General features: G+C 53.0%; 21 protein-coding genes across 21 annotated transcripts; 12 read left to right on the forward strand and 9 right to left on the reverse strand.

Annotated features, from left to right (window-relative positions):
- Positions 1-80: 80 nt before the first annotated feature.
- Positions 81-2,100, reverse strand: BDZ83DRAFT_641103 (heterokaryon incompatibility protein). Its single transcript, XM_060509534.1, has one exon. The coding sequence runs from the start codon at positions 2,010-2,012 to the stop codon at positions 153-155; it is 1,860 nt and encodes a 619-aa protein (XP_060358623.1). The 5' UTR covers positions 2,013-2,100; the 3' UTR covers positions 81-152.
- A 575-nt stretch (positions 2,101-2,675) lies between these two features.
- Positions 2,676-4,660, forward strand: BDZ83DRAFT_135800 (heterokaryon incompatibility protein-domain-containing protein). Its single transcript, XM_060501247.1, has 2 exons — positions 2,676-2,816; positions 2,889-4,660. The coding sequence occupies exons 1-2, from the start codon at positions 2,788-2,790 to the stop codon at positions 4,606-4,608; spliced, it is 1,749 nt and encodes a 582-aa protein (XP_060358624.1). The 5' UTR covers positions 2,676-2,787; the 3' UTR covers positions 4,609-4,660.
- A 998-nt stretch (positions 4,661-5,658) lies between these two features.
- On the forward strand, positions 5,659-6,452 carry BDZ83DRAFT_641107 (uncharacterized protein). Its single transcript, XM_060509535.1, has one exon. The coding sequence runs from the start codon at positions 5,823-5,825 to the stop codon at positions 6,252-6,254; it is 432 nt and encodes a 143-aa protein (XP_060358625.1). The 5' UTR covers positions 5,659-5,822; the 3' UTR covers positions 6,255-6,452.
- Positions 6,453-8,677: 2,225 nt separating this feature from the next.
- Positions 8,678-10,715, reverse strand: BDZ83DRAFT_683744 (general substrate transporter; the record flags this gene model as incomplete). The annotated part of the gene is made up of 4 exons (XM_060511232.1): positions 8,678-9,450; positions 9,512-9,911; positions 9,983-10,390; positions 10,505-10,715. The coding sequence occupies 4 exons, from the start codon at positions 10,713-10,715 to the stop codon at positions 8,814-8,816; spliced, it is 1,656 nt and encodes a 551-aa protein (XP_060358626.1). The 3' UTR covers positions 8,678-8,813.
- Positions 10,716-11,485: 770 nt separating this feature from the next.
- On the reverse strand, positions 11,486-14,748 carry BDZ83DRAFT_641117 (CTP synthase). Its single transcript, XM_060509536.1, has 11 exons — positions 14,493-14,748; positions 14,218-14,274; positions 14,104-14,151; positions 13,924-13,951; positions 13,682-13,811; positions 13,521-13,625; positions 13,375-13,399; positions 13,277-13,304; positions 13,090-13,226; positions 12,044-13,036; positions 11,486-11,991 (listed from the first exon to the last, which is right to left on the reverse strand). The coding sequence occupies exons 1-11, from the start codon at positions 14,565-14,567 to the stop codon at positions 11,884-11,886; spliced, it is 1,734 nt and encodes a 577-aa protein (XP_060358627.1). The 5' UTR covers positions 14,568-14,748; the 3' UTR covers positions 11,486-11,883.
- Positions 14,749-15,552: 804 nt separating this feature from the next.
- On the forward strand, positions 15,553-15,912 carry BDZ83DRAFT_641120 (uncharacterized protein). Its single transcript, XM_060509537.1, has 2 exons — positions 15,553-15,688; positions 15,784-15,912. The coding sequence occupies exons 1-2, from the start codon at positions 15,578-15,580 to the stop codon at positions 15,835-15,837; spliced, it is 165 nt and encodes a 54-aa protein (XP_060358628.1). The 5' UTR covers positions 15,553-15,577; the 3' UTR covers positions 15,838-15,912.
- Positions 15,913-18,050: 2,138 nt separating this feature from the next.
- BDZ83DRAFT_135876 (uncharacterized protein) lies at positions 18,051-18,753 on the reverse strand. The gene has a single exon (XM_060501248.1). It carries the CDS (start codon positions 18,624-18,626, stop codon positions 18,183-18,185), a length of 444 nt encoding a protein of 147 aa, XP_060358629.1. The 5' UTR covers positions 18,627-18,753; the 3' UTR covers positions 18,051-18,182.
- A 978-nt stretch (positions 18,754-19,731) lies between these two features.
- On the forward strand, positions 19,732-20,459 carry BDZ83DRAFT_135990 (uncharacterized protein). The gene has a single exon (XM_060501249.1). It carries the CDS (start codon positions 19,881-19,883, stop codon positions 20,415-20,417), a length of 537 nt encoding a protein of 178 aa, XP_060358630.1. The 5' UTR covers positions 19,732-19,880; the 3' UTR covers positions 20,418-20,459.
- A 2,428-nt stretch (positions 20,460-22,887) lies between these two features.
- On the forward strand, positions 22,888-26,193 carry BDZ83DRAFT_591829 (uncharacterized protein; the record flags this gene model as incomplete). Its single annotated transcript, XM_060506481.1, has 1 exon — positions 22,888-26,193. The coding sequence occupies one exon, from the start codon at positions 22,888-22,890 to the stop codon at positions 26,191-26,193; it is 3,306 nt and encodes a 1,101-aa protein (XP_060358631.1).
- Positions 26,194-26,855: 662 nt separating this feature from the next.
- BDZ83DRAFT_549871 (ribosomal protein L49/IMG2) lies at positions 26,856-27,277 on the reverse strand (the record flags this gene model as incomplete). Its single annotated transcript, XM_060503479.1, has 2 exons — positions 26,856-26,915; positions 27,053-27,277. Coding segments are annotated over 2 exons (285 nt in total), but the record flags the coding sequence as incomplete, so codon positions are not given.
- Positions 27,278-28,021: 744 nt separating this feature from the next.
- BDZ83DRAFT_591819 (eIF3 subunit 6 N terminal domain-containing protein) lies at positions 28,022-29,414 on the forward strand (the record flags this gene model as incomplete). The annotated part of the gene is made up of 2 exons (XM_060506480.1): positions 28,022-28,420; positions 28,500-29,414. 2 exons carry the CDS (start codon positions 28,022-28,024, stop codon positions 29,412-29,414), a joined length of 1,314 nt encoding a protein of 437 aa, XP_060358633.1.
- A 1,246-nt stretch (positions 29,415-30,660) lies between these two features.
- On the reverse strand, positions 30,661-36,763 carry BDZ83DRAFT_757705 (uncharacterized protein; the record flags this gene model as incomplete). The annotated part of the gene is made up of 3 exons (XM_060514930.1): positions 30,661-33,276; positions 33,330-33,793; positions 33,841-36,763. 3 exons carry the CDS (start codon positions 36,761-36,763, stop codon positions 30,661-30,663), a joined length of 6,003 nt encoding a protein of 2,000 aa, XP_060358634.1.
- An 804-nt stretch (positions 36,764-37,567) lies between these two features.
- Positions 37,568-41,734, forward strand: BDZ83DRAFT_591804 (WD repeat domain-containing protein; the record flags this gene model as incomplete). Its single annotated transcript, XM_060506479.1, has 4 exons — positions 37,568-37,936; positions 37,987-39,014; positions 39,068-40,805; positions 40,886-41,734. 4 exons carry the CDS (start codon positions 37,568-37,570, stop codon positions 41,732-41,734), a joined length of 3,984 nt encoding a protein of 1,327 aa, XP_060358635.1.
- Positions 41,735-42,220: 486 nt separating this feature from the next.
- BDZ83DRAFT_591797 (uncharacterized protein) lies at positions 42,221-43,034 on the forward strand (the record flags this gene model as incomplete). Its single annotated transcript, XM_060506477.1, has 3 exons — positions 42,221-42,303; positions 42,377-42,545; positions 42,657-43,034. 3 exons carry the CDS (start codon positions 42,221-42,223, stop codon positions 43,032-43,034), a joined length of 630 nt encoding a protein of 209 aa, XP_060358636.1.
- Positions 43,035-44,826: 1,792 nt separating this feature from the next.
- BDZ83DRAFT_735492 (uncharacterized protein) lies at positions 44,827-45,529 on the reverse strand (the record flags this gene model as incomplete). The annotated part of the gene is made up of 3 exons (XM_060512969.1): positions 45,346-45,529; positions 45,204-45,287; positions 44,827-45,143 (listed from the first exon to the last, which is right to left on the reverse strand). The coding sequence occupies exons 1-3, from the start codon at positions 45,440-45,442 to the stop codon at positions 44,827-44,829; spliced, it is 498 nt and encodes a 165-aa protein (XP_060358637.1). The 5' UTR covers positions 45,443-45,529.
- A 3,191-nt stretch (positions 45,530-48,720) lies between these two features.
- On the reverse strand, positions 48,721-50,507 carry BDZ83DRAFT_591801 (uncharacterized protein; the record flags this gene model as incomplete). Its single annotated transcript, XM_060506478.1, has 2 exons — positions 48,721-49,310; positions 49,367-50,507. The coding sequence occupies 2 exons, from the start codon at positions 50,505-50,507 to the stop codon at positions 48,721-48,723; spliced, it is 1,731 nt and encodes a 576-aa protein (XP_060358638.1).
- A 1,429-nt stretch (positions 50,508-51,936) lies between these two features.
- Positions 51,937-54,456, forward strand: BDZ83DRAFT_657237 (GatB/GatE catalytic domain-containing protein; the record flags this gene model as incomplete). Its single annotated transcript, XM_060510948.1, has 3 exons — positions 51,937-52,123; positions 52,194-52,261; positions 52,396-54,456. The coding sequence occupies 3 exons, from the start codon at positions 51,937-51,939 to the stop codon at positions 54,454-54,456; spliced, it is 2,316 nt and encodes a 771-aa protein (XP_060358639.1).
- A 176-nt stretch (positions 54,457-54,632) lies between these two features.
- BDZ83DRAFT_757710 (uncharacterized protein) lies at positions 54,633-55,589 on the reverse strand (the record flags this gene model as incomplete). The annotated part of the gene is made up of 1 exon (XM_060514931.1): positions 54,633-55,589. One exon carries the CDS (start codon positions 55,587-55,589, stop codon positions 54,633-54,635), a length of 957 nt encoding a protein of 318 aa, XP_060358640.1.
- A 654-nt stretch (positions 55,590-56,243) lies between these two features.
- Positions 56,244-57,138, forward strand: BDZ83DRAFT_136128 (uncharacterized protein). The gene has a single exon (XM_060501251.1). It carries the CDS (start codon positions 56,345-56,347, stop codon positions 56,912-56,914), a length of 570 nt encoding a protein of 189 aa, XP_060358641.1. The 5' UTR covers positions 56,244-56,344; the 3' UTR covers positions 56,915-57,138.
- BDZ83DRAFT_136122 (P-loop containing nucleoside triphosphate hydrolase protein) lies at positions 56,830-59,045 on the forward strand. The gene is made up of 3 exons (XM_060501250.1): positions 56,830-56,985; positions 57,054-57,126; positions 57,202-59,045. The coding sequence occupies exons 1-3, from the start codon at positions 56,942-56,944 to the stop codon at positions 58,666-58,668; spliced, it is 1,584 nt and encodes a 527-aa protein (XP_060358642.1). The 5' UTR covers positions 56,830-56,941; the 3' UTR covers positions 58,669-59,045.
- A 3,267-nt stretch (positions 59,046-62,312) lies between these two features.
- BDZ83DRAFT_641146 (uncharacterized protein) lies at positions 62,313-64,173 on the forward strand. Its single transcript, XM_060509538.1, has 5 exons — positions 62,313-62,492; positions 62,570-63,116; positions 63,183-63,272; positions 63,333-63,555; positions 63,615-64,173. Exons 1-5 carry the CDS (start codon positions 62,490-62,492, stop codon positions 63,733-63,735), a joined length of 984 nt encoding a protein of 327 aa, XP_060358643.1. The 5' UTR covers positions 62,313-62,489; the 3' UTR covers positions 63,736-64,173.
- Positions 64,174-64,590: the final 417 nt, after the last annotated feature.

Raw genomic sequence — 64,590 nt, forward strand, 5'->3', positions numbered from 1 at the left:
GGCACAGCAAAGCGAGATCCACCTCGGTAGTTCTCGATTGAGGGGAACTTACTGAAGAGACGGGCTTCAGGATATTGAGAACCGAAATGAATAGTATGTGGTCGTTGAACTACGATGTGCTGACAAAATGCTGCACTCTTTTTGAGTCAAATTTATACAAGCACAAAGACTTCCTCCTCGCCGAACTTTGCTCTAATCATGTCGTCAGCAGCCTCGGGCATGAGCGGGTCGATGAAACAGTCGCCCAGTAGCCACCATCCGTTGTCAACTTCTCTTAAAACGAAAGGAATCGGGCCACCGTACAACATCACAACTACATCTCCTTCTCTTGCGCAGGCTGGCGCCAGTCCATAGAACCCCTTTGTTGTCTCAAACACACGTCGCTGGTCGCAAGCGCGGGACGCTGCGACTCTAAACCTTGAGGCGTCCCCGTCACTCAACGCGATATTGAGAGGCTCAAAAGTTGAAGACTCTAGGTCAGAAACCTCAAGTAAGTTGTGTACGTATGCCAGGTAGTCTGAGTGAAACTGCTCACGGTCGTCAGATGATTCGAGCTCCTCGACGCGCTCGTATCCAACAGTAACCCCAGCAGTCAGAGTGAGAGCCATCATCAACACAGCCATCAGCGAGTCTTCAAATTGAGATCCTGGATACGACATGTTTGAGGACGCACGATTCCATAGATCTAGCATTGGATGAGGTGACACCGCAGAACCTGTGAATCTTTCCTTGAAGTCTTGAACGTCCAGAGCGCGGGTTGTCCACGCAATGGTGTCGAATCTGACACCAGCTACGGATAACTTGCCATCTGATGATGGGTCAAAATCTGTCAGTTCCGGGAGACCATGCTTGTCGCCCTCTTTCCAGGCTGTCAGGGATCGACTATCGAGAATAGTCGAAACGTCACCACTCACATCCCATCTTGGTACCCAAGAAGGAACATCGGTTCGGTTGTACTCGACTCCATGTTGGACATAGCACAAAGAAGCCAACGATTTACTGTCTGTGACAGCAGTAATGACAACGTCTGCGTAAACCTCTGCCACACTCTTTCGGTAGTCAACACTCGGGAAAAGCTCGAGGTTCTCTGGGCGCATGAGCCCCAACAGCCCGTAGACCTTGTCCCTCAAGTTTGTGGCATGGTGATCTCGAAAAGCAATGAGAATTTCCAAGAAAGTTGATTCTGGTATATCGCTTGTGTCGAACATGGAATGTGCATTGTCAAATGGCAGACCTTCGATCTCAGCCGGCACGTCGTAGTCGTTCGCAAGGTGCTGCTCACTTAGCCAGGCAGCCGTGACTCCTAGCTTGACCCAGTCTAAGGATCTCGAGCCGACGTAAACTCTGGAAGATCGGGCGAGAACGATTTCTTGCACGCACCAAACTCGAGTGAACCAAGGTCGAGATAGCAGCCACCCCAGCGCTTCCCAATCCTCTGCCTTCGACTCTGATTTGCCCAAACGCATGCCAACTGCGGCAATATTCGCGATAGAGACCCCTGCGAGTCCTTCCAGCGCCTGTGTCGCCGGCGTGAAGTGGGCCATGCTCAAAAGGTCAATATTCTTGGCTAATGCATGATCTTCGCAAGCTTGATATATCGTCTCGATCAAAGACATCGCACGGAGGGCCTGGCCTTCGTTGTCGAGGCCTAGCCAAACCACCACCCTCTCAGCACGCGAGTAAATCTCTCTCATAAGTTGTACCTGGTCTGCTCTCTCGTCCATATCCTCTTGGTTGATGCATAGAGCATCTGCCCATATCAACAATTCTCGATCTGGACGCCGAAAGTGTTGCAGAGCATCGTGTAGGTTGCGGGTGATCGAGACAGGTTGTCCTGAGCAGTCGATCTCTCGGCGCTGTGATGGATCTCCCCAGACATATGACAGCGCCTCGAACGTTGGTGGATCGTCAATACTTGCTTCCTGAAGTCCGATTTGGACCGGGCCAGTGTCAGGACCAGGTTGCAGAACCAAGATCCGAATGCACCGGCTGGCCAATCGACTCGGATACATCAGAGCTAGTATCGTAGTAGAGCTGGGGGATCAAGGGAGGCGACGCGTGTTGAAACACGTACGAAGGGAAGCTTCTGACTGACGCGAGTAATCCAGACGGTAAAATCATAGGTTCACGAAGGGCTAGTTTAACGGTATATCAGCGCGTGCAGCTTTGTGCTCATTGGCTGCAGGTGTGCGGCACGGAGATGCGTTATTTTCCGCGGAGCTCCTCGCCGCATCAGTTCTGACTGCGTAAGAAACGACTTGTTCATTTACCACATCAGCAAAAAGATCGGCCAAGCAGACACATTCTACGCATTGCTGATCACACCAGACACTCTACTGAGTATACTAAGAGCATGCTATGCCAGGTCTGTTTAAATGGCCTCGAAGGCTTCCGAGACCCTTCAAAGGTCAGAAGGGTCGGCTACAGCGATGAGAATGGGAATCCTGTGCTCACGCCAGATCCAGATGAGATAGCGGAATCAGTTGCCTTTCCTCGGTTCGATAAGTCCCTTCGTAATGCACAGACACAATATGATGCGTGCTATGAGATCGAGATGTACGCGTTCGCGCATCATCCTACTAAAATGTCATGGTTGCAATCAAAGTCTGAAGGCTGTGATATTTGCACAAAGGTTGACGCCCACGAGCAGACTGAAGTTACTGCCGGTGATGACGGCTCAGCTTCTTCAAAAGTCGACTGCTTTACTACTTTCCTTGTCAAAGCGGAAAAGGCAGAGCATGGTGATACTTTCATCATGATAGTGTGGCAAGGCACACGATCGAGTCGATGGCACCGCTGGAAATCTTGCGTAGATGGTAAGTTTGGAAAAGTCGATTGTATCACATTGAAGGTTGACTTATGGGCTTATAGAGCCTCAAACTCTGCAGTTCAATGACTTTATCGGACATTCTACAAACGATGGAAACTTGGAGCATTATCGAAAATTGGATCAGGGATTGTACTGAAAATCACCGCGACTGCAACCCTGTGTCGTTGAAAGAAGGAAAAACCCAGCAAAAGCTCGCAGTAGAGTCTTTGAGAGATATTTCGGAAACACATCGACGAGCATTACCTTCCCGGCTTCTGAAACTCGAAGTGATCGACCAACGGAGAACTTTCCGCTTAGTTACAAAGCAAGAGATTGTGACGCAAACCAGCTATGCAACACTCAGTCATTGCTGGGGAACCAAGCCCTGGGATAGACAGCTGATATTGAATGAAGCCAATTTGGCGACCTTGTCGGCTTCACAACCCATAGCTATTCTACCAAAGACTTTTCGCGAGGCCTTCATCGTGCTGGAGAAGCTTCAGCTTGAGTACCTCTGGATCGACCGCTTCTGCATATTTCAAGACTCTGAAGAGGACTGGCTTGTAGAGGCTTCAGATATGCATAACGTCTATGCAAACTCCTTCATTTGTATCTCAGCACTAGGCGCCGAACATGATGACGGGGGGCTTTTCTTCTCCCGTGATCCGCTAGCTGTCAGCATTCCAGTGGTTAATATCCCTATCGGAGAGTCAGACGAGCCCGTGCCCCACGCTGGCGAGCAGGACACGGCTTTCATCAGAGACGCAGACTTCAAATCTGCTGTGCTGTCGAAGCGGGGCTGGGTTCTTCAAGAAAGGATTCTGGCTCCTCGTGTTCTTCACTTTGGAAAGAGTCAGGTCTTTTGGGAGTGCAAAACTTTCGTCTGCTCCGAAGCTCAGCCAAAGTTTGACAAGTGGAAGAGCGTCCCTGTTTTCCTCGATCATCCCAATTACAAGCGCCGGACTGTGTGGAAGACTATTATTGGATCTGAACCCCCGAGCTTTGAGAACCCGATTGACTGCATCTTCATCGAGTGGTACCGTCTTCTTAATTATTACAATCAATGTCATCTCACCAAGAGTAAAGACAAGCTCGTGGCAATATCGGCCATTTCGAAAGACATGAAGAAGCATCTCATCTATCTAGGCGAGTCGGCGATCTATCTCGGCGGTCTCTGGAGATCAAGGATGCCGCGTAACTTGCTATGGCAGGTCTTCAAGCCGGCGAACCGACCGCAGCGATACCGAGCTCCGTCTTGGTGCTGGGCCTCTGTCGATAATGCATCTTCATTCTCGTCCCATGAGTCTTATTCGAATTACTCAAAGCCTCATCGGGTGTTAGTGTCTATCATTGAGGCATCAACAACTCCCCTAACATCGGACGACACCGGGCAACTACAAGGCGGTAGCTTAATCCTCAAGTGCCGGTTGTTAAGAGCCATACTTGCTAGCGGGCCCCATGGGGGACGTGTCGGTGCTGAGAGGCTTGAGACTATTGAAGGAACCCATGTTCATCGCCAACGGGCGGATTGGGTTGGGTACCTTCCCGTGAGGTTCGACACATTTGAGGACGAATGCTGCGGCCCCGTTTTGTTCGTGCCCATTCAGGTTGAAGAGCTCGATGAGACAGGTGGAGCTGACGCAAGTCGTATTCGCGGAATCTACTATGGTCTGATTCTTAAAAAGTCTAAGGCTAGGTACCGGAGAATCGGCAAACTACGATACGATGTCTATGAGCCTAAGTTGATGTCATGGTTTGACGAACTTGATGTTCCGTGGGGAGATATTACCATCGAATAGCACGCGTCAATCCTATAGATATGAGTTCATTGATATAAAAATGGGGCCAGCAATGTGATTGACTTTGAAGTATTGGATATCATATTCTTGGGTCTTAGCTTCGGCTATCTAAGTTTCAAGAATCTGTTGTCAACTGACTTGAGTGGCTTTTCCGCATATCTCTCCGACTGGATGGGGTCCGGGGCTTGGCGCAATGGCGTCGAAGGTAGTTGAGTGAACAATTCTTCTATCAGTCATGTCCATAACATAAGTACCAATCAGACACATGACTGAACTCAACGGTTTCCTGAAACTATTCCAACCGAACGAGATGCTTGAAGTCTTGGCTTGTCTGTCCCTTGTTGCGGCTGAGATGCTGCCTCTTACACAATCAATCAGAGTTTGATAGTGCAGTGTCAAAAGGCCAGTCATCACGTTATAATTCACGCAAATTATGTCTCTCAGAGCCAACATATGGACACGATGTCGGGTGGCCAGTCAAAGAACACCGCTGCCAGAGTTTTGGCGTCCATCTGAGACATAATACCGGGATCAACGTTCAGCTGGACGGAATTGAACTTTCCCGAAAGCGGAATGGATACCTTCTCACCAGAAACGATATGCGATCGCTGTAGGACCCGTCTAGTGAAGGCTCTTAACTTGAGCACTGCCGATCTCAAGCAAGCCCCCAGGCCCCCTACTTAACTAGTTTGCATAGGTCGTGAACAGTTGTCAGTGGCTGGAGAGGGTTGAAACAAGCGTATGTTGGTCAATAGCGGCTAAGGCCTAGCCGGCCCGCCTTCACAACGTCACCGCCGTTTCCCGGCCGAGAACGCCATGTTCAATATCGCCCGCACGATGACTCCCATATTTGTCCATTCGCATGGCTTGCAAATCAAGTCTGATATGAAGAGCTGGACGAATGACACTAGTTACAGGCTTTTTCTGCTAGCTTGAGACAACTAGAGGGGTGGCTTGGATGGGGTTCAGCTTACCTAGAGAAGAGTATGATCATGATCACCTCAAGTTGGCAATTCGTGAGGGGTTCATTATTACATGTCCCGGCTCAAGCATAAATCTTCCGAACGATTACACATAGGGGTAGCAATCATGTCCAACAACGAACACTGAAACTCAACAACACATATCTTTTCTCCTCAAGAACATTTTGGGTGCAACAAACTATTCTGTTCTTCAAGACGCATCCAGACAGTTCAGTTCCCAATCTCATAATCATGTCCGACAACGAACACGAGCAAGCACCCCCCGATGCTGAGTTAGGCTGGCTAGATCTGGAAAACGAGAACGGTGAAATGTACCGTATCAAGGCAGAGGAATACGATATCTCAGAAGACCATGATGAGGACGAAGGTGCAGCGAGCGGGCCTCCCTTCGTTGTTCAAGCCGACTGGACTGTCGGAAGCGACGGAGAACCTTCCGGGGATGTCCAAAACCAGGCTACAATCGGCTGGTACCAGCTCAGCAAGGCCCCATGGTGGAGCATGTACACCTACAGGTTGACGTTCCAGTCCGAAGACAACTACAACTTCAGTTTCACCGACAAGTCCAACAACAGCTACAGCCTAAATAAATGGGCTGGTTCTTATGTCCACTTACTCGAATTCAATTCCTCGGACCCTACTATCGTTAGCATCTCGGGTAACTGATTGGGGTAGGGATTCGTTCGTCATACAACCTCCTCGCTTCGGAGAAAATGGGGGCTGGATTGGGTATGAGTGGCAGTTCGGCATAACAACATGATACCAGCCCATAGAAGCTAATACCCTTTGCCTCAAATGCTGGCCCTTACTATTTCACTGAAGTCTTTCCAAATCCACGATACCTTACTTGACCCAGTGCCCATCATAATCACTGAAGTGTGATGTTTCGGCCGGAAAATGGTGATGATAACAAGTGAAAGGTTGCAAAGGAGTTTTCTTAGCAAAAAGTTTCAGCAATTACGTACTTCAAAGTCTCGGGATTGGCTTTAGGTCATCGAGCTTCCGAGCTATCAATCTCCTTCTTAGTGGAAAACAAATTTGCAGATTCATATTTGACAACAATTCCTTTTATTCCCTTGCACCTTCGTGGACTCGAAACACTACAGCACAGACTAGAGCTCACACAAAATAACGTTTTTCCCTGTGATAGCTTATGGACAACAGCCCCCGTTGGCTCAATGCATTGGGGTCTAGGCCAGCATCAATTTCTCCCAATGAAGGCCCGGATCCATATTTACAGAACCTCAGACACCAAAATCCTCATACTTACAGGATATGCTAGGCTGATTATTAGTTGGGCGTTCCAAAAGTACACGCGCAAAGTTATTCTTTAGGAGAATTACCTTTCACTCTCTCCCAACTTCAGTCCATCAAGGACATTTATCGGGGGCAGCACTTCCAGTATCCGGTGCAAGGCGTACCCCAATCCTTATCCTTGCACTGCGGCGCGTTGTCGACGAACTTGACCCTCTGGCCAACCGGGCATGACGCCGGCCAGTCGCAGGCCATACGGTTGCTCGACATGAGGAGGGTATGGCAAGCTTGACAAAAGCCAAGGAACTGGTTTTTTCATTAAGTACCTAAGAGTCTCTTAAATTCAATTCTTTTCAACCCATGCTCTCAACTAATTCGTGAATACAACGACCGGGATTGGGAATGTAGCTCAGACTATCTATGAACTATAAATCTCTCCTCGAAAGACTTCATCTCACAGCATATTGTGGGATGCCGTTGTCCGTGGAATCCGCGTACATGTAATGACAGAGATTGATACGAAGTTACGGCTGTATCAGAATGGAGCTTAATATCCACTACTTTTTCTTTCCATTTCGTTTCTTTTTAGGCAACCGAGTGCCGAGCAACTACGACTCATGGCAACTTTTAGATTATCGGCCTCGGGGAACTCCATCTCGTCGAATCTTGACCATTGAGAACTCAGTCAATGTGCAGAGCCACGTGGGAAAACATTAAAGTATGGGACGAGTCAGAACCTTACTTCATTACTACCTTAGGCACAACTAACCTCATAGGCTTGAGCGACTCAGGCACACGACCGGCCCGAATCAAGTAATGACCTTCCAAGTTAGCTGCCTGTGATCTACAGAATCATATATGCCCTTGTCCTACCAAATTTCAAACTGGCCTAAGAGTCACATCCGAAACCGACCTTCGTATGTGACGCAGGTACCAACCGAGCAGCCAAAGCATTCAATCCACAATTCACCCCTACTCCTTCTTAAGTCCGAGTCGAAGACGAAGAACGCATTTCAAGACTGCGGTCAGATGAACAAGCGCACACCGAGTTCGGAGGGCTCTCTAAGAGTCTTCAAGGCGTTTGCATACGCGTAAAACTGTCAGTTGTCGAATTCGCACTGCAAGTTGTATGCCCCTATGACCCGGGCCGGAAAGGTCAGATAGGCCGAGGCGGGTCTTGACACTACCAAATTGAACTAGGGCGATCTTTTGTGAGATCTTTTGCTTCGAGTCTTATTCCAATGCTGTCTACTCGTCCACATAGTACCTTTAAAACTGAGTTCCTTCGACGCTTAGAGCCTTCACATTCGCTGTACGTACCACGCCTTTAGTAGTCCTCAGTCTCGAATTAGAGCGCGTTAAAAGAGGGAAGAAGGTGAATCGAGCTCAGGATCTTGGAGGCCCTGCAAGCAAACAGGCTCTCTCGTCTCTGGTGTGTGGTTCCGGATGAGAAGTTTGAGTCGCTTGACAACACATAAACTAGGATACTGCACTGAGATGTCACATTAGTCACTGAATGGACCGGAAAGGAACTATCCCACGAGCCTATTCAGTGACATCTACTTCACGTATGAATATGCAGATGGCGGGAGCTGCCTGGGGTAGAGCGTCCCCAGTCAGCGTCGCCATCCCTTATGAGTGGTGAATCATCTCCGGGTCTCAACAAGCCGCATGGTCGAGGGGTCTTGGGCTGTAGAAGCCCCAGCTAGGCCGTGAAGTCTCCAGTCTATTTCGGGATCTAATGTTCAACCCTCAATCGGTCCGGTCTTGTTAACTTTGTTTCAAGTTCTGCATTCTGTAAAATCATCAGGACATCTAGTTAATCTTCCTCACTACTCCACTAACGCTCCATAACAGGAAGTCATGGCGGCCTCCAGCCTTTTAGCCTGCGTGGATAGTCCTAGCAATGGTTCGTCCCAAGCTAGAGAATACTGATCCTCAGGTGGTAAGGTACTTAAAGAAACTCGGTACTCAAGCATCGTCCTTGATCTTGACTCCCAACCCACGATCAACAACAACAGTAGTTTTTTGCAAACTCCTCTTCACCGGCTTCGCATCACTGAAAATCTCCTCCAGCTCCTCCAACGTCCTCTCCTTGGTCTCAACGCAAGACATATACATCAACCCAAGATGCACAAAATGCAACACCAAGAAAATCGTGTACGTCTTCCACCCGATATGCTTAATCGACACAGAGGTTCCGTACGTATTAATAAAGCTCGCAACACCAGAAATGAACCCCTTGGCGCCCATCCCCTTAGCCCGGATCTCGTTGTTCAGAATCTCGGCCGGGTACAGCGCCTGCAGCGGTGTCCAGCAGAAGCCCCAAAAGATACCGTACGAGAAGATCATGGCAATGAAGGCATAGGCCTGCGGTTTGGGGACGGCGTTGCCCTCGTCGAGGTGGTGCTCTGCTTTTGCGGCGAGGACGTTGATAGGGATGTAGACGAGCCCCGTGAGCAGGGTGCCCCAGAGGAACAGCGGCCTGCGGCCGACCTTGTCGACGAAGAAGGAGCCGAAGATGCCGCTGACGAAAGATATGACCGTGTTGATTCCGTTGAGGAGGAGTTGTCGGCTCGAGTCCGTGATGCCGACGCCGCGCACCATGCTGGAAATTCCACAATCAGTACATGTACCATTCTGCTTCGTGCTGGAAATGTGTTACTGACGCAGGTAAATAGTACGAGATGACCGATCCCCCAATGAACTGAGAAAAGACGGCAACAAGCATAATGAGCCACATGCGGTACCGGTTCGGCCTGTTGTTGATGAGAATCTTATAGTTCCAGTTATTGTTTCGGAGCTCCTGCTCGGCCTCCAGCGACGTCCGGATCTCGTCGAGCTCGAGCTTGACGAGCGCCGAGTGCGGGTTCCCGTCGCCGTGGTACTTTGTCAGGATCGCCGCCGCGCGGTCCGCATGACCCTGCGACCAGAGCCAGCGCGGGCTCTCCGGTAGGAACCAGACAACCGAGATGACAATGGTGGCCGGGACGAGCTGGACGATGTAGGGGATGCGCCACGCCCAGTCGCTGGGGATGAAGTTTGTGCCGTAACATGTCCAAGCGGCCACTACTCACAAGTCAGTCCCCCATCAGGTGTCATGAGAATCCCATCTTCAGGACAACAATGAGAAAACTCACTATTCGCACCAATATACCACCCCAAAACATTATACAACCCCCCCGCCAACCCCCTCCACGTAGGATACGCAATCTCCACCAAGAACACGGGCGCCGACGTCCCGCACATGGGCGTCCCCGTACCGACGATGAACCTCCCGATGAAAAACTGCGGCAGCTGGAAGCTGCTCGCCTGCAGCACGGAGCCGAGCACGATCATGGACGCGCCGGAGAACATGCAAGCGCGGCGACCCCAGCGGTCCATGATGTACCCGCACAGCAGGCTGCCGATGATGCTGCCGACGGTGTAGATGGAGAAGACGGCGCCGTTGAGCTCGCCCGTCAGCCCGATGCGGAAGCGGGACTGGAAGGGGTCCATTGCGTTGATGGCGGACATTACGGAGCCGTCGTAGCCGTTCATGATGCCATCTTTTTGGAAAGTTGGAGATTGGTTAGCTAAGGGGTGTCTTTGACCTTTTTACGAAATCAGGGCTTATGGAAGGGGGGCTTTGAGAGGGCTTTGAGAGGGCTTGAGAGACGTACTTAGAACACAGAGACACATCATTGCGTAGAGCGTCATCTGTGACTTTGATTTATAGTCGGGCTTATCTTTGGCAATAGCGTCGGCGAGGGCGACGGACTGGACATTGACTTCTTTGGCGTGGCGGTGGGTTAGGGCGTTGTTCTTCTCGTCGTCCAAGGCGGAGGCCATCGCCTCGACCTGTTGCTCTGTAGCTTCATTTTGCTTCTCCATGGCTGGTGTTTCTAGTTCATGAAACCGTTCTTGGGATAAACGAAGCTCGACCTTACGTCGGTAGCTGCTCGGTCTAGAGGTGTGGCGAAAGACGTTCTCATCGTCAACTTTATATCAGAAGCTCGCCATCGAGTACAGGCAAACTCTCAACCGTTCGCCCAGACGGCACTTCCCCGGACCTCTCTCTTCCCAAAACAAACCATCTAGGGATATCGGGCAGTCCAACCGATAGACATGGAGTGATATGACGCCCCTCTGCTCCATCCTCACCCCAAGAACATCCCCTTGTCGCCGCATGTACCCCTCAATCTCACTGCGGGGAGACGATCCAGACGAACCAACAATAGATACAAGACGTACGAGGAAATCCCACGTTTACGCCAAGACGGCAGTTCATATCACCGCATTCACTCTCAATCCTACAACAAACCAAGATGGCAACATGGGCTCCGATATGTCCATGTGCGCAGCTGACCAGTATGAGATGCATTTACATCCTGGGATTCCAAACGAACGAGTTCAATGAACATAACCGCCAGACCTTCATTGGCGGGAAATATGTCCATTGGAGTATGTCTCGCAGCTGGCAGCTTTCCCGTGCTTCGGCAGATGTATTGGTAAGATTTACTGCACTTATTCTCTTTGTAAACCACCTGAGGTCTAACACCTTATCCGTATCCACCAAAGGCAATTCAAAGGACAGGAACATCGGAGCAAGACAATAATCCATGACGAATGGAGAAAAGCCAAGCAGGCCGGTCAACGTTGCAGTCAGTGCTCGTTCGAGATATAGCATTGTGCAGTCAAGATAGAAAATGAGAGCGATTCCCCCTATATTTTAACCCAGGATATTCTAACATGCAGATTTTATCATCTTTCAAAACAAGAAAACGCCCGCGCCGCCGAGAATGCCATCCGCCTTGCCCCAAGATATGTTCCCCATCTAATCAGACGCGCGTTCATTCATGAATTGTTTTGGTTGGTTCATTTCTGGATAGCCCAATGTAATCTCTAGTGCTTTGAGTGAAAAAGAAGAAAATCCCAACTGCCTTCTCGGATGCCTTGCCTGCCCATGTCATGTCTACTTTGAGACAAACCTTCTTTGTCGTGTATCCCGTCTTTTCAGAAATGCCGGAAGAGAAAAATGCGAAAAGAGGATAACGGATCCTTAAACGACGTGCTTGACGCCGTTGGCCTGCTTGGAGGCGGCGAGCTCCTCCTTGACCACGCGATCGAGGCAGCCCGCGCTGGCGGCAACGAAGCCGAGGTAGGGTCTCTGTCCTGCCTGTCAGTATTACGCGTAGGAAGGGATCCGGGGGCAAACGTACGCTAGGGTTGAGAACCTTGGACTGGTACTCTGCGTGGAACTGGGTTCCGACGAAGTAGGGGTGGTTCTGGAGCTCAAAGATCTCCATGCGCTCACCAGTGTCGTCCTTGCCGATGAAGTTCAAGCCGGCCTCGGAGAGTTTCTCGACGTAAGCCGGGTTGGCCTCGTAACGGTGGCGGTGTCTCTCCTCCACTGAGTCGGCCTCGCCGTACAGGGCACGCAGCTTGGACCACTCGCTGCCGGGCTGGAACTCGGTCGGGCGCAGGCCAAGGCGCATGGTACCGCCGAGCTTGTCGCGGCTGATCTCGGGCATGTAAATGACGACCTTATTCTCAGCTTGGGCATCAAACTCTTCCGAGGTGGCGTCAGCGATATTGAGGAAGTCGCGAGCATATTGGATGATGGCGGTTTGGAAACCAAGGCAGACACCGAGGAACGGGGTACCGTTCTCGCGCGCCCACTTGGAAACCTTCATCATACCCTCGGTACCTCTTGTACCGAAGCCACCGGGAACAATGATACCGGAGGCGGTGCAAACATCGTGCCACGCCTTGTGGTACTGGGCCTGGTCCGCGGACTTGGCCTGGATCTCGAGGTGCTCGGCATCAACCCAGCAGATGTTGAGCTTCTTGCGCAGGTGCATCGCCGAGTGCTCCAGAGACTTGACAACGGACAGATAGGCGTCCTGAGACTTGACGTACTTGCCGACAAGGGCGATGTTGATCTCACCATCGTACGGGCGGCTGACGACGGAAGCCCATGTCTTCCATAGTGCCGCTCCCTCGGCGATGCGAGACTGAGGGATGGAAAGGGCGTCCAGGTTGACAGCCTTGCGCAGCCAGGGGATGAGGTTCTGCTCCTCCAGGAGGAGAGGAACTTGGTAGATGGTGGGCATGTCACGAACGACGAGGACCTGAGGAACGTCGACTTGGCAAAGAAGAGCGATCTTCCTCACCGTAGCCTCCTCAAGGGGCTGCTCGCAGCGGCAGGCGATCTGTGCAGTCGTTAGCAGTCGGACGACGAACCATCAGAAGCAACCAATCCTACCATATCAGGAACCAGGCCGTAACTGCGAACCGTCTTCACGGCATGCTGTGTAGGCTTCGTCTTCTGCTCGCCGTGGATGGTGGGTACGTAGGAGACGTGGATCTGAATGAAGTTGCCGCTTCCGGCTCTGTGACGCACTATGAGGGGTCAGCAGTCGAACCAGCCCGGGAGAGCTTGTAGCACAAACATTGAGTCAATGCCTCGACGTAGGGCATCTGGATGTGGTGTTAGAATGCTTCAAAAGGGGACGTCCTCTTCGTCTAGCACGTCTCCGGAGAAACGTACGCTCTCGATGTCACCGACTGTGCCTCTGTAGAGTAGCATGTTAGCATCTGGACCGACTGATATACGTGACGACGCGGTCTCGAATCGAAGAGTCGGTGTGCGAAGTACATCGTTGTATGTTGGAAAGGGAGCCAGCTAAGACGTACCCAAGCTCGATAATGCAGACATCGGGCTCCTCGCCAGAGTCGTCTGTGGGAATCTTTGCAACACGCTCGATCCAGTCCTGAATCGCATCGGTGACGTGAGGCACGCTGGCATCTGTCAGCAAATGGGAAGTTGTAGGTAGACCTATGGAGGCCAAACGTACACCTGAACCGTCTTTCCAAGGTAATCGCCGCGGCGCTCCTTGTCAATGACATGTCTGTACACCTTGCCGGTGGTGATGTTGTGCTCGCCCGTCAGACGGATGTTGAGGTAGCGTTCGTAGTTGCCCAGGTCTGTGTGCGAGCCTCGTTGTCAGAGATTTGCGATCGATGTGAATAGCGACAATCCCCCCGGGGAAGGAAAGGGAGAAGCCATGGGCCAGATGTCGTCCAGAGGTTCACCTACCGAGATCTACCTCCATGCCATCGTGCAACTGATGATAGTCAGCGTTTTCCGTTGAGTCATAATATAAAAGCCTGCTCTAAGCATCACCAACACCTCGTCATCTAGATGCGGTTTGGATAGAGACACTTGTCCCTATTCACCGGGCCAGGAATGGCACTGAAGGATTCAGGGAATACGAACCACAAAGCATTCGCCGTGCTCGGCGGGAGCCATAAGACCAGCATCGACCTGTATGCCATCGTCAGTCACTGGGAGACATGGTCAAGAGAAGGTTTCAGGGGCGGTTTCACTCACCGACAGGTACGGGTCGATCTTGATGCTAGTGACGCGCAGTCCCAAGGTCTTGAGAAGCTATTCATGGAAACCTCAACCGTTAGCAATGGTGTGTCATTCGAGCCTGACGGCATTGCATGCATGCATGCATGCACGATATGGCTGTGAAATTCCCAGGAGACAGCACCCCGCCATTCCCCAATGGCTTGGTGTGGCAGAGCTCTCAGAGTGTCTTCTCAGAATGTGAAGTCACAGCCCGCAGATAAGGAAATTTTAACAGGGGTTCGGATACACACCAGACCCGTGGAAGAGGCGATGATGCCCTTGCCCACTCCAGAGATGACACCGCCTGAGACGAGAACGTAACGCATGATGGCTGATTTTTTTGCGACAGGACAATAAAAATCGTTCTTAGAAGGGTATCGTGTACGTTCAATATGGGGGCGAGGCTGTCTGGTGGCGATCAACTCTTGTTTGGCAGAATGGAGGGGAGGGAAGAAAGAGAGTCAAGAGTCAAGTGCGGGACGCGACGCGGTCGGAAGTAAAGAAATTTTTGGTTATCGATAACGCATGACGGCCGGTCCGGGTGCAGCCTCTGAGCCTGCCCGGTCTTTTCTGCGTGCGGCGTGCCTGCCTACGCCCTTCGGGACTCGAGTCCTCAGGGGACCGGGGTCCTGCCGTCTGCGGCGTGCCTCGATCACAGCGGAGGGCAACGAGCAGCGGGCAGCGTCCATAGCGGGGTGAGGTGGTCCGTGAGTCGTGTAAAGTGGATTTGAGCCACACCTTGATGAGAAAGTGAGGCTTGCTCACGTGCCACACTCACCGAGGTGACATCTTCTCTCACCGAATTCCTCTCTCATGGGCTACGTATAGGTTGGGCATGAGGGCATAAAGCCATAGCGAGAAGCAGCCCGCTGCTCAAGAGCTCAAGTATGGTTATTTCATCATATTAATACTCTTTTAAGGTACTAGTTTGTCATTCGTTTAATCATACACTCTGTAATAAATTTCTTCTTTTCTTAAAAATCCATTTGGAAATCAAGAAGGCAAGTAAATATCAAAACAACCCAAATCAGGGTGATAACACACCTGTGGGCTCCATTTCACTTACGTATTCCATCAAGAGCTTGGCCTCGTGGAATGTAACTACTTGATAATATTATCCAACAATTGAAATGAACCATGAGCTGCATTTCATGATGGCTTCGTTTAAGTTTCCCGCATCGTCTCTAGGCTCAAGTCCTAAGGTGGTTTAATAAGTGAGAGAAGTTTGAAACATAACAAGCTTAACCATAGAACTGAAAGAATCTTACTGAATTATACCAATAGATAGATGAGAAAGAGATCAAAAAGGCACATCACGAAAATCTCACTGAAATGTATGGTGAAGCCTGGTCCGGCTCACTTCAACTGCCTTGAGACTTTACCTGCAGAGTGTTATCAACAACGTCGATTGTCAATCCTGTGGAACTATGGACAAGACCATATCTTTCTATTCGGCAATGTTAAATACTAAGCCAGCTACTTCAGATATCACTTTCAAGCTTTGAGGTATGTTCAAATAAGAAACCTCGACCAGACACTTACTTTCAACTGCGGTGTAGGAAAGTACTAAAACAACACGATCCGTGGACGCAATGATTGCGTGGAAGATCAATACTTCCCTACTCGTGTTTTCTCGTAAATCGTAACAGCAATTACCTGCCTTACAGGATACACAGGCATCGGCACGACCTGGAGCAGCAGAACCAACAACGAACATCAGGCATCCAGGTTGGCGGCGCCGTCGAATGTCTGTGCCCCACAGAAGTAGTGGGGCCGACGTTTACGCTAGACAAGTTCCGTTCGAACCAGCCCAGTGCAGATTGGTCACAGGGCGGATGTGCAGGGCTAGGACAGGGACGGTAGCACAAGGGGGTAAGATGGCGGGGAGGCATGCTGGAGTCTGGACTATTCGTGAATAGCAGAGGAGGACAGGACTCGATGAACTCTGCTCATCGCTCTGTGGTGCCTTGCCAGAAACTCAGTTTCTTATGGCGCGGTCTACTATCCTCCAGCTTGTCAAGAGGGGGACAGGGTGATTTGAGACCTCGCACCAATACCGTGCTCCAACACTGAGCACAAACTGCTGAGAGGGAAAGGATAATGTATTGCTCGCGGTTTATGACAAAGACAGGCCTCTCAGTCCGTTCTTTTTTACGCAGTCTTGCTCCGAGCGCTGACTTCGTTGTATTGAAGAGCGGCAAACCTGTACACTCACACTCATACGAAAGTGAATCACTACATATCATGAGATTTCATCATGTCGGGAGTGAGGGGAGGTGGGTCGAGATCAAGGCTGGCGGGCGTTAAAGCTTTGGCGTTCGCTGGTCAGATTTAGGTCTCGGAAGGGAGGATGATGGATGGTTGGATGGTGCGCCTTTTCTTGGGCAGATCTGCACCCACCAGGTAACGCTCACGCCCGTGATGGCAGTGATTTGTTTCAGGATGTGCTCAAAAGCTTGGAGCTTTGCTTGCATTGTAATGGGAGCGAAACGACAAGCTATCCCAATGCCCGCGATGTTCTACCTACATAGTAAGCAGTCCCTGAACTTTAGCATTAACTGCCTCGGGGTCGATGAGGGGGATTTAGTGAGGATGGAGGGACGCTTTTGTATCCGTAAATGTGAACGGCGGGCCATCCATGCGGTCCGACATCTTGGGTGCTTGGCCACGACAACAAGGGTATCCAAGAGTGGGTAGACATGGGAACCTTCATAGTGTGAGTCTGAATCGGTTCGAGCGGTGAAGCCAAGGGCAAGGTGATGCGAGCCAAATCGAGTAGCAATTGCACAGGCTGAGGTGGAAATCGATACTTGAAAGTCCTTCTTCCTGATGAAGGTTGTACAGGATCGAGTAGAGGCACAGCTGGCAGGGATTTGTCCAGATCGAGCAAAGCTGGGGGGGATGCGAAGCAAGCGCTGATGATGGTTTTCTATTTCGTGTGGTTAGTGCAGTGCAGTGTGCGCATCCACGTCTCGTCTCTCGTCCCATCATCTCCCGGATGGGGCCGATGTTGGGCTTGGTGACATCCATGAATGGAGACAACCTTGGTCCTCCATCCCCATCCAATACCTGAAGTACCTACGGTTACCCTGAGGCACTGAGGCATGGCAGCACAAATATGAAAGATAGCCGAAGAGGGTTCAAGCCATGGGAATCCAGGCAGATGAACGTGCTCTCGCGCAAAGCGGCACATCCATTCCATGTTTGGCCACAATGAGACAGGAAAAAGGGAACAAAAGGTTATTGAAAAATAGAGACGAGAAGAGGATCCGAGGCTACCATCCTTGATGAGCGGCGTGGCAGAGACAAGATGCGCCAGGCCGGGCCTAGCAGCTAACCAACCAGCTACCTTACCACACAGCCAGCGTGGCAAAGGCAAAGGCCAAAGGGAAAGACGAAGCCGTGCGTTTGAACGGGGTTTAGATTGGATTGGATTGGACTGTGGGTTAAGGTAGAAAGGGCGCGAAATTGAGGAACGGCGGGGAAGAAAGGCCGGAGCAAGCGATGAGACGACATGAGGCAGGAATTTGCATTTTGCTGTTGGACAGGGCGTGTTTCTCGCAATAACGTAAATCGGAGAAAAGGGGGCACACGTGGATATGCAGTGCTGGTCCTCGATTACTGCCGGATGATCTTCTTGCTGCTGAGAGTGCCTGAACGTAGTTGTAGAGGCACAAGTCCGACGTGAAGAAAGACGAGAAGCTCGGTGGGATAATCGAGATGGCGTGTGCAAGAGGTTGATGGGAGAAGAGGGAAATAGACGGCTGAAATGAAGCAGAAACCATTGACGGGTGCGTATAAGTATAGTACACGACCATAAGGTATAAATACTGACACGGTCTAAATGAGGTGTCTATCAGAATGGGGGAGGACGGGAGGTGATGATGGCTGATTTCCGAGGCTTCCCTACCCCCTCCCTCCCACCAAAGCCCGCCCCGACGTCAACTCCATTCCCATAGAAAGCACGCAGCTGGGAAGGCAGCCATGAAATGTTTTTCTTTCCCTCCAATTGCAATAACAACTCTCACCTTGAAATGGCGTGTTATTTCCTGCTTTATCTTCCAGTTGCTCATCTTACCTACCTTAAGGCAGGTAGGGAAGCAACTACCCTGACCACCCGTACCTGCTTCACCCTGTAGCCAAGTTCCCTCAGAAGGTAGGGTGGGCAGGTACCTTCCTCGCCTTTCAATCGGGTCACAATCGTTCCTTCCTCGTTCCCACCAGCACCCGCATGACACATGGGTGGCTGCAACTTCCTCAGCCCAACTTTGCTCCTTCTTTCCATGAATTAAACAAGAGCCAGCGTGGCACGAAAGCGAAGACAATGGAACAGTCACCCGCCGAATAGAGTAAAATGTTAGGAAGGCAGGAAGTGCCCAGCTCATCAGAGGGGTCACCTACCGTTTTGCAGCTGTCCGACACCGTTAAGCAGGGCCGGGCAGGCACTGTAAAGGTAATGGGTCCAAACTGGGAGGAGCGCAGGACCGACACCAGCACCAGTACCAGCACGGAGGTACATCCGCCATGTACTTTAATTCACATAAATCGCCCAACCCGCCCCCGTTCCCTTTCCTCCTCTTTCCTGACCTTTCCCTCATTTTTCTGCTGCCTTCCTTTCCTGCTGTCCGTCGTCGTCTTCAATCTCATTGCATTTGTTTACGATCTGCGTTATCGCTCTTTCGTGGCCTTCCACGCCGTTTGTACCGGCGTCTGCTGATCTGAGAACGGTAGCCCCTCCCAAGGCCTCACCACCGTTTTTCCACCATCGGGTTCTTGTAAGTTCTACCAGCCGGACCAAACAACAACAACAACAGATCGTTCGACCTCAAAAATGACCGCCGTCGCCCAAGAACCAAATTCTATGGAGTGAGGGAAATTCGGTCAAGCCTTGCTTTCGCCAGGAACACGCCGCTTCAGCAGAGGATGCTGAGGGCAGACTCCCTCCCACAAAGGGTCGAAACAGTCATGGCCTGTCTGGGGCCACTCGACGGACGGGGTCGACCAGGGTACTTGGCCGTATCTGGACCGAGTGGGCGAGAATCTCCAACCCAGCGACTACGATGAATGGCTAGCTCTTCAGGCTTCACTCAGTGCCGCAGCCTTCGTCCCTCTTAATGTTTGACCGGCAGGCAAAACAATGAGCCAAAATTTGTCAGGAAAACCGGACAAGTTCGAGCCCAATCGACCCGAAAAGAATAAAAAAACCCCTCCAAAGCACCACTGCGACAGAGCAACAGCAAACTATCGAGCGCAGGCACGAGTAGAAAGCCTTCTAGGACCAGCCATGCGGGCCATGACCGTGACGGGGCCGGCACCGGGCCAGGCCAAACTGCGCCAGACATGGGATCCCGCCCAAAAAAATGACGAAACAACCCTGAGAGCAGCCTGGACCCTACCGCTGCCGCTACCGCTACAGTCTCCTACTACTGCCACTGCTACTGCTACTGCGACCTACCTTACCGTGGCGTCGTGCCAGTAAAGAGACTCGAAACCTTTTTGCCCAGTTCATTTACTACATGCCGATCCGGAAACCGCCTCAAATTTTCGACGCTTCTGTTCCAATCTGGTGTCTGCCGACGTGCCAACGGAAAGCAGAAACGACAGTCTCATGATGGGCTGTCCGACAACCACTGGCGCTGATGTTGGGCGATTCTGACGGGGATGGGATGGCTGAGCCATGTCACTGGGAAGCATGCATCTCTACTGCATTAGCTTCTTTGGGGCCTTCATTGGCGGGGCATCCTGCAGCAATTAACCATGGACAACGAACGACAGTGGCAGTCTCGAGATGCACCATTTATTACTCGAACGACGACGACAGCCATACGCGGCAGTTCGTCTCCTTCACCTCTCTTCGACTTGTTTGCTTTCTTCAGTTTGCACATCATGCAGACTTCTGCGCCCCCGACCTTCCTCTGATATCTGCACAAGGCAAGGCCTTCCCCACTTACACTAGACGCCGTTTTCTTACACCCCTGCGGATGGTGATAGGAAACGCACAACCAGGCGCAGTGATGGAGCGAAGTGCGACGTACTACGGCTTGCTAAAGTTGGCTGCCATGACGCTGGACCAAGTTGAGTCTGTCACATTGCCATTTCTTCGCTCATACGCCTACCTACATACTTGCCATCCTCCAACTCCTCGATCTGGGTTTCGGATGTGGCATTACTACTAGACGCCAGTATCACCTCGCGGCATGATCACCTCTTGCGAGGTAGCTCGTCGCCGTCCATCTTTGCACCTGGGCATCTGGCATTGCCTACCCTCTATTCCCACCTCTTCTTTCGACTGGCAAGCTTCGTCGGTTGCTATTTCTTTCCCATACCCCTGCGACCCGAGCAGACCGCTTGGTCGAAGCAACTATCTCCGTGGGCAGCCATATCGGCTTTTGAACTATGTGCACAGGATATACCAGAGCAAAACAACCTCTCGCCTTTGACATACCGATGGCATTCTTTCCTGATTGTCATATGGACATTTTTCCCAAGCGGAATCTATATGTCACTCAATATCTTACCTACACCACCGTTATTCTGGAGGCGATACTGTTGTCTAGCTTATTTTTTTCTATGCCAAGAAGTCTTGGACAAAGTCTCGAGGATCATGCCAATTTATCATGTATGGCATGAAATTGTGACTCGTCTATGTTGAAAAGGGACGGGGAGTTGAAGAGGGTACTTCAAGCTCGACGAAGGGAAAAGAGAAGGAATATTATGCGACACTACCTCGGATCGTTGGCCGGCACAGATAGAGAGGGAAAGGGTCACCGTGACTGTGAACTCGCAATGGGAATGGACAAGCGCGAACGACCTAGGGGACATGGGCATCGGAATGCTCATTGATACCTATCACGAGGAAGCAAGACAAATCGACAACAATAGCGGTAAACTCCATTCGTCACACCCACCGCAACATAAGCAGCAATTCTGGTAGGGGCGAGCAAATGAAGGTTGAGAGGGAGGAGGGAAAGAATACGCTGACGATACTGGGTGGACACCAATCTGGTAGTGTCTGGTAGGAGAATGATGCAAAATGCTAACAGCTGATACTGATCCGGTATCTGATCACTAACAAAGACATCTCATTGGCTGTTCGGTTCACTCCGGGCTCTGGGTTCCACCGAGTCTAAACAGCGCTAGTCTGTAGACGGAAGGGAAGCGGGTCTGGGAACATTTACCTGGCGGTGGGCGGATGAAACCAATGGAGCAGCAGCACAGCCCCCCCAAAGTCTCTGCTGATTTGCCGAGAGATGGAAGAACCAGGCAGGAGCAGGACTTGACAGACACGACACAGCCAGGAACCTAAGGAGACACTCACTCGGTCGCGTCCAGTTCGAATGGAAGCCAGCTGAGGTCCAGTTCACAGTTCACAGTCCACAGTTCATCGACCCTCCCTTCCAATTCTAATATCCACGACTCTCAGCCCGGCTCATCAGTGTTCCAAGCTGCAGCAGTCTTTGCCTCTGATTCGGGACGCCGCCGCCAACAAAGCTGCTTTGCTCTACGTTGTTCATCGCTTTTGAGTAACATTTGTTAGGTAAGACCAGGCACACCACACCCTCTCTCTTTCTATCTTGTTCTTTTCTCAGCCTTTCAGTTGCATTGCTTGCTTGCTGCTGGCCGCTTGCCCACCCCATCGCTTTTTGCTTTGAGGCTTTCTTCTTATTCTACTTTTCTGTTCTGGTCTGCCCCGACCCGAAGCTGTACTGCCTTCCCTCAGCCGCCGCCCCGAGAGTCGTACCCTTTTTTTCCCTTCCCAATCCTCGCACCCCCATCCCGATCGCCCCCGGGCCGCCGATAGCGTTGTAAGTGCTGTTTCCATCATCTCGTGACCTCTCTTCGATGCGATGATGTCTCCTTTTTGATGGTTGACACCTGTCGACGTGGTTGCTGATGCTTGTGGTTGCGCGAGTTCGCGATCCTGGACACTGCAGGCTTCGCATCGCCTCTGCCTCTTTTTTGCCTTTTCCCCCCTTATCGCTACTACCTTGCCTTGTGTTCCTTGCGCGTTTCCCAGCCCATATGTGGCTAGTCACTCGAGAATAATCTAAGCTTACGAATTGCTTCTTGTTCGTCTGTCTCGTGTATCTGAGGATTGCCTGTTGGCTTGGCTGTGTTGCGTTTCTCATTTCATGCTCCCTCTGCCTTGCCCAATTTTTTTTCCCCACGCTCTAGCCTCTCCTTCACTCTTTCCCTTCCCTGTGCGCCACAGCCTTCCTTCCCAGTCTCGCTCCCCCAGAAGGCACGCCGCACAGCCAGCTGCCAGAGTCACCTTCCCAGCCGACTCAGACCCGACGACTGAGGAAAGGACCGGGCTGCTCTGCTCCTACCCAAAACCGGCGCCAGTCGTGCCCAGCCCAGCCCAGCGCACTTCACCCCCAAAAGCGGCTGGCTCCACTGCTGATTTCCCACACACCTGCGACTCGTCCGCTCGCTCGTTCCCCCCAGCACCACGCACCACGCACCACGTCCAATCCACCACACACAACCGCGACGCGCGACAAGTCTGCATCGCGACAAGCCGCTTCCGTGTCACTCCCCATCTCATCGATTTACTGCTCCATCTCAATGGCCCTTGGTTCATTTCGCTGCAGTCGCTAATTTTCCCAGTAATCGCTCCATGGGTCGCGCCAGACGACCTCAACAATGAGCACCTGGATGAACGAAGCCGCGGTCCCCAACCATAATGGCAACGGCTTCCCACATATGAACGATCCTAACGCGGCCGGAGCCATGATGGACCCTTCCGCCTTCATGGGCAGTCCTGCCCATTTCAATCCCGCCCAGTTCGCCAATCCTCAACAGGCGCAGCAGGCACAGCAACAGCAGGTTCAGCAGCAACAGCAGATGGCCGCCATGCAGAATGGCCAAATGCGCAACGCCTCTCCATCGTCCTTTCAGAATCCCGCCTATCAAACAAACCCCGTTATTCCATCGAAACGACCTCGTCCTCGCGAAGACAGCCTCGCCGGCTCACCGCGACAAAATCCTGGCATGTTGCCAACGTCGCGCTCCGAAACGCCTCAGACGTTTCCCGGCTACCAGCCTGGTATGCCCCAACAGGCGCAAGGCCAACCTTCGCCGTATCCCCATCTTCAAGCCAACGGCTCTGCGAACGCGACACCCTCACCCATCATGGCGAACCAGTTACGACCCGGAAGCGTGCCTCAGCGAGTTGCGACCGCGTCACCACACCCGTTCTCCCCCGGTGCGCAACAATTTGCGCCCCAAGCGTCACCGAATCCCTCCGAGCACAGCACACCGCAACCGAATCACTTCATGCAACAAAACATGCCCAACATGCCTCAGGGCTACAATCCGAATTTCAACCCTTCGCCTTCCCCTGCGCGACCCTCTCCCAACCCGAATGCGATGGCGGGCTCTGGCATGATGCCTCAACAGATGGGACAAATGCCCCAGCAAATGGGACAGATGCCGAATCAGATGTTGCCCCCCAATATGCAACCGCGGAATGCCATGGAGCACCAACAGATGGCAGCTTACCAGGCGCGGCTTCAGAAACAGTTGCAACAGGGAACGATGCAGGGAATGCAGAACATGCAGAATATGCAGAACATGCAAAATATGCAAAACATGCAAATGGCAGCTCAGATGCAGGCTCAGAACATGGCGCAAGGCCGTGGGATGATGCCGAAGCAGCCCATGCAAATGTCCAATGGCCAGATGCCCCCGGGCGGTATAAGGCCCCAGCCCCAGCAGCGACCCATGCAGCCACGAACCGACCCGGAGCAGTTTATGAAGAGTCTCACCACTTTCATGACTGCTAAGGGCCAACAACTTGATGCGAACCCGGTCATCGGCAACCGACCCGTCAATCTCTTGACATTATTCCAAGCTGTGCAAAGCAAGGGAGGCTACAAGCCTACGACTGCTGGTAATCAATGGCCTCATGTTTCCAACAATATTGGGTTTCACCCAGGCCAGATTCCCCAGGCGCCCCAGGTATTGAAGGAGATTTACGAAAGAAATCTACTGAGATTCGAGGAGGCTTGGGTTGCGCAGCAAAGTCGACAACGCATGATAGCACAGCAGCAACAGCAGCAGCAGCAGCAGCAGGGTATGCCAAACCAGCCAATGCCTCCAGGCGCCCAACCCCAAACAACACCCACAAAACAAATGTCTCCTCAAGGGCCGATGCCGCCTCAACAGCAGCAGCAAATGATGCAACCCGGCCAACCGCCAATGCCGCCTCAAGCTCAAACTCCTGTTAAGCAGGGGTCTTTTAGCGGCCAGCCTCCGTCTGTCAATGGCTTTCAAACACCCCAGGCTCCGGGACCACATACGCCTGCGAGTGCACAGCAAGGCCATGCTCGGAACAGCCTGTCTCGTAGCGTAGAACCGACGCCGGGCCAGCCTCAAGGATTCCCAGCAGCTTCTCCTGCGTCAGTCAAAGGTGGGGGACTGCCCATGCCTGCTCCTCCCGGATTGGACCAAAACCCCATGGCAGCTTCGATCAAGCCCCGTATGCTGCGTCTAGCTCAAGAGTCGGACGAATACACGCCCAGTGCTCGCCCTCTTGAGACATATGGTGGTATCAACATTCGAGCTTTCGACCTGAAGGGCTTGGAGCTCCAAGGCCTGAAGCCAGACGTCCCGCCCCCATACGAACTCGGATACGTAGATCTGCACGCTCTTACACGAAGCCTGGAGTCTGGAATCCACGGCGAAGTACGACTTGCTCTTGACACCCTCGCTGCTGTCACTTCTACCCAGCATCAAGCCCTGCATATCCATCTCAAATATTGCGAAGAGCTCATCGAGGCTTTGCTGGAATGTGCCGAGGACCAGTTGGACTTGCTTGTCGAAAACACCGAGGAGGCTTCGTCAGACATTCAGTTAACTTCCTACGAGGATGTGGCTCGTGCCTGTTGGACTGACAAGATGGGCGTGAAGGAGCTGCCCAAGTTTGGAACCCCCGAGTACGAACTCGACCGTGCTGTTGACCGGTTCTCTTGCGTCATCACCATCTTACGCAACCTCTCCTTCCCCGAAGCTTCGAACGAAAACCATTTGGTCCTCGGTGACGAGCTGGTCATCAAGTTCCTCTGCGCTGTGATCAGATATCTTGGCACAAGAACCATGTTGTTCCGGACAAACGCAAACACTCTTGAATTCATGAAAGACGCCATCATTCTACTTTCTAATATTGCAGGCGCAGTCGAAATTCCTGGCCGCGAGCAAGCGTTATGTTTATTGCATTTTTTGCTCTCTTTTGCACCAGCACCTGGACCGGCCGTGGTCGACAACAAGCTCTACTTCCCACCTTACCAACCTGGAGTCCATACATACACTTTCCATGCCGTTGATGCATTGGCTAGGTTCCTGGCTCGCGACGAACCGAACAGGACACACTACAAAACTCTCTTTGCCATGGAAGCCAACAGCAGTCCGCCGTACGATCTGTTGACACGCTCATTTGCTCTAGCCACCACGGTTGTCCCCATCCAATCACCAGAATCCATTGTCGCGCACATCGAGGCTCCCGAGAAGTTCTTTAGGCTCGTCGAAGATCGGAAGCCTTGGCTGATGCAGGGTCTGTTGGCTACGGACATCATCGCATCCCTCGCACCCGGATATGAGACAGGGATTGCCAAATCATGGCTATCCAGTGGTAATGGCTTTGCCCAATCCCTCTACCACTTTGTTCAAGTGCTCGGAGCTCAATTCGAGCAACCATGGCAAACGCGGAGTGGCCAAGGGGACCCTGCAGGCCGAGACACGGGTCTGGTTTACATTGCGACGTCAGGCATCTCAACCCTTCGGAGATTAGCTGAGAAGGCACGGGATCCCAATGACCCCAACTCTCTAGTCCCCGCGGACTCATTACCGTCGGAAGAGAGTCTCTTCAAGATGATGATGATGCGATCCCCCGAATGGACGAAAGACGGGGTGATGAGGAATCTTGCTGCCTACGCCTCGCTAGAGTCATAGACATCATCATGACTTGTCGTATATGTATTAAAGCAAAATATTGGGGAAAATCAGGCTCGATGCAGGGTTCTTGGCTGGATGGTTTGGATGGGCCGAAGACAAGATCGAAGCTTGGGACTTTGGCGCCCGAACAAGCCGTTTAGATGTATGTGTCACGTCTTTGTGTAAGAGCTGTAACCAAAAAAAGACTTTTGACGTGTTGACGGGAGTTAACTGGGAGCATGGAGCGAGGCTACTTGGTCAAAGGGCCGTCTTTCATAGGTGTATATATAACGCGGAAATGCAAGAATACCTCATGGACCACATCCAAACACTACTTTTATCAACAATGTGATGAGTGACGATCTTCAGCTTGTGGACAGAGTTCAGGGATTCAAGATTGAGGTGATGATTGAATTTTAGTCTTCACATTGTCTCAGCTGCAAGACGTGGAGGAGCCTTTGGTCAAATGTTGCTCTCTAGAGCTAATAGTACATCGCCATGTATACTAAGTCAATGGCGTAATATCATATCAAACTTTTCCAATCCATGCCCTCAGCATGAAGCACCCGGCCAATTGATCATCCCTGTCCCAGGTGGTATGATACAATTTCTGATTATACAACTCGGCCGCGCTGAGTAGCAAACCGCACACCGTGTGTCTCGCCAGACATTCATGCCGTCTTCGCAGGGTTTCCCAATGCGGTGGTCAGCCACTCCTTGACCTTTTCGACGTGGAAGCCCTACGATGTTGTTAGAATTTGGCCACGTTCGATAGCGAGACTTTGAGGATTGGGCTCGGAAGAAGTGAACGGTTCCATGTCATTCCTCGTACCAGTTCTCTAGCTGCGAAGAAAGGAAAGTAAGAGCTCCAATGTACCTTGACCTGAACTTGTCCTGTGATGGGGTTCAGCTTGACCTCTGCTTCGGCGAAGCCAGCCTCGCGGGCGAGGTCCTGTGCAAACGCCTTCTTGTTTCCCTCAATCTTCTTAACAATGGTGAATTTGGATGAGCCGGCGGCCTTTGTGCGCGCGTAGACGGGGAATTGGTTCGAGGGGGTGAGGCTGACGACGTATGGCCTCGTTGTGGTCTTTGTTGAGCTCGTCGTCGTTGTCTCGGCGGCGGTTGTGGAGGAGAAGCGTATTGAGGGGAGGAAGGCGGATGTTCTCGAGGTAAGGAGGGAGGTGAGCTGAGGCCGGGCGAGGGCGGCGCTTCTGACTGCTGAGCGCATTTTGGAGTACGTGGTTCGGATGTCTGAGTCGATGGATATCGTTCCGAGGTACAGAGAGGGCGAGGGTACGGTTGGGTCGGGCTCTGTTGGGCGTTTGGCTGAATCTCAGCTGTGACGGAGAGCTGGTACAGAGGTTTCTGGTGGTGAAGGGATTCGCGCCGGTTAAAGCTCGGATCAACTGGAAGCGTGTCGAGGGACCGTGCACTTGACGTTGAATTCACCGACACCCCACAGCTTTCAAGAGGTGCAAATACCCTTACGTAAGCTACAGTGGACCACCAAGGTAGGTACGGAGACTACAAAGCTGTCCTTCCAGTGGTTCAGGCGTTAGGCGGGAGCGGCAAAACCACGGCACAAAGCCCCCCACCAAACCTGCCCTTTGGCGAAAATGCCCAAAACTCTTTCTGCCCCTCAGCGGAAGGAAAAGATTCAGCAAAAGACGATCGCGCAGACCCCGAACCGGACGGCCGACGACACCACACCCCCCTCCCTCCTCCTCCTCCCCTCAGGCGACGACTCCATACCTCGATTTTCACAATCAGGTATTTTCCAACATTGCCGTTCTCCGACCGACAACACTTAAACTCATCCACCACCCGAAAATACACCTCGCCCATCATGGAGGATGTCTATGCCGCCCTCGGCGAGGAGAGCATCCTGCCCAAGCTCGCGTCGCAGCTGTCCCGCCACCTCGTCTTTCCGCTGATCGAGTTCGAGGCCGGCCGTGCCGAGGAGAAGGGCGATGATGCCGGTGCCCGCAAGATCCTTGCCGGCAAGATTAAGCTGCTCGAGGACACCAACATGGCCGACTACGTCGCCCAGCTGTACCAGGACCTCAACGGCGGCGCCGAGGCGCCTGCCGAGTACGCCAAGAAGCGCAACGAGGTCATCGCGCAGCTTGAGAAGTACGAGCAGGACACGGCCAAGATTTCGGAGCTGTTGACTCGCGAGGACGTCGTTGGCGCCCTGCGCAGCGACAAGGTTGCCAACTTGGAGTTCTTGAAGAAGGATCACGATGTGAGTGGCTTTGTGTCCCTGTTGGGCTTGGAGACATGACACACGAGCGCATATGCTGACTGTAATGCTACCAAAACAGGTCACCATCGAGATGGTCAACGCCCTGTACGAGTTTGGCCAGTTCCAGTTCCGCTGCGGCAACTACGGTGCCGCTGCCGAGCTTCTGTATCAGTTCCGTGTCCTGTCCACCGACAACGACCGCGTCGCCTCTGCCACCTGGGGTAAGCTCGCCTCCGAGATCCTCACCACCAACTGGGACTCTGCCGTCGAGGAGATCATGAAGGTCAAGGAGAGCATCGACAGCAAGCTCTTCAACAACCCCCGTGCGCAGCTCGACCACCGCACCATGCTAGTCCACTGGGCCCTCTTCCCCCTCTTCAACCACGAGGCCGCCCGCGAGCCCATCCTGGACCTCTTCTTCTCCGCCGCCTACATCAACACCATCCAGACCGCCTGCCCGTGGGTCCTGCGCTACCTCATCGCCGCCGTCATCACCGGCCGCTCCCGCTCCCGCAACTCCTCACTGCAGGCCAAGCAGATGAAGGACATCATCCGCTACGTCCGCCAGGAGGCCTACGAGTACGCCGACCCCGTCACCGAGTTCGTCTCGGCCCTGTACGTCGCCCACGACTTCAACGCCGCCCGTGAGGCCCTCCGTAAGGCCGAGGAGGTCTGCCGCGCCGACTTCTTCCTCATGTCGTCGTCCGACGCCTTTGTCGACGCCGCGCGCCACCTCATCTGCGAGAGCTACTGCAAGATCTTCTCCCGCATGAACATCCGCGACCTCTCCGCCAAGCTCGGCCTCAACCCCGACGACGGCGAGAAGTGGATCGTCAACCTCATCCGCGAGACCCGCCTCGACGCAAAGATTGACAGCCAGGAGGGCACCGTCATCATGAACCACCCGCCCAACAACGTCTACCAGCAGGTCATTGAGAAGACAAAGGGCGGCTTCTTCCGCACGCAGGTGCTCACCGCTGCCGTCTCCAAGTAGGATTTGGCTTCCCCGACGGAGCGGCGTCAGCACCAGTATGAGCAGAAGCAAAAGCTACAGCAGATGCTTTGGGATTTCTGAGTAAGAAGGGCAAGCATGAAGAAGACGCTAGCTTAATGGCCACAACGAATCACATATGATTAAAGACGATTACCGTATAAAAAAAGATGGGAAATTGTTTTTTGGTGATCCAAAAAGAAGAAGGGGGAGAAAACCTGGGTTTTCTTTTTTTTAACAATGACACGATAGAACCTACACCGCCAAATTTACGACAACCTTGAAGCATCTCATCTCTCTGAGAGGTGAAGCTTCTTCCTTGGAAGGACGAGATTTGGTGGAAAGGGGCGTTTGATGTGGGCGGATTTCGGGAAAAGAATCGAGGATCCTGGTCATATCACACACACCACACACCACACACTACACAAACACACACGCACGCAGACATCCCCGAGGCTTCTTTTTGCATTGGCACGGCGTTCAGGGCAAAAACGGGGAGGAGATTCTTCCCCCCTTCCCAAAAGGGCTAAGTGAAGGGTGGAAGTCGAGAGGGGTGAAGGGTCTCTCGAAGAAGCGGAAAGAGAGAGAGGGAGACAGAGAGAGAGAGAGAGAGCCCGATGGGGCATGAGAGTAGATTCACCGCACTTATTGAAATGTTATCAGTTTGAAAAAAAGTAATGCTTTACCTTGAAGTTGTGGTGATGTGTTGAGTGAAATGAGGCTGGCTCTGCTTATACCTTCCTTGCCTTGGTTCATCGACTGCCATAAGGCGTCAGTATATCCGTCTCTAATCATTCCCCGTCTCTCATCATTCCCCGTCTCTCATCATTCCCCCGTCTCTCATCGGCCCCCCCTTTCTCCAACTTTCCCTTCATTCTGAAGCTTTTCATAAGCAGATGTAAGGGAGGGACATGGGGTCGGTCGGATAGAAATATAGTTCGTTCTTACCCCTTTAGGACAATACTCGTATATATAAATACGCCATCTAGCAGCATACGTGAGGCTTTCTTTCCCTTGAGATGTAGCCTTCCATCCTTCACATCTCCCATAGCGTGACGCTGACAATTTGCCAAACCTAGCATCAGTGTAGAGACTGGCCTGGACATACAATCTCCTACGTCAAACGCAGCGAAAGGACAGGCGGTACTTCATAGGGCGTTACGGAAAGATGGATTTTCGTTTCATAAGACGTTTCTTCATGACGATGATCTAACATCCGTCTTCGCTGAACCCACACACAGAGACATCTTCAGATGCTTCTAAGGCTCTGTCCCGCCCCGTCCTCGCGACCAGCCATGAACACCCGCCCCTTGAGCTCCTCAACAACACTATCACGCATCCACCACTCCTGATTCTTCTCCCCTTCCGCACTTCCACCACCACCACCACCACCACCACCATCACTACTACCGCCAGCCTTGGCAGCCTTGCCCTTAGCCCAAGCACCACCATCAAGCTGGGCACGTCGATCCGCCCACTCAAACAGCATCTTCAACCCCAAAAGCCTCTCGCGCGAGGACCCGTCCATGCTCCGCTCCAGCACAAGACGAGAATCCACCGCGGACCCCGAGGTCTCGCTAGCAGCGCCCTCGGAGCTGGTGCTACGGTCTAGAACGGTGGCGCGTTCGGCGTATGTTAGGTCGCGGAGGGCATCGAGGCCAAAGATCCATTCAATCGGATCACGTGTTCCGTTGTCGGTGACGTCAGCTAACGCGTCCCGTCCGAGAGCGCGGAGTGTCGATGTGAAGGGTGCTTCTTGTGCAGGGCGCCGGCGAAGGTAGAGGCTCTGGTTCTGCTTAAAGGCGTCGACGAGCGAAGGGTTCTTCTCAAAGTCGATCTCAAGGTCCCAGAAGGCTGGCCCCGCGTCGGTGCGGATGCTGGCAATGTCGGCCAGAGGAGGCAGGAGACAAGGCGTGTTGCGGACGACAGCGACGTCCTCTGCATCGTGGGCTCCGTTCATTTTCCTGCGGATCTCAATCGGGGCCGAGATTGGTTGGCCCGTCGCGACATCCTTTGCGACGAGGCAGCGAGGATCGGTGGCCAGGACCCAGAAGTGGCGGAAGGCTTGGAGGTGAGAGCGGTTGTCCATAACTGAGGTGGGGAAGATGGGATAAAACGCGATGAGCAAACTGGCGATGGCCATGTTACTCGTGCCAAAGGTGGCTGTTCCACATCCGAGGAATAGAGACCCAATGGCGAGATGTGCGGCCAAGTGCGAGCCGTAAGGGGTGTCTGGATCGTCACGGCCATGCAGTAGACGAAGACGTCGTAGCACGACAAGATCACCGGTGCCGGCCATGACAATGGCGGCGGAGAGCGCGAGAACGTCTTGGCACATCCGCGCGTTGGACCGGGCGAGCTCTTCGTCGTACATGGGATAGTCATGTGGAGGTGGCCGTGGCGTGGCAGGTATCCGAGATATACGGATAAACTGGTCGAGGTAGTGTATCAAGAGGTCTCGTACCCTCGCTGACGCGCTGCCCGCATAACGCAACGCGATAGAAAAGCAGATTCCGGTAACGATGCTAAAGAATGGTAGGTCTGTACTCTTCAGCTTGGCGGTATTGACCAGCTTATACCGGGCACGGTACGCCTTGGGAAGGCTCTCCAAGATCCATTCGAACTTTGGTTCGATCTTGTTCCACATGATTAGGTTCTTTGCAACGGTACGCAGCAGCAAGATATCCGGCCGGATGTAGTCGAATTGAACAATGGACTCTGGTACGTCAATCTTCCTGGCTACGATATGATCCTCCGATTTCATGAAAATTAGAGTGAGTGCCATGACTGCGCCAGCTGCTGCTCGGTCAAGAACGTGTACCATTTCGACCTTCTTTGTGGCCGTGGCAATAGTGATGAGGCTTTCGGTTAGCCTTAGGTCATGAAGCCCGCGGAGGTCGTTGCCTTTGCCGAGATTGATGAGGCCAAGGGAGAAGCCGGCGGCGAGCCGGTAACACTCGCTTCGAAGTGGCTCGTCTTCGTCTTCCTCATCCATATGCTCTATTTCAGACATCATGATCTCACTCATGCGTCTGTGTTGACTGTTACAATAGAGAAGGCCAATGCCCATGATGCCCGTAGTCTGCGTCAACGGGGATAAGTTCAGCTCCGCAGCACCCCTAGGGAGCATGCGAGTAACATGAACAGAGAGCAGACGTGTGATGAGCGAGTCCATGGTGCCCATATAAGACGCAGCGAGCCCCAATAACAGACCGACTGAAGTCATGGTGTGCTTCGGAGTGAGGTACTTGAAAGCAACCCATTTCGCAATACCCTTGAGGTGCCCATTCAGGCCCAAAGCGAGCAGAAAGCCTGCGTGTCGATTGCTCAGATCGTGGCCAGGCTTATTGTACAAGATCCAAGAGGTGTCGATACCTTTGGCCTCTGGAGAAATGGCAAGTCCGGCCGCCACGCCCTGGTGGAAGAACCCCCAGCAGACTTTTTCTTCCGTGAAAAGTGCCTTGTCGACACCGACGGTGACATTTGTTGGACGAACGACGCAATTCAGGTTGAACCCGGCTACGTGGAACTTTTGCGTCAACAGCGGGTATCGTAAGCTGTAATACAAGAGCGCTCGGCCAGCAGGGATGGCCAGAGTGCCTGTGGCAATTCTGGACACAAGTTCCTTTTGTCTTTCGAGGTATTCGCTCTCTGACCACGCTGCATCGGCTTCCAGACGGACAACACGAGCTCTGTGAGTTGAGAGGAGATTCTGGGCTTCATTGAGGCGACGGTCCTCTTTGAATAATGCTCGTATGACGGCCTGTCGCTCGGTTCCCTGCCCTTCGTCGTAACCATTATTATTGTACTCGTCGATGCTGTGGCAAATAGTCCGGTAGTCCCATGACGCATTATGCGTGGGTGTCTATGGCTTGTTAGTACAGAATATTGGGGAGGCCGGGATCAAAGAATACTAACAAGAATGTTGGCGCCGCTCTTCTGCAATTTCTTGATTGGCGCCAGAACCATGCTGATATCGCCACGGTTGACAAGCTCCAATAGATCCTTGGGCCATGAAGCGGGTGGCCGGGCTTGACATCTAGCAATCGAGTCTTTGAGCGGCGCAAGAACAGCCTCGGGAAGGGTTTCGAGCACCCGACCACTAATGCCTGCAGAGTGCATGGCTTCGACCATGTTGGCGGCGCTGCTTTTGGGTGTAAGCTTTTCGAAAAGCCGCTTGAACATAAGCGTTCTTGGCGTGATAGATGCCCATCTGGAATCTTTGAGGTGCTCTTGATCAGCCTTCAAGTTTTGAGAGTGATAAAGATTCGCTAATGTAAGGTAGGGGTGGTATTGGCCGGCGGCAAGGCACGTCTGTATCCAGTGGAAGATGTCAAAGTCAACGCCCGACGGTTGCGTAAGAGGGACTTCAAGGCGGAGTTCTGTTCCTGTCAGTATCTCTCCAAGTTTTCTAAGACGAACTACTGACCTGTATCGTAGCGAGACTCCAATTCTTCCTGAATTCCCAGCTCGTACACTGCGACAAAGTCGTGCCATCCCAGCCAACGGGCGATTTGACACATGACCACCCGGAGTGGCGCCGTACCCGGAGAAGCATATTCAGGTGTCATGATCTCCAACTTTTGTTCCTCAAGTAGGAGATGGAGAGCCACAAATACGTTCCAGGCGGCATTGCCACGGTTCTCTGCACTTCGTTGCTGTCCCGTTGGAAGGTATCCATTGGTGCCGACAGCCTTCTCGCCAAGCGGAGATGCCAAGTAGCCCTTGGCGTATTGGATATGAGTCGACATGAACTTGGTATCTCTAAGACCAGGATCGGGCGAACTGGAGAAATCGTCGCTGCCATCCTCCTCGAGGGTCCAGTCCCAGCCTCTTGTTTGCTGCCAAATCGGGCAGCCTAGGGCATTGGGGGTTTCGTATAAATGTAAAGTGTTCCAGTCCTCGACGTCCTGTATTGACCCGAATGAGCCAGACTGGGGTCGCCGTTTGCCTCTTGACGGCTTTGTAAGAGATTCTTGTGTGGCGCTGGCCTTGCCCAACGCGAGATAGATGGCTAGAAGCTGAATTACCAAGGCTGACCACTCAGCATCGGCGACTTCAATCTCTTCGCTCTTCAACCATATCATGATATGCCACCAGCCAGGAAACATCTTCTCAGCGTGAGAAGCGGGAAGAATGCTCCGGCAGGCGTCGAGCACTTTCCGCACTTGGTGATTGCGAGGCTGGAGCTGGATTTGGATCTGATGGTGCCTGCCATCACCATCAACCATGTCGACGATACCCCTTGCTTTCGAGTATTTTAGCGCTCCGACATTTCCGTTTGCAACCTCAATGATTTCAGACTTGCGATGTCGGACATCCCTGTCGACAACTCGGCCGCGGTAATGCAAGCTCCTCACATTCTCCAGCGACATTGGAGGAAGGTTGATGGGTGTAATTTGGCTCCATGGCGCCTGTATGCTGAGCTCCCTACGGCCCTCATGCCCTTCAGATAGAATGAGTATAACCGAAATGTCGCCGTCAGTCACTTTGCAAGAGTCCACAACGTGATGAGCCCGCCGAAGAGCGCCGCAAGCTAGTCTTACGGGATCTTCTGACGAGGTGGAGCTTTTACCAGGCTTCGGCGGAACAAGGAAACGGGGCCCTCGTTGAAGGTCGATCGTAAGGAGCTGCAGCCTCTTGTCGAGGGAGTCTTGGATCCCTATGAGCAGCTCGCCGCGAAGGGGATCGTCTACGGCGAATTGTGGTGCTGTCAAGATGAAGACCTTGCAATGCTCACGAGCAGGCTGCTTGGACAAGGAATACCGCACGTTAGAATTATCCAGAGAAATAGACTGGATCTTGGTAAACATCATTTCCTGAGACAGACCATCGAAAACATGGTCGTCAAGGCCCATGTTATGGAAACCCTCAAAGTCACCGCCGGCTCGAAGTTCTTCCAACACACCATCGATGGGAGCCTCGAGCAGGCTGCCAAGGCTTGGATGAATGGTCTGATTGTGGTTGAAGGAGCTGTAGCCACCACTAAGTCTGGGCCCTTGACTACCGTAAGACTCGATTCGTTTAGATCCGCCGTGTACCGGGCCAGCTAAGGGCTGCTCGGAGAAGACTGAGCGTTCTTGAGAAGCAGAAAGATCAGCTCGAGCCAGCATCGAACTCACTCGCCGTGACTGCCTCCGGTTGGCACCGGATTCCTTGTCCAGATCAAACGAAGAGACCAGGTCCAGCGGCTTCTCAACTCTTTCCGGCTTTTCGATTTTTTCACTCTTTCTGGATCGCTTCCCCGGCAAGGGTGCACCAAAGCTCTCCCGAAAGTTTGTCTGAACTGGCGTCGAGGCTCCGCTGGCGGCGAAATGCGGCTGCATGGAGCTACGGCGACGCTCTGCCCTGCTCTTGTCCTTCTTAAGGCGGCCGATGAAGGGGTCCTCGTTCTTGACATATGTCACTCTCCATACTGCGTATGTGCTTGCTTCCCGATTAATGGTGACAGCGAGAATGAGTGGCTCAGCGTTCTTGGTGTTGGGTGCACCGGGATGCTTGATTTCCTCCATGTGCAATATTTCCTCTGCAGGATCTAGAAAGCATGGCGTTTTTGCTGTACTCTTCCTCCTCTTCTCTCGGGCGGCACCGTCTGGGCGTGCAACAATGAGCCCCAGCTCTTGCAAGGGATCCAACAGGCACACCAGGCGGGGCCAATGCGAGTCTGGTTGTTCTAATGGACCCTCCCACATGTTTCCGAGTGTCGAACTTAGCCTCAAGGGTAGCGACTTGGGCTTGTTCAGGCCCTCGACGGAGAAGACGGTATGTTGTGAGCTTCGAGGGGAAGTGACGGTGATTTGCGAGGAGACGAAGGAGTTGGGCGGCACTTTCGGAAACTTGAGGGAGACGGGCGCGGTGGTATCTCCTCGCTGCTTGCGCTGGATGATGACACCTTGGGGTGCGGCGCAGGCGGCCTCGACCTCGAAAGGCATATGGACAACATGGCTCGTGCCGGAGAGGAAGTAGACGTGTGCTTGCGTGCGTAGAAAGACAACTAACGCTCGGGATAGTTGACGGGGTTCGGTCGAAGTATCTGGAGACTTGCTCTTCGGAGTTTGCTGCGGCGTCTTCTTACTGTAGTCGGACGTGGGAAAGGAAGCGAGCAAGGCCTGGGTGACGGGCTCTTTTTCCAGATCGAATTTGTAGGATTTGCGAAAGACACCCCCGCGACTCCAAACGACGCAGTTCTTGGTGACCAGTAGCTCATCTTCGACCTCGGTGATATCGTCGTATTCGTGATGGTCGGGGTCGGTTGATATCTCCCATGCGAATGTTGACGGCGGGACATCTTCGTGAGCTGTGTGTTGAAGGCCACTAGGCTGGTGCAGGCCCAGAGACTTGATGGACGCCATTGTGATCCCCCATGTGAGTTGTTAGGGGGTCTTGTCAGAGCAGTCCGAGGGGAGGAGTTTCTGAAAGGGGCGGGTTGGCCATCACAGCCTCGGCAGCCGGTGTGACGTTCGCTTTGGTGGAAGTTCGACACGGCGGCAATACGTTGTTGATGGTGGTGATACTTCCACGCTTTTTTTTTGTTGGAGTCGCGTCCCAGCAGCCCAAGAACGCGAATCAAAGCTTCCTGCACCACAGCCAGCGACACAGGTCTAACGGGCAGGCTCAATCCACTATAGTTTGGGTTGACGGGTGGGGGAGGGGCACCACTACAGAAGTGTTTACGCCATTGGTAGACAAGCTCACCAGGGGCCCCACCCAAGTACCTAGGTACTGTTCCGTTCGTCAGGAACAAGCTCTCGCTGTGCCTCAGGCGCAGGTGCACCGCATCGCAGTTCTTTCCAGGGTACCTTACGGGCAGGTGCTCAATAGGTACTTGTGGAAGCTCCCATCGCTAAAGCAGCTTCTCGGTACGTACCGAGCACGCCTCGTGACGTAGCGGACTTGCGCGACAACTCATTCGAAGAGCAGCTAAGCTTCCTCCAGACCTCAACAGACCGCGACGCAACCCCAAGGAGCTCGTCGAACCCGATCCGAAGCTCAGGGCAGCTCCCTTCCTTGCTTCACATTACTCCATTGCAGCCTTTCTCTACACCAGGCCGAACCATTGCCTCATAATCCCCGCCTAGGCCCGCCGACTTTCTGGTACTCCATCGACCAAACGACAATGCCAATGCGAGCCTCGAGTTGACGGTACATCCAGCACAATGACGGACGCTTCCGATCCCGATCGCGATGGTACCACCGCTGCTCAGAAAGGCAAAGGGCCTGAGACGTCGGCTGGGACTGTGACTGCGCCGGAGGAATTGGCCGCGAACAAGCCCGAGAGGGAGTCGAAGAGGGATGGTGATGGCACGGACAACAAGCAAGAGGGAGAGGACGATGAAGAAGACGATGACGAGGATGACGAGGACGATGATGATGACGAAGAAGACGACGAGGATGATGAAGATGACGACGATGAAGACGATGACGAGGAGCCCCGGCTGAAGTATGCCAGGCTCACTCAACACCTGGGGCCCATTTACCGCAACGGTGATGCGACAAGCGCGTTCCTCGTCGCTGGTGATAAGATGGTAAGACTGCCTGGCGAATGCATTTCTATGCGGCAACTGACCATGACTAGATCATAGGAACGCATAACGGCAACATCCATGTTATCCAACTGCCCATGTTCCAATCTCTCCGCGTATACCATGCACATTCCGCTTCCATCACCAGCATCTCCATCTCCCCAAACCCACCCCCCTTGCCGACAGCAAGGTCAGAAGCAGTCCAAAGACTCGCTCAAGAAGCTGCTGAAAGCGTCGCAAAACAACGACCACCTTCTCGTCAGTCCGGCAGTTCTCCGGCCGCCGCCTCGAGAAGGCCTAAGGATCCCTCTCCGGTCTCCAATACACCCTCTAATAACGTACACATCGCTACATCGTCCATGGACGGCAACGTCTGCGTCTTTTCCCTCGTAGATACAAAGGATGTTCAGTTGCGAAACTTTGCGCGCCCTGTACAAGCCGTCTCACTCTCCCCCGATTACAAAAACGACCGGACATACCTTTCGGGTGGTCTCGCTGGGCAACTCATTCTAACAACCGGAGGCCAGCCGGGTCGTAGTACCTCGACGACCGTCGGAACGGCAGCTGCTACCGCTTCTGGTTGGCTCGGTAGCATGGGCCTGGGTACCAATACAGGCAAGGACACGATCTTGCACTCTGGCGAGGGCACAATCAATAATATCAAGTGGTCACTGTCCGGGAAGTACGTAGTCTGGCTGAACGAGCACGGCGTGAAGATTATGCGGTCAAAGCTGCATCTGGAGAGTGCCGACGCGGACGACGCCTGGAAACGCATCGGTCACGTAGATCGCCCTCAGACAGACGAGTGGGAAACCATGGCAAGCGTCTGGAAAGGACGCGTCGAATGGATTGACGAGCAAGCTGTCGAGACCGAAGACGGGGAGGCCGGGCGCAAAGATGTTGGCTCAATGCTGGCATCTGAAGGCTCAACGCAACAAGGAACGTCAAGTACCAAGAAGATTGAAAGGCTTCTCGTTGGCTGGGGAGGTACAATCTGGATCATCCACGTACACCCTGGCAGCATCGGTACTGGTAAGCGAGCAGGTGAAAAGTCGATTGGACGTGCCGAAATCGCCAAACAGTGAGTAAACCCTCTCAGCACTTCGGAGCGATTTGTAGCTAATATCCTCGCAGCCTTCGTATGGATTGCATCATTTCTGGAATTTCGTTATATACCCAAAATCTTCTCCTTGTACTAGCATATGTATTACCGGACGACGACGAAGACGATGAAGATGAGAAAGCTAGCAAGGGTCACAAGTCGAAACTGTCAACAACATCCGCGAGTAGCGAGCCATCTGGTGGAATACGACGCCGCCAGAATAACCTACCACCGGAACTTCGATTAATCGACCTAAGCTCGCAAGCCGAAGTCGACAAAGACGGCCTTAGTGTGAGCAGATATGAGAGGCTATCATCGGGCGACTACCATCTCGGGGTCCTCCCTGCACAGAACGCAGCCTCGGCAGTGGCTTCATCCAAGGGAGCCCTGGAAGCAATCACTGGATTTGGCTCAGACATGTGGAATGCCGCCATCAACCCCAGGACACTCTTCAGCTCTGGTGCAAGTATCAGGAGTGGACACAGCGGAGACGGCGTCTCTAGCACGCAGGTCCCGAGTTCGGTTGGCGGCGCCCGAAGGTCAGGAACGCCTACAGTCCATCCCAACCTCATCAAACCTGGGGTCAAGATCTTCATTCACAGCCCATTCGATTTCATCCTCGGAACGAAGAGAGACCTTGGCGACCACCTGGGCTGGCTGCTGGAGCACCAAGATTACCAGAAAGCATGGGAATTGCTCGACGAACATCCCGAGATCATGGCTGCACCTCCAGAGAACCTTCATGAACTCGTCCCAACAACGCCAGACAGAAAGCAAAGCAGCCAGGAGGACTTTGACGATGCCTCATCAGTCATGGGATCTACAGGGCTAGCAAGACAACCTAATTCCTCGGCGCAAAGAGAGAAAAGACGCATTGGCGAGCTCTGGATCCGGGAGTTGATTGAGGCAGGTAGCTGGGCCGCGGCCGGCAAAGTGTGCAGCAGAGTCCTTGGTTCTCCCGATAGGTGGGAGAAATGGGTCTGGACATTTGCTGGCGCCGACAAGTTCGATGAGATCACGGACTACATCCCTTCTGAGCCGATGTACCCGCCGATCCCCGGCACAATCTACGAAGTCGTCTTGAATCACTACATTCAGGCAGACAAGCTGAGATTCAGAGAACTGCTAGACCGCTGGCCGACCGATCTCTTCGACATCAAGACTGTCACCACAGCCTTGGATAATCAACTCAAGTACCGCGATGTGCGAGAGGACAGCGTCGAGGGGGGTGAGAAGGGTCGCGACTGGAAGATTGTGATGGAGTCATTGGCACGCTTACACGAGGCAAATGGACGCTTCAGGGAATCGCTCAAATGCCACATCAAGCTACAAGACGCGGACTCTGCGTTCCGCTTGATCCGCGACAATCATCTCGCTGAAGCAGTGACTGATGATATTCCCGGCTTCATCGGTTTGCGAGTGCCGAACAAAAAAGTCGGAACCATGGGACCAGACGAGCTCGAAGCCGCTACCTCAGAGGCCATCACTCTTCTCGTTGATGAAGCACAACATGGCCTTGTCAAGCCTTCTGTGGTTGTATCACAGCTCGAGGAGAAGGAACTCAACCTGTATCTCTTCTTCTACCTGCGCGGTTTGTACAAGGGGGAGGGAATCGAGGAACATTCCGGGGAGACTCGCGACAGGCTGCTGATGGATAGCCAATCCCAAGTTAATGAGTTTGCGGATATGGCTGTTCAACTGTTCGCCAAGTACGATCGGGACCTTTTGATGAGCTTTTTGAAGTCCTCCACCTCGTACAAATTCGAGAAGGTGAGTAGAATACTCGTCTCCAATATTGACAGCGATGCTCTGGCATTACCGAGACCTAGTTTGCAAACTAACAACTACAGGCTGTCCAAGAGTGCGAAAAATACAGGTACGACGACGAGTTAGTACATTTGTACTCCAAGACGGGCGAGATGAAACGAGCTCTCTATCTCATCATTGATCGACTGAAGGATGTCAAGAAGGCAATCGATTTTGCGAAGCAACAAGACGACCCTGATCTCTGGGATGATTTGTTGAACTACAGCATGGACAAGCCGAGCTTCATCCGCGGCCTTCTTGAAGAGGTCGGAACGGCGATCAATCCCATCAAGCTCGTGAGGCGCATTCCCGAAGGACTCGAAATTGAAGGCTTGAGAGAGGGCTTAAAACACATCATGAAGGAACACGAGATTCAATACAGTATCAGCTCGGGTGTTGCGCGGGTGCTCCGAAGCGAGGTCGCCGCCGCACAAAATGACCTGCGCAGTGGGCAGCGAAAGGGAATCAAATTTGAAGTCGTCGTTCAATCAACGGATCATGTCGACGTCAAGGTCAGAGACGTCGTGCATCCTCCAGTCAGCGCGGAGGAGGTGGAAGAGAGCTTCTTCAAAGCACCCAAGGCGGTGGAACAACCGGGCCACACGCATCAGCCGCCGAAGCCTGGCCACTGCGCTCAGTGCCACGAGTCTTTCACAGAGTACGAGATGGAAACCTTGGTTGGATTTGCTTGCGGGCACGTCTTCCACCAGTCCCATCTCATGGAGATGCTTTACCCTGGCAAGCGACAAGAGGCCGACTTTGGGTTGGCCAGCGAGGAGTCGACCCGAAGCGGGTACCGCGTTGGCTCAAAGGTTACGCATGCGCGCTTGCTCAAGGACCGAGTGCGGGAGGGTTGTCCTGTCTGTACCCACGGGACGGAAGTACCAGTGTAAGGGAGGTTGTGATATCCAGTGACGAAATGCATACGGCGGTAAAGCCATCTTTTGATTTCAGCCTTGCTTATTCCGTACTATAATATTTGCGTGATTCGCCCACGTACACACATTAAAATTTAATGCCTATCATGTGCTCCGTTGTGTCCATCGCCAGTCCCACGTGTCAATGAATCCGGTCTCGCGCTTCTTCTGCTAGCGTATCAATTGTTGAGATTTGTATCCGACGATATAAAGTGAAGACATTTTGAACGCGAATAGCAACAATCATGTTTGAATGGTTGCCCCCGACATGTTGTGTCGATTGGCGCACTACAAGAAGCACGGGCCGGCCGGCAGATCATCCATCTCACACTCCCCCAAACCCCACGTACCAGGTACCCCACGCCCACGTTTTCCCCCTGGGTGGCGCGAACGACATGTCACTCCTTCAACCTCGGCTTGGAGGTGTGTCGCGGTCAATCTCTCCTACTCCTCCCCCGACTCATGCATTCCGCGACGTATGCAAAGGGGAAACGATATGGCGTATTGGGATACCTACCGGAGCCGGGGTCAAGGGAGGCTGAGTTGTGAGTTGAACGTCTTTTGGGACTGGGACAAAGTCAATTGGGGAAGTCATGCTAACTGGGTTTGATGTCACAGATGGGAGCTGAACCGAACGCAATCTCCCTTCCTGCGCCTCCCGCCAGAAATACGCAACAAAATCTACCGTCTCCTCCTATCCAACATGGGCATCCACGTCCTCCACGACCCCAAAACGGGATCCTTCCACTGCCTCGCCCTCCGACCCGGCGCGAACCCCTGGACTTGCGTCCCCGCGATTACTTCATCCCCCACGAGGCAGATACCCGAACCAGAAAGAAGAGATACTACCCTCACCCCCAAGACCAGCCACAAGAAGAAGAGGTCTTCACGACAGCAGGCCGCGGTCCTGGGACGGGGGCTGACGCTGCTGGTGCTGGTCTGTAGACAGCTCTACTACGAGACGGAGCTGATTCCGTACCGCGAGAATGCGTGGAGTTGGGCTACGCCGGGCTTGATGGAGCGGTATCTGCTAACGGAGCGGCGGATGGGATTTGCGCAGAGGAGGGTGCTGAGGGAGGTTTGTGTTAGAGGGATCGCGGGGTTTGGGAATTGTAGTCGGAGGGTTAGGGGGGTTTTGGGCGGCTTGGAGATTGTCTGGTTTTGGGAGGGGACTGGGAACGCAGGGCAAGGGCAAGGGAAGGGAGGGCTTGGTGGATGGGTTTGTGAGGTTGTTGAGAGGGGGAGGGTTGAGGTTGGTGCTGGGAAGCCGAATTGAGGGGCCTTGAGGGTTGTCCTTGAGGTTTGCGATGGGTATAGGGCTTGGATATAGAGGAGGGCATTGCAGGATTGTGCTCTGCCTCGTCTACGAGATATGAAGCTATGAGGCTGATGATACTGAGACTATGGGAAGGCATGAGACTTTGATGATATAGTCAGTAGAATGTGGTGATACTATCACCAAAACAAGGTGTCCCTGGACTGTCGGGGCAATATACAACCCAACTCCGTGCCTCCTAAATCCGTCGATGAGCGACAACAATCACCTCTACCATCTCCATTAGGTCAGACTTCGTCCGTCTTGACACTCGCTAGCTGCAGTCCATACAGAGGCCAGTAAATCTCAAATTAGCAGTAGAAGTGGATGTTAACAGATCAAGAAAGAACATTCCGGGTCAAGTCCGGCCACTTTCGGACCTGAGGGCCGGTGGTGCACCGAAGTTTTCGGGGCTCTCGGCCCCGTGGATCCACACCGGGCCTACTACAGTTGAACAACACACCAAAGTCAGCACACCACACGGGAACCCATCGCCGCAGAAACGAAAGAATTTTCACATGGAGGGAAAGTGGAAGGAGCGAGATTCTGGTGGGTGGTTCTGACTGTTTTAGGGGGCTTGAATCGAGGGCGGGATAAGGGTTCTTTGGTGTGCTCGGCGCCCTTTGAGGGGAGTTCTGGTGGCGCTGTGATGCCGCGATGGTAGATGAAGGTACGCAAGTTGGGAGCTCCTAGATGTTTGTCAATTTGATCTATGAATAGACTGTCTAATGGTGAAGGCGTTGATTGCGATGCTAGCCGGCCAGCGCGAGAGCGAGATTCCAGTGTTTGGTAATGAGAACAGCAGCAGCGTCGATGGGCGTCAAAACAAGGGCTTCGTTGGTGGTTTCTCGAGCCAAGCACTGCTTTTAGAATGCCGCGATGGCTTCGGAATACTATAGAGGATGCTGGAGTTTGGTGATTCTGATCTAGGGATGAGCAGAAAGATGATTCCTTCGTTCGCAGTATTGATGCTCTGGATTCGTGATATTTTGGTCTGCTAGTCTAGCCTCAGTGTCGCGATGGCTTAGGTGTATTTCAATTCCGCTGACGTCTTGCGATACTCGCAAATGGACGTCGTCATCTATAAAACATATTGCTTCATCCATAGAATTGAAGCTCTGGAATGGCGATGCTCTTGCTTTTGAGTCCAGCCTCCTTGCCGCGAATCCCACTACGAAGCGCGTCTAATCTGACGGTTCCGAAACACCACAACGAGAGTCGAGTCATTTTGGCGGCACGCCGTGCGGACTGATCGGACTACAATCGTCTTGCGAGAATCCTGCTGAATTACGGTGAGGTCGCTGACGGATTTCAATTGCGCGTCAATTAACGCGCCACATCGCGGCGGCGGCGTGACGGCATCATCTCTGACTTTCGTGAAAAACACCACAACAAAATTCGAACTGGCATCGTGATATGGCTTGGGGGGATACGGCAACGGCACGTCTCATGAGTAGGATATATCAAGGTCAACTAATACATAATCACATTGCAGAGTACAGTCACACAATAAGGGATAGGAGAGAGAATTTTGTGACGAGGTAATGTCAATTTTCTGAAATGAGGCCTTGACTCAAATGCTGCTTGTATGCATCCGAATCCTGTATGCCTATGAAGAACCTGAACCCGTGATCCCTGATGAAGTTCCAATTCCTTAGCTCAATGGCTCATACCAATTCCCTAATCCATGTGTCTCATCCAGGCCATTCCAAGTGAGGAACTGCCAACGAGTGCATAGCTAGACTTGACTCCCTTAAAGGAAGTACATCAGGATGGCGCCAGCAATGGCGCAGACGATGATGACCTCGGTCTTGGAAGCCTCGGAAGAGGCAGTCGGGGTCGCGACGGGCTCAGTGGTGGAGCCAGTCATGCTGACAGTGCTGGAAGTCTCCTGGATTTCGGAGGAGGTGCTGGTCTTCTGAGCGGAAGAGCTCGAAGCAGACTCCAAGATGGAGGAGGTGGTGCCAGCGGTCTCGGTGATCATGGGCTGAGAGACGCTGAGGCTCTGAGTAACCTCAATGGCAGAGCACATCTGGGTGGTCACAAGGGTGCACACTTCAGAAGTGAGGACTGGGGAATCAACGCGTTAGAAAATTGCGCTTCCGAAGGAGAAATGAGACTGAAACTTACCAGTGACAGCCGGAGAAGCGATCTCGGTAGGATGACCCATGCCAGGATCATGAAGGAAGGTCGTAAGCTCGTAGGAGCCAGTCTCTGGATGTGTGTGAGCCTTCACGCCGCGCTTCGCGAATGCTCGAGAAAGGAAGCTTACCAGTAGCGCCATCATGCTGAACCATAGGATCGGCGGTCATCGTAGGGCCAGTGCCCAGGTAGAAGGTGTAACCCTTGGCGATGGATGAGGCGCGCATTTTGAATGCTGTTGTGGTGTGGAGGGGTTTGGTGGTATGAATAGAATGTATGGGATACAAGGTGCAAAAGTGCGGTTGTTTGTGGGCAAAAGTGTGTGACGTGTTTGCGAAGTTGAAGAGTGGGTGAGAGGGAAGGAAAGTTTGGGAGAGGGAGGGGAGAGAGAAGATCTTTTTGTAAAGGGCAACAGGAGGGCAAAGGCGACGAGATCACTCAGGGCTGGGTGGGTGGTTGAACCACCCTTTTCGATACCTTAGGCCGTGTGAACTATGAGGCTATTAAGGAAGAAGTTCGCGATAGTTAGAGGTACGTACGTGCCCCTGGATGAACTGGTGATTGGCCGATTGGGGTGGTTATGCGGGTTGAACATCTTATTTTGGAGGCGGGAGCTATGGACGAGGATTAAAAAGAGAAAAACGGTGCTTCGGAATTTTCTCATTGGTCGATAAATGGTTTGAATCACTGATTTATTATGAGAAGAGCGGGTTTGGGTGAGAGTGGCGGCGGGTAGATCACAGATCAGGCGAGAGCTAGGGGATACAGAAGTTCACAAAAGAGGCGAGAGCCAGCGGGTGGAAACCCCAAAAGGTGAGAGCAGACGACCTGGAACACATACACATGAACTTGGTGATAAGAATGAGGTAGCTTCTTGAAACGGAGGTCACAGTCATAAGGTAGTTTACAATTAAGGCGAGAGCCAGGTGTACATGCAATCTCAAAGGGCGAAAGCAGAAGACCTGACCACATGTCTTTGAAGTTAGTGATATGTGTAGCTTGTTCAAGAGGCTGACAAAGTTGGCCACAATCAAGGCGAGAGCTGTCTTGTAAGAGCCAGCTTCAAAGGGCGAGAGACCAGACGATGTGGGCTACATGGCCATCATACTTTGAGTGTAGACAGCTTGCTTGAGTAAGGCAAGATGAAGACAAGGCAAGTCACACATATAGTGAGAGAAAGTAGGCCGAAGTGAAGTTCTTCATAAAGGGCGAGAGCAGGTTGCTTGGGCTCCATGGTGATGGAAACTTCCCAGGAGAATAGCTTGGTTGGGCGGACCAGGAGGTTGGCATGATAGCTCACACTGAGAGCAGATGCCTTAATTCACGTAATGGCAACTTGATATATATAAGGTGGACTTGGTCTCGCCTTTTTGAGATGGGCACAGCAGCTTACAAAAGGCGCAAGGAGTAAGGCCCAAGGGGAGTAGAGATGGACTTCAAAAGGCGAGAACTGATCGCACATCTCCAGATAATATATATAATATGATTGAGTTTAGGAATGGACAGGGCAGCTCAGCTCATAAAAAGAGCTGGAGCTGGGACTTGGGTGATAAAGAAATAAGAGACGAAAGCAGAGGTAAATGATCAGAGCAGACGAAAAAGGCGAGAGCAGAAAACGATAGATGGGTTTTTGGGGATGTGAGATCATTCAGTGACGAATTTTCCAGAATGACTTCCTCAGTCCATTCCCATGGAGGCAAAAGGCGAAGAAAAGGATAGGCAGGTCAAGCAGCCTAAACCTATCTTTTAGCTGTCAGTCAGCATGGAGAAAAGAGCTCGTCTGATGATTGTTCCCCTCTGTTGAATGACCTGGTGTTTGCACGAATTTCAGATAGACACTCGTTTGGACGGAATTCTTCATCGGATGCTCGTTCAAATATGATTCACATGAGAAAGAGCCATGGAATCAGACGACTTAGAGCACATGGGACTAATGAGAGTTATGCAAATGCATGTCTTTCAGAGAAAAGCAGAAATGTGATGGAGAAGAAAAGACTGGGGGCGAATTCTGTTCAGGTATAAGGCGAGTACTGTTAAGTAAATCTTGAGGAAAGTCTTTGTGGTAGCGTGCAATGCTTTCAAGAAACCGTTGCCAGGCCGATGATGGTTTCTGTAGACGTGATAGAATTTGCATAAGTGTAGCTACTAGCTAAGCGGAATGGGAACCATTGTACGGGCCAAAAAGGTCCCCTTCAGCGCCGACAACTCAACTTCAGCGCAAGGCACTCCAGAAGAGTACAGTGGCATCTGGAAAGAAACAAAAATGTGCTGTGATCTCATTCTCTGAAGCGTGGCAAGTCAGCACTGATGTTATAGATTGATGATAGGGTGCATTTCGATTCTCAGATCATGGAAGCCAACTCTTTGATGTACTGTTTGTTTTGATACCACCGTGGAGTCGAATGCTGAATCACAAGTAGCAAGCATTGGATGGTATCTTCTAATGTTTATGGTATGAATGCAGTGGGACTTTCTCAAATTGGAAATCAACAGAGTGGCAATGTGTGAGAAAGTGAAAGTAGCCATTAGCAGAACGGTGTGTCGCTTGATCATTATTGTGGTTGACAAGATGGTAAGCAAGGCTGAAACAATGAGGCTGAGGAACTCCTTCGTTACAGTAGAGCTTCTGGCTATTGGGGCTTATACGTATAATCGTGAAATCTGTCTTCAAACTCTCACTGTTCTGGTTTGTCCTGGCATAAAGGCTGAGCAGAATGGCGAATGGATGGTCAGAACATTTGAATCGATTAAACATCAAATCTAGATACGCCTAAATCAACACCATACTCTTCTACAAGTGAAGCACTTAAAACTCTTAAGCCTGACGGAGGATGAACACGAGACGGAATAATTATGCTTCCGCGAGTTTCCCGCATAGGTATTTAACAATTTGTCGTCGAGTGAGGGCCCTCTATGTCGATTGCGTCCTTGGCTATGACACTCAGTGCTACGCGCCGACTCTAAATGACACGTATATGAGCAATGTCAAGAGCATGAGGAAAGCAGGGCGACCGTACGCCTACGACGACGTCTTCGGAGACGAGGAAAGCGAAGGGAGTTCGTGAGATCTAGTGAGGCGTTCACAAAACTTGAATGAGAGAGTGATGGAAGGTATACAGGCTGATGCTAGATGAAGTTGGAACGCCTTTCTTGGTGATTTGCGATCTCGCAGTGAAATTATTGCAAGTGGAAATTGAAAATGGTTTCTTAAAGGGGAAGGACGAAGGTAACGCGAGCAACTTGGGACATATCAGTACTTCGGCAGCACGAAGAAATGTCCAACTGGCGATGTAGATATACATGAACCATAAGTCGTGTGATGAATTGAGTCACACAAGGTGTCGCAGTCAGGTCACTCAGAATACAAATGAACGAGGAAGGTCTGGAAGTAGAGATATCAAGTGAAGAGGGGTATCATTCATCGTTTAATCATCATCTACCACAAATCCATCAAACCCATCAAATCATTAAACCACATATCACACTCTTTCCTACCCTCAAATTCTCACCCAAAGATCCCAGCAACAACAGCCATAACCCCAATATAAACCCCCGATGCCAACACCCCCTCCGTAGCAGCCACCCTCGCAGGACGATCCGCTCCCAGACTACTAAACAACCCCGCCTGCGCCACGCCAGCAGCAACGCCAACAGCAACCAACAACACGACAGCCATACGCCCCACGAACCCCGGGATCACAGCAAACGCGAGAATCGGCAGCAAAAACGCTGCAGCGAAAGCGATGGCGAGGGTGGGAAGATATCCTGTTAGAGCCGAGATGAGCAGGCGGCGAATACGCTCCGCCCTGTCTGTGCTTGGGCTTTCTGGAGTCAGCAGGGAGGACAGGGAGGGCATTTTTGCGTGGCGCGGTTGAGGGGTGCGGAGGTCGTCGCTTGAGAAGCTGGAGTTTGAGGCGGAGGAAGATGACGAAGTTGGGCGGGCGAGGGAGACGAGGTCGTCTGCGGGATCAAGGAAGCGTGTTTCGATTTCGACTATGGGGTTGTGGTTTGCAAGGTAGGCGCGGTAGAAGTCTACGTCTTGGGGGTCTGGGTTGGGGAGGTGCTGTGTTTCTCTGAAGGATGAGAGGACGTGGTCTGCGGCGTGTTAGAGGCAGGGAGATATGAGGTGAAATGCAAACGAGGAAGCTTACTATATTGACTGAGTTTATAGCCGACTTTGCCTAGGATATCCGTCTTGTGCCACTGTAGCTCACCCGCGGTGAGGGAGTCCTGCCTCCTCGACGCTGGCAGAAAACAATTCTGCATCCGCCGCGTTTGCGTGTCAGCCGTGTCGAGGCGGTGAAGCTGCTCCTCCAGCTCGGCGAGCTCGTCCTGCAGGTGAAGCAGCAGGCGGTGGTTGAGGGCCTCGAAGCGCCGGTAGATGGGCTTAATGCTCGACCGTTCCGTGTCGTCGCCGGCGCACAGCTTGGAGGCGATCAGCTCGTATCCCGTGAGCGGGAGTTTCTCTGCCCTGGGTAGGTGCTTCGGGTGGCCGTGGTGCGTGCCGGGGAGACGGGGCTGGAGGGCGTTGGGCGGGAGGTGAGGCAGGTTTGCGGTCCCGCGCGGCATCTCAGGGGTGCCGTAGTGGCGGTAGTCGCGCTGCCGTTGGCCGTGCCCATGTCCGGGAGGCATGGGAACCTCGAACTTGCCGGGCATGGATGGGGAGTCGCCGTAGATGCTGTGGTCCGGGCTGCTGCTCCTGTCGGTCTCGTGGTCGCCGGCGCCCGTTTCGGAGAAGACATCGCTTTGGAAGCTGCTTGAGGCTGTCGAGGTTGTGCTCCGCGTCGAGGGCGACTGGTAGCTTGCAGCGGCGGGGTCGGGCATCCTCCAGTAAGATGACTGCTCGACAGAGCGCTGGATGGCTTCCGGAGTTATGTTGGGTGAGTCTGGTTCCAGGTAGCTCAAGACGTTGGATGAGGAAAGCTGCTGTTGGGTCTTGGGTGAGCGGCTTTGACGACGGCGCTTAAGGAATGACTTGTCGTGGGCTCGCGACTTTTCACTTCCTCTGCGCCTGGGCCACGATGCTTGGGTGATGGTTGAGCCGCTGCCGCTGGAGCTGCTGGAGCCGTGAGTTCTCTCAGTGAGAGCTGTGAAGCTGGTGAGGGTAGACTCTGTAGGTGATGCTGGACGGACTGGTGCCTCCTCGTCCTGTTCTTTCTCGACAGGGACCACCGTCTCATCTGAAGAAGATTCTTGGTCCGCGGTAGTGATGAGTTGCTCTGAGACAGACCGCGCGAGCTCTATGCCAAAGATGCGACGTCGCGTCGGCGAGTCTGGGTTGGGGGCGGGCATGGACGAGTGCCTCCGGACAGTTGCGCTCCTGGGGCGCGATCGCGGGAGTCCAACTGGCGTTGACGTGTCGTCGGCCGACATGTGATGGTCTGGATGGTCTCTAGGCGCAACAGTCTTATCGCTGGTGGCCTGCGCAAACGGCGACGAGGGGGCCGGCGCCGGGACGGCGTCGACGACGCGCATGAGTTCGTCGGCCGGGTCCGGGGCTAGCCACCCTTGATCTGTGGAGTGGCAGTCGTCCATAGTGGTGACAGGGACGTCGGCCACTGAAGGAGGGTGATAAGCCGTGGACATTGTGGTGTTTTGACGGTAAAGCCTGGATCAAGTGATGGACGTCGGGATCAGGAGTTGGGCAAGTCTCTCCCTTGAGATAAACTTAACGGGACGCCGAACCGAAGTTGGGGTCTCCCTCGCGGTTGAGTAGCTTGAATGCTCGGGCAGGTATAATACTGTGACTGTACGGATATTCGAACTGACACGAGCTGGAATGTGGCCCGTTGTATGGCGAAGGATGTCTCAGATTAGTAGATCTAGGGCTACTGCGAGTCGCACACGAGGCTGCGGTAGCTTAATACACATTACTAGAAGGTCGTATTGGTTGGTAGTGAAAACGGGAAGTGCACACGAAAGTGTCGGGCTCCAGCAATAGACGAAAATAAGGGAGAGTTGGAGGATGGGTGTGCCCTCAAACGCTTGCTCGGAGGTTTGGGAGGGACGGGATCGGGCTGGGGAACTCCCGGGATGTCCAGTTCAGATTCTGGGGAACGGCTTCAGGATGACAGCGGCAGAGGCTGCGGTAGCATCGCGGTGAGGGTAGCGGGCATCGAGTTTGTGTGTGTGGCGTGGCGAGGGGCATCTGAACGATCATTTCCCAACGAGCATGGCAGGGAGGGAGAGCAAATGGTGGGATGGGAACTTCATCGTTGGCGAGACTGTCGATAGGGGGTAAAGGAAAGGGAGGCAAGGAAAGGGAACGTAAGAAAACGTGGAAGAGCAGCGCCGTGTGATCGGGTGAAGAGTGTGTCAGCCGTTGACGGATTTGTTTCAGATGACCAGGAAGACTGGACCAGCGAGCTCCAACTTTTGAAAGGTGTGTGTGTGACGGACGGGCACCGGCGTTGGGCTGAGCTGAAAGATGGATGTGGTGGTGGCATGTGGTGGCATTCGGCTGGTGGGCTTGGAGTCGTGGTACTTCGTATTGACTGAACCTTGTTGCAGTTGAGATGCGATCAAATCGAAATGTGTCAAAGGCAGGATAACTTGGAGTTGGAATGAGCAACTTGTAATGTAGAAAATACCCTGGTAATATTGAAGTACCAAGGTAGACAGGAGACTCGAAAATGGAAGCGCAAACGGCGACCCAAACGTTCCATTCCAGTGCCGTGGGACGTTCCCACAACGGACGGGCAAACGTTAGCTGCATGGCGGCATGGCGGCATTGCTTGCCTGCGTGGCACTCACTCCACTGATTTCCAGCGCATGTGCGCCATTCTTGCCTTGCCTTAGGGGATGCAATGCATGTACCATTATGTCAGCACCCGAGCCTGAGAACCTGGCACTTCCGTTGCGGGACGGATCCGAAGAGGCCCGGAAGCCCCTGCGGCCCGAGAAAATGGGTACGTATCTCTGGGAGCATGCATTTTTGATGCGACGGGAGCTTCCAGGTTCCCATGAAGCTATCGCAAGCTATCCCAAAGATCAATCTGGAAGACACCTACAACCCAACCACCAACCAAGCTACCAGATATCCAAACGTAAAGCTGTAATGGTCGCATAGTGGCGAATTTCAACCACCTTGAACCTCCTGTTCGCCCGACCCTCCCCCTCCAATCACGTCCACCTAGGGAAGCTTCGTAGCCACTGGTCGACTGACACGAGTCCTTCGTAGAAGAGAGTGTACAACATACAAGCCAAGCAAACCGGCCTTTACGATTCCAATCGCTTCGAATCATCGACCGACCAATTCAAAGAGAGCGCAAAGCTCGCAGCCCCCGATCCAGCCCGTAAAAGACTGTCACTACCACCGATTATACCTCGAGCAAAGAGTTCCCTCCCCGAAATGGCGCGCATACCGACCCGCGAGCTGGCCCGCTACCTCTTCAACGGTCAGCTCTCCCGCCAAGGCTGTTTGTCCTCGACCCGACGACCATACATCCGCCTGCCGGCCCGTTCCGCCCTAGCCCAGCCATCGGCTCCTCAGTTTGGAGAATCGAGGGCAACATACGCTACAGCGCAGACTGCGGCGGCAGCATCGCAAGAACCGCCGCCGGTACCCTTGAGGAAGAAGCTCAAGGAAGAGAAGAAGCAGCTCAAAAAGGAGACGAGAGGCCAAAAGCCAAAGGGAAGCACTCAGACAGTCGAGGGCTGGGAGTTGACCGTCGGCATTGAGATCCATGCTCAGCTCAACACGGCACGGAAACTCTTCTCGCCCGCTGCGACATCCTTCAATGATGACCCAAACTCCCACGTAGCGCTGTTTGATGTCGCCATGCCGGGCTCTCAACCGAGATTCCAGGAGGAGACTCTCATACCGGCGTTGCGCGCGGCGTGTGCTCTCAACTGCGACATTCAGCCCGTCAGCCGGTTCGACAGGAAACATTACTTTTGGTGGGACCAGCCGTCGGGTTATCAGATCACGCAGTACTACGAGCCCTTTGCTCGCAACGGCGAGATCGAGCTCACTGCCAGGGACGGCATCGCCGCAGAAGACGGGGAGAGTGTCACAATCGGCATCCAGCAGATCCAGATGGAGCAGGACACCGCCAAGACGCTGGCGCAGCCCAACGATGTCTCCTGGCTTGATTTCAACCGCGTAGGCATGCCTCTGATTGAGATTATCACGAAGCCGGAGCTCCACTACCCGCGCACCGCCGCCGTCTTCGTCCGCAAGATCCAGATGCTGCTGAATGCCGTAGATGCCTGCGTGTCCGGGATGGAGACGGGTGGTCTGCGTGCTGATGTGAACGTCTCGGTGCGGAGGACAGGTGATCCGAATACCCCGCTCGGTACGCGGACGGAAATCAAGAACCTGAGCACGATTAAGGCTGTTGAGGACGCCATCATCGCTGAGCGCGACCGGCAGATCAAGGCGCTCGATGCGGGCGAGACGATTGCGAGCGAGACGAGAGGTTGGACTCTGGGCTCCAAGCATACCCGCCGTCTGCGAGGCAAAGAAGGCGAGGTGGACTACCGCTACATGCCGGACCCTGATCTGGGGCCTCTAGTGATCGGTCAAGATCTCGTGGACCATATCAGGGCCTCCGTCAAGGAGCTACCTGACATTGAGCTGACGGAGCTGATTGAAAAATACGGCTTGACGGCCAAGGACGCTGTCTCCCTCATGTCACTCGACGATGGCGGCAGGCTCGAGTTCTTTTACAAGGTCGTCGACGAGCTCCGAGGTCAACTGGAGAGCGCGGGCCTGGAGACCAACCTGCACGATTACGCTTCCCTCGCCGGCAACTGGATCCTCCATGAGTTGGGTCGACTGACGACGGATAAGGCCGACCCGGATGCCGCTCAGCGAACCTTGGCGATCTCTCCAGATGGCTCCTGCGAAGCTGTACCGCATTCCGCACTGGCCGGGATCCTCTTCCATCTCCAGAAGCGGGATATTACAGGCAAGGTCGCTAAGGAGCTCCTGGTGGCTCAGTACCTTAGCAACCTCGACGAATTCGACTCGGTCACGGACGCCATTAAGACACACGAGTTGTGGTTCAAAGAGATGACGGAAGCAGAGTATCGGCAGCTGGCAGAGGAGGTTGTCGAAGGAGAGGACAAGGTCTTGAGGGAGTTCATGGACAAGAAGAAGAAGTACCCTCAGGGTAAGCTCATGTACCTCGTCGGCAAGATGATGCGCATCGGCGAGACGGAGCGGATCGACCCCTCGGGCGCTGAAAAAGTAATGCGTCAGCTCATCAAGGAGCGGACGGACGCGCATCAGGACTGATTTCTTTCTCTTTTGAGTCTCTTCTCTACCTGCCGGAGGGGAATATTTGACCCCGCGTACGTGCATCTAGGCACGCTATATTGTACAATGTATCATAACATCATAAGAACTCGATAATACGAGTGTAGGATAGCAGGGTATTTCCAGCCTCCCTTTTCCGTAGTCCCAAGAAACCTTTACTTTGGACTACTCGTTGACGCCGCCGGCCGAACGTCTAATTTACTCGGCATGAAACCAAAATTGATATTCTCCCTCTCCCTCACAAATCGCTCGATGCGCTCCTCCCGCCCCTTGCCAGCCACAGCCTGGCCCTGCCGTCTAAGCGCCTCGCTGATGTTGGCCTCGTGCGCGTTCTTCTTCTCGAGGAACGTCGCCGTGCTATTATCCATCCTTGTCGTTTGCGCCACTGTGCCCACCGCCAACGCCGCGAGGACCAGCGCCGCAAAGCTGGCGTTGGACATGTACATTGGCTTCTGCCTCTCATTCCCGCCGTTGGCCTGCCGTTCGTGCCACCGCTCCCAATCTTCCCAGGTCGCGTTCATGGCAGGGGAGTCACCGCCATTCCGCGCGTAGCCGTGGCGCCATGCTTTATCGGCGCGGCGGTAAACTTCGTTGATGTCTTCTGGCGCCGCTCCTGTCTTGCCGGGGATGTGCCAGCCGAAGCCCCAGGCGTCGTAGGCGCGGCGTTTGTCCGGGGAGCTGAGGATTTCGTTTGCAAGGACGATGAGGCGGTAGCGTTCTAGGCGGGTTGCTGCGGGCAAGGAATCGAGGGCTGTGGCGTGGTGTTTGTCTGGGTGGTATTGTTTTACGAGCTCCGCGAAGCGAGCTTTTGTGTAGGGTGCTGCCTTGTCTATTGCGAAGATATCGTAGGGGGTGGGGTTCTTGCAGGTTGGCCATGGGCTGCCGGTGCCGCCGTTGTTGCCTTTTGACGATCCATTGTGAGGGGGTTTGTGGTTTACTGTTGCGTAGGATCGTGGGGTTGAGGGTCGTGTGCTGTGTGAGGCGGGGTGTTCGCGGGATGGTCGTCGTGAGGGTGGTGACGTTATGGATGTGTGGTGTGCGGGGACGGCGAAAAGGTTCAGGACGTTGTTGCTGGAACAGATGGCGAATGCCGAGGACGTCTTGAGGACCATGGCTGCGGTTGAAGATGTAGTTTATCTCGGACGCGGATCTCAAGGAGGTTGAGGGGAAGGATCGAGGACGAGCATCGTTTGAGGTGTCGTCGTCGGGGTTTGTATAGAGGGAGCTCGGCGATGTAAGTGGCCTGGGGATTGAGAGAGTTTGGACGCCGGTGGTTCGACTTGCACCAACGGCTCATCCAATTGACGCATTCGTGCTCAGTGCTCAGCGCTCAGACTCCCAGGTGGTCTTCCTCCCAGGGCAGTTACTGCAGTCTGCCAGTGCTCCTCCCCAAGCCGATCCGATAGCTCCGCTGCAGGAAACGAGTGGAGCGGGGACGGAGAAGTACGTACTGTGAAAGAGTGAAAGAGAGGGATCAGGCCAATCGGCTGATGGAGGGCTAGCCGGGGTGAGCTCGGTAAGGGACGAATGGCATGGCGGGAGAAGCTCTCGGTGAGCTGGGTCGGGTCAATGTCACCACCCATGATCCAAGACCTACCCTGACACTTTCAGCACTTTGATCATTGTGGTGAGAGACATTGAGCATTTTAAGCTTATTCTGCATGTTTGCACCAAAACGGAACTTGATAGAATCACTCTTCAAAATCAGCAAGAGCTCCCGCGAGGCTCCTACCTGCTACATAAGATACTTACCTAACTGATGTAAGGGAGTACTTCCTTCGGCAAGAGAGGTCACGTGTCCCCACCTGCAACGCTAGACCAGGAAGGCAAGGGGTCCCGCCCCGACGACACAGCTGATGCGCACCGAATGTACTGGGACCGGGGGATTCACCACCACAAACTTGCTTCCAGGTCCCAGACGACTCTTCCTCCACACAACCACACACAACCACACTCCTCTCAACCACGCAAACCCAACCATCCCATACAATCCTCTTCGCGCTGCACCTCGTGGACGAAACACATTTTACGCTGTTTCAGTAGCCCGAGTCATCCACAGACGACACAAACATTTCGCAATCGCGCAACCCACGAACAACGCACCACAACCACGAACCACCAACCACATCCCTCGACTTTCCTGCACCGAAACTCTGCCCGAGTCTCGGTCATCCATCCACACTTCCAACCAGCTTCCCTCCGGCCACGGAACCCACGACGAAGCCCCACGCGACAAGTGACGATTCCGCGAATATCGAATATTCCTCAACGACGATCGCTCTTTTTTGCTGTCGTCGATTCCCACATTACCTGTCTGCTTTCTAATACCTACCGAGCACGACTCGCCCCTCGACTCACATCGCGAAGTGGGGAAAGCAAAGCCCTTTCGCGCAACAACCCTCAACGACCGCATCGCACCCTCTTCCCTTGCCTTTAGGCACATATTCCATAAATACACACTCAAATGGCGGAAGCACTCGCAGACAAGCTCAAGGCAACAAACTTGAGGTTTGTCCCCCTCCCCACCAACCTTCCAGGAACCCATGGTCGAAGGCATGTTGGACTGACTTTCGCAGCGATGGCGCCGCATCAGATGACTGGAAGAAGAGCTTGAACCTGCCTGCTAGGGACAACAGACAGCAGACTGAGGTATGTACGGGCAAGACCAACACCCCTTCCCTCATCACTTCCTAGGAGCCTACCTACTCACAAGCTTGCTCCCAGGATGTCACAAACACCAAGGGTCTGGAATTTGAAAACTTCCAATTGAAGAGAGACTTGTTGATGGGCATCTTCGAGGCTGGTTTTGAGAAGCCGTCGCCCATCCAAGAAGAAGCCATCCCCGTAGCCCTGACTGGTCGCGATATCCTCGCCCGTGCCAAGAACGGTACTGGAAAGACTGCCGCTTTCGTTATTCCCGCCCTCGAAAAGATCAACCCCAAGGTTTCCAAGATCCAAGCCCTCATCCTCGTCCCCACTCGCGAACTCGCCATGCAAACATCACAAGTCTGCAAAACTCTCGGCAAGCACCTCGGAATCAACGTCATGGTCACCACCGGAGGTACTGGTCTTCGAGACGATATCATCCGCCTCCAGGACCCCGTCCATATCGTGGTCGGTACCCCCGGTAGAATCCTCGATCTCGCGGGCAAGAACGTCGCCGACCTTAGCGAGTGCCCCATGTTTATCATGGACGAGGCCGACAAGCTTCTCTCCATCGAATTCACCCCCGTCATTGAGCAGCTCCTCCAGTTCCACCCCAAGGACCGCCAGGTCATGCTCTTCTCCGCCACCTTCCCCCTCTCTGTCAAGGACTTCTCCGACAAGAACATGGTCAGCCCGTACGAGATTAACCTCATGGACGAGCTCACCCTGCGTGGTATTACTCAGTACTACGCCTTTGTCGAGGAGAAGCAGAAGGTCCACTGCCTCAACACCCTCTTCTCCAAGCTTCAAATCAACCAGTCCATCATCTTCTGCAACTCCACCAACCGTGTCGAGTTGCTGGCCAAGAAGATTACCGAGCTGGGCTACTCATGCTTCTACAGTCACGCCAAGATGGCTCAACAAGCAAGAAACCGCGTCTTCCACGACTTCCGCAACGGCGTGTGCCGTAACCTCGTCTGCTCCGATCTTCTCACCCGTGGTATCGATATTCAGGCTGTGAATGTCGTCATCAACTTCGATTTCCCCAAAAACGCCGAGACCTATCTGCATCGCATTGGTCGCTCTGGTCGTTATGGCCACTTGGGCCTGGCTATCAACCTCATCAACTGGGATGACAGATTCAACCTCTACAACATTGAGAAAGACCTTGGAACCGAGATCCAGCCCATTCCTGCTAGCATCGACAAGTCCCTCTATGTCTACGAGAACCCCGAGTCCATCCCGAGACCCATTTCCAACTTCCGCACCGGCCAGCCTAGCCAGGGCCAGCTGCAGCAGCAGCAACAGCAGCAGCCTGGTCAAATCCAGGGCCAGCAATTGCCTCTGCAGGGTGGCCCCGCACCGGGCAACTGGCAGACTCAGCAGCCTCAGCAAGGCCAGCAGAATGGATACCAGGGCGGCGGTAGAGGCCGTGGCCGTGGCCGTGGTGGCTACCGTGGTCAGAACCGTGGCGGCTATGGCGGCCGGGGACGTGGTCAAGGCCAAGGCCAGGGTCACCCCCAACCCCAAGGACAAACGTCCTAGGGTTCCACCCATCTCATCTCTTTAGAAAGGCGTTGTGGCGTATGCAGTCGCGACGGAACACGCGACTGCGTTTTGTTTGGATTGTACATAGTTCCTCTTCCTTTTCTTCTCTCCTGATTTTGGAGGCGACACGGCACGATTAGACTGGGTCGGGCATCTCATCCATGCTCATCATGAGCATCATGAGCTTTTAGGTCCCCTCACCACTCACGATCACGAAACACGAAAAACAACTCGATCAGACCTATACGACTCGTCGCTAAGCAACAAAACCTTCGTCACATATTCGCAAACTTTTGGCCTGTACCATACCCCAACGGATCTTACTGGTCTTTTGTTTGGCTTCTTTTCTTTTTCCTTCGGCCTTCTGACGACGGGCACTTTCTACCCGGACTGGAAATGCATGCTGTCTGGAGACGACAGAACGAACAAGACGACAGGCTGAGCCATCGGAAAAATAACATCAACCACGGGGCGTGACGTCTAGCATCAGACGAGCCACCACACCCCTGGCATGGAAATAACCCGCTCCCATCTTATCATGTCATGTGCTTCTTTAACGACGGCGTTTGGGGGGAAACAAGCGGCTGAAACGGTATCAGCCCGGAACGGCGTTCGCATGGATGGCGGGCCACATTTGATTTCTGGTGGACAAAAGGGGAGTTGGCCCTCGCGGTCGAGGGCGGCAACACTATGGGATGAGGGCGGTTCGGTAACTCATCTCTGGTTTATGCGCCGCGGTGTCTTTTGAGTATTAATCAATCGATCGCGGAGACGACTGATGTTGGGATATGACACGGAGGGCGACGGGGTGGCTGGCATCCAACGGCGTCTGTCGGAGCACGATTCTCATCATCGTGCATTTTCTTTGGCAGGGGAAGACTTGGTTGGAGGCCCTCCGTCCGGGGTAGGAGGAGGAGCGTTTGTCGTCGGTCGACTGACAAAGCCAAGATACTACTTCTTGGCGCCCGAACTCAAAACGGAGGTTTCGACATGATCCGTTACGCATTCTACGCCTATGCCCTGCTTCTTGCGAGAAGGCAGGCTCGACGGACGACCGCAGAAATACCCGAGTATCATTACGCTTCTTTTCGGCTCTCTTGAGCTCAACCTAGCCCGGCTCTTTGAGTGTCTCGTCTGCCTTGCGAGGTGGCGCAGGCCTCTGGGATGAGCTGGCTTGACTTGGGCTGTTGGGAGAGCGAGCGGCCTCTTTTGGTACTCACATCAACAAGAAAACAACGCAAAAAAAAACTGTTTTGGGAGAGAATCGCTGGATGAGCTGGATGGCTCTCGGACTGGTGTGGTCCTCAGTGTATCACATACTGCCTATGGGCAGAATGTGTCATGGACTGGAACCGGTGGGTTAGATAGTTGTCTGAGCATTTGGAGTGGCAATCAAGGCACAATTCTCTCTCATAATTATTTCTTCTGTGATCTCTGATGTAATGCGTAAAGTCTGTCCTCGTTGGGCCACCAGCTCGCTGTTTCGGCTCATCTGGTTGTCGTTGCGACGCACGATCGACGCGACTACTGCGATTCAGACTGCCGGTCGACATGTCTGACGGGGACGCCACAGCTGGTCTAGGGCTATCACCGGAGCGGCGTTGATAAGTCCATGACTTGGGAAATTATCCCATGTGGCAGTCGTAAACTTCTTCGTAGGATACAACAAGATAGACGGTGTACAGGTCCTTGATTTCACCCAAGGAAGTTATGCTGTATTGGCTCCTTCGCTCGAACATACAAGGAAAAGCGATCAGCCGATACCAGCCTGGGCCGAATACGTGTCTGGAGGGTGGGCTATTGGTATATAAGGGCCTCATTCGTGCCGTTGGTGATGAGGCTGCCAGAGCGAATTTGGGGATTTTGCCGATGATCGTCCAGTGTGGTGTCGCCAAGATCATGCTAGGATGGAAGTCCACGACCATGGCAGAGGCCCATCGGCGTTAGGATTCAGATGTAAGTATATTTCATTCACCGATGAGGTGTCTTTGGGTCGCGGTCGACTTCTTGCGCTTATTCGACATCGTAGATGCTGGAGATTCTGGGCGCGGCCAAGGGTTGAATCTGAGGATTGAGAGCGGCGTCTTTCTGGATGACCTTTGAGAGATGATGTGGCTAATGGCGCCAGGTCCCGCAGCCAGATTCTACAATTCGACACTCCCAATTTCCTCCCGACGCGGGTAAAAATCCATTGCGCGGTGTCTGGACTCTCTGGTTTGCCGGCCGGGAGGTTCTTTTATAGCTACTGATCTGCAGTCTGCAGTCTAGACATCCAGGTAGGAATCCCAAGTCCGATACCTCTTCAAGTCCGAGGTTCTTGGAACCAAAACTCTTCAGGAAGACGTCCCCGTCATCACCGAAATTGGGCACCGTGTTCCTCATATCGCTACTACGGCATGCAAAAAGATTGAGATCAGAGCATAGTCACTGCATGTACGCGCCGCTACCTAGATTTCCTGCACGGCGCATCGGAGCTCACGAGGAGCGCTTGAAAGGCGAGGGATCTAGTTTTTGAAAGCGCGGGGCGTGTACGTATTTCGGGTAGAAATATAATCACGCCGTTGTCGTCAATCTCCGGACCCTGTGAAAGCCAAATAACCATTTGAAAGGTCAAAGTGGCACAAAAAAGTCCGGGTATGGGAGGTTGGTCACGGTGGTTACAGTCACGGTCATGGTGGCTCGGCGCTGTTGCGGAGCGCGAGCAACTTACCTCTGGCGCGCTCTCGACTGAATCAGTCTTTCAGAATGAGTATTTGTCGCGGAGTGAAGCGCTCGATGTCTGTTTTGGCACGAGTTTGGCGGGCCAGAAAAATAGGAAGAGAGTAAAGTCAGCATGGGGACGCGTTGCGGTATTTATCCACCCGAATATTTCTACTGATAGGTATCCATACCTTATCTAAATATGCATCTATCCGCACGGCCCGCACTAGCAATTTCTAAAGCGATGCTATGCATCCCGATTCCATTCACGGCTTAGCCTCGCTTTTTGTGTCCTCAACCTCCTTGGATTTGATGCCTATGGCAAACTTCCTATCATTGGACTCGCCGTTTGCCGCCGGTCCTTCCAAGGATGGTAGAGAAGAATAGTACCCAATACCGAAGTAATGAGGCTGCAATTCGCTGGCTATCGTTCATATTAAGTGTATTCAATCACCTCCGTCACCGATTAATTTAAGGAGCAAGTTGTGAAATTACCAAAGCCGCTTCCCCGTGTCCCTAAATAACCATGGCGCGCATCCCGTTTCCGAACCGAGAACCCTTGCAGTTAGAGATTCATGTTCTCTTCTTGAGCGGACTTATTCCTCCTAGACTTTAAACAAACAGGCACGGGTTATGTCCAAAATCTACTTGAGGAAGGAGACCTGGTTCTCACTCCATTCGCTTCCTTGGCTATACTCATTCAAGGTAACCGTCCCATGGCTGTCCTGCGATGGGTAGTGAAAATACCGATTTTCCTCCATGGTGCAGGTAGTGTGCCAGCCTGAAATCTCGTTTGATAAATGGAATTGGTAGGTGCTAGGACGTGATCCAGATGTGTAGGGCCAAGGGCGATGGGGGGTTCTGCCTTGATGTCGCGTTATGCTGGGCAACCAGGCTTTCTTACTTGTTAGTCTGCAGCTGTGATTCGCTGAGCGAGAAATACGCCTTGTGCGCATAGCATTGCCTCAGTGCTTCTCTAGTCGCCAAGGTGCGGCCCAACCAAAGAACGGTCCAACCGAAGTGTGGCCCAACTCTCTCAGTCCCAGCCTGATCAATCTTTTCAGGCATCTGGTGAAACTTGACAGAAACCACAACAAATCCGATTGATACCGAGGAATATGGTAAGTAGACCCGTTCGCCGAAAGAAGGACCTTGGCGCGACCTCCCTCCGCTACAGCAGACTCACAAACGGAAACAGGCCGACGCGATAGGAACCGCCGCGAGCGTTGTCGGCCTCGTTGTTGCGCTGCTGAAGACTATTCAAGAGATTCGAAAAGCCCGAGAGCGAGTGAAGAACGCGCCAAAAAGACTCGACGAGATCTCCTCGTTACTCCAAATCACGTCGCGGACGGCTAGTCTCGTCAGAGGGGAGCCCAGACTACAGACGCCTGCGGTTGTCCATCAACTCGAGATACTGAACGCAATCGCGGAGGAGCTGGCACAGCTTTCAAATATACTGGAGAAGAAGAGCCGGAAAGACCCGGTTCTGAGTTTCTTTGGTACCTTGAAGACACAAGATGCAGATGAGACTGAGCTGGCCAACATTACGAACCGTTTATCCGATGCCAAGGCAGAACTAGGCACTCGAATACGTGCCATTCATGTAGGTCTGACGGGGAACCTAGAGGATGGCTTCAGAGTTATGCTCAAGGTTCTCGAGGAAATCAACTCAAAAGTGTTCCATGTGCTGGGTGAAAATCTTATTCAAGTTGACCGACTTCGAAACAGAGGTTTTACAATTGTTGGTATGTGTATACCTTATGAATCCCAGATTCAAGAAAGATTACTCCCGCTAACCATTTTTCGCACAGGGAATGGCGCTATCCTTCTCGGGCCAGCTGATATTCAATCCTTGCAATTGGAAGAGGAGCTCCCATCTCAACGGTACACCTCCGGTGGCAGTACGCATGAACCTTGGTTGCGTTAGAAACTTGAGTTTGGAGCTAACATATTACCTTCAGGTCATGTACTGAACTTGTCGGCTTTCGGCGACTCCGAGTTTCTCTCCAACCTTTCTTCCATCTATCCCGATCTAGACACCATATTTCGTTACCATTTTGGATACCAGAGCTCGGCAGTTTCTTTCAATTCTAGCAGGCTTGCTAGTGATCTACAGGAAGAAAAAGGAAAGCCGTTCATCTTCGTTAACGATGAGACTGGACTGGGCCATTCCATGTTCTCATTGTCAGTTCTTGAGCATTTTAGATATCGAAATGATATCACGGCTTATTTCTTTTGCAAAGATCCTCAAAGCGATCCAGGATCACCCATCACAACGTCAACAATTCTCGGTGGATTGGCCTACCTCTTGCTTTACAATTCTTATCAACCGGAGCTTCTGACGCGAATGAATTACACCTTTAGGCACGAGCTCAAAACATATACAGCCGAAGTCTTCCGAGCCAGCTTATTCCATCGCATGCTGGGTGAAATTTTTCGACATGCTGCTTCGCGGCAAAGACGCCCTATTGTGATCGTAGTCGACGGAATAGACTTCGAAGGCAGCGAGGGGGACCGTGCGGACTCAAATATCTCTCGCCTGATATACCACATCCAGCAGCTCCAACATGAAAATCCGGAAACCTGTCTGAAATGGGTCTTGACCGGAAAATTCTCAGATACCTTACGGGGGCGGCTTTTGGAGTTAGGAACGGATGCAGACACTACTGAGATCATCCTGAAACCTGATGATGTGGCAGCAGCCTTTGGACTACAAAAAGCTGTTCAACTTCCCTCTCGCCTAATTTTTCTTGGCATCTGCTGTTAGTGAATGAGTGAGCCTACCACCAAATTACTAACAGCCGAAAACTCTTCACCTCCCCTTGCCGGAGCCCGCATCCGCGATGGCCTCACAGCCGCCGTCGGGCACCGGACTGATGTCGGCCGACCAAGCCGACCCCGAACCAGGCTCCGGGACACCTCCGGAGCCGAACCCCACCTCAAGAGCTAAGCGACGCCGCGACGCCGAGGCACAGCCGACCCGGCCCAGCCTAACGGGAAGCCAGCTTGATGCCACCACCGACGCCCCTACCTCGGCCGAGGGGCCCGCAGCCTCTACCGCATCTGCTCCGAGCGGATCTGCCACAGGGTCCGTCTTGACAGCCCTTGCAGAAGAAGCTAGACAGTACGAGGCACGGAAAGACGTCTTTCTGACCATTGCACGGTCCGTCGACAGCGTTGTCGCCAGCTTTGACGGTTCTAGAAAGCAGATCGCGAAAG

This window comes from Colletotrichum acutatum, assembly GCF_030867785.1.
Source record: "Colletotrichum acutatum strain CBS 112980 chromosome Unknown BDZ83scaffold_179, whole genome shotgun sequence".
NCBI lineage: Eukaryota > Fungi > Ascomycota > Sordariomycetes > Glomerellales > Glomerellaceae > Colletotrichum > Colletotrichum acutatum.

What these genes read in the sequence shown, in the direction of transcription:
- BDZ83DRAFT_135800 (XM_060501247.1), top strand. Translation starts at nt 2,788, where the DNA reads ATGGCACCGCTGGAAATCTTGCGTAGATG. An exon ending in CTGGAAATCTTGCGTAGATG is followed by an intron (nt 2,817 to 2,888) that starts GTAAGTTTGGAA and finishes CAAACTCTGCAG; the next exon opens with TTCAATGACTTTATCGGACA.
- BDZ83DRAFT_135990 (XM_060501249.1), top strand. Translation starts at nt 19,881, where the DNA reads ATGTTGGGCGATTCTGACGGGGATGGGATGGCTGAGCCATGTCACTGG.
- BDZ83DRAFT_641146 (XM_060509538.1), top strand. An exon ending in CAGAGGTTTTACAATTGTTG is followed by an intron (nt 63,117 to 63,182) that starts GTATGTGTATAC and finishes TTTTTCGCACAG; the next exon opens with GGAATGGCGCTATCCTTCTC. An exon ending in ACGGTACACCTCCGGTGGCA is followed by an intron (nt 63,273 to 63,332) that starts GTACGCATGAAC and finishes TATTACCTTCAG; the next exon opens with GTCATGTACTGAACTTGTCG.
- BDZ83DRAFT_641107 (XM_060509535.1), top strand. Translation starts at nt 5,823, where the DNA reads ATGTCCGACAACGAACACGAGCAAGCACCCCCCGATGCTGAGTTAGGC.
- BDZ83DRAFT_641117 (XM_060509536.1), bottom strand. Translation starts at nt 14,567, where the DNA reads ATGCGTTACGTTCTCGTCTCAGGCGGTGTCATCTCTGGAGTGGGCAAG. An exon ending in AGCACGGCGAATGCTTTGTG is followed by an intron (nt 13,952 to 14,103) that starts GTTCGTATTCCC and finishes GACTATCATCAG; the next exon opens with TTGCACGATGGCATGGAGGT. An exon ending in GTCTGCATTATCGAGCTTGG is followed by an intron (nt 13,400 to 13,520) that starts GTACGTCTTAGC and finishes GCTACTCTACAG; the next exon opens with AGGCACAGTCGGTGACATCG.
- BDZ83DRAFT_135876 (XM_060501248.1), bottom strand. Translation starts at nt 18,626, where the DNA reads ATGAGCTGGGCACTTCCTGCCTTCCTAACATTTTACTCTATTCGGCGG.
- BDZ83DRAFT_641103 (XM_060509534.1), bottom strand. Translation starts at nt 2,012, where the DNA reads ATGTATCCGAGTCGATTGGCCAGCCGGTGCATTCGGATCTTGGTTCTG.
- BDZ83DRAFT_641120 (XM_060509537.1), top strand. Translation starts at nt 15,578, where the DNA reads ATGGTGAAGCCTGGTCCGGCTCACTTCAACTGCCTTGAGACTTTACCT. An exon ending in ATGGACAAGACCATATCTTT is followed by an intron (nt 15,689 to 15,783) that starts CTATTCGGCAAT and finishes CCAGACACTTAC; the next exon opens with TTTCAACTGCGGTGTAGGAA.
- BDZ83DRAFT_136122 (XM_060501250.1), top strand. Translation starts at nt 56,942, where the DNA reads ATGGCGGAAGCACTCGCAGACAAGCTCAAGGCAACAAACTTGAG. An exon ending in CTCAAGGCAACAAACTTGAG is followed by an intron (nt 56,986 to 57,053) that starts GTTTGTCCCCCT and finishes TGACTTTCGCAG; the next exon opens with CGATGGCGCCGCATCAGATG. An exon ending in ACAACAGACAGCAGACTGAG is followed by an intron (nt 57,127 to 57,201) that starts GTATGTACGGGC and finishes GCTTGCTCCCAG; the next exon opens with GATGTCACAAACACCAAGGG.
- BDZ83DRAFT_136128 (XM_060501251.1), top strand. Translation starts at nt 56,345, where the DNA reads ATGTACTGGGACCGGGGGATTCACCACCACAAACTTGCTTCCAGGTCC.